Source organism: Hakea prostrata, chromosome 9 (assembly GCF_041222555.1).
Source record: "Hakea prostrata isolate BN-2017 chromosome 9, UWA_Hpros_2, whole genome shotgun sequence".
Classification (NCBI taxonomy): Eukaryota; Viridiplantae; Streptophyta; class Magnoliopsida; order Proteales; family Proteaceae; genus Hakea; species Hakea prostrata.
The window spans coordinates 52613234-52680907 of record NC_142608.1 but is presented as its reverse complement, the minus strand read 5'-3'; the positions used below and the strand labels follow the sequence as shown (position 1 = coordinate 52680907).

Genomic DNA, 67674 nt, shown 5'->3' with positions numbered 1-67674 from the left:
CTCTAAAAGAAAAAAGAGATCAATTTATCAATCACATTTTGCCCCTAATTAAGCATTAGTTGAATACTCCTCATGGGCTTGTAGCAAAAATATTTTTTCTTCTTTTATGAAAAATGGGCTCATGCCGTGCAACCTATTATCTTTTCATATTAATGGGCAAACAAATTGTTTCAATTCACCTCTATAAGTTAATTTCCATGTACATGTTGCTGGTGAGGAATTATCACACTTGTAAAAAGTTGATGAAAATGGTGAGGAATTATCACACTTGTAAGAGATATAGAATGGGAGCTATGTTTGGGTGTAGAACGATTCTTGAGCTACCTTCTTATCTTCCTAACCATTGAAAGAACTAGCTCTAAGACTATATAAGGTGTTATTACACTGCAAGAGTTTTTTACTCTTTTTTTCTTCCCTTTGCTTCTTCATACATGTAAGAGATAATCGCCTTTTCTTCTCATAAAGGAGACTATCTCTTACATATTGAGCATTTGCAACTTTGAGGTTTGTGTGGTTTTCCTTTTTTCTTTTTCCAGCAGCTATCTCATTTAAACATCTTTGCCAGCACAATGGAAGTCTCTCCTTCATCATCAAGAGTCCCTCTTAGACATGGCATCAAGCATATGAAAACCATTTTTGTGCAAAAATGTGAATCAGTTCTTCTTTATTTCCCTATCCCTCTTCCTCTCAAATATTTTCCCCTTCTATGGTGCAGGTAATCCTTTTCACAAAAGATTTGCAATCTTTGAGGAGACAAGGTCAACATCACTTTCCTTTAAAATCATTGAATATTCTTTTTATTTTTTTTACTTACTATTTATATATGTTGGAGATGGATAACTATTACATATACCACTAGGGAGAGTTGAATGAATCCTGACTTTTCACTAAGAGGTGTTGTTGATAACTATTATTTAATATTTTTGTAAGAATGATTTTCAGAAGAATCTCTTGATATAATCTTTGAGGTCTTACAAACATACTTATTGTGGCTCACTTGATTTTCCTATATTATATGTGTCAATACTAGTTGTAGAATACACAAGGTAATATCTAGATATGTACACTTCTAAAGCTTAAGAGTCAAATTCAATCTTATACATTCTCATGGTTTGATGAATTTTTAATTAACAGCAGTATTGTCAGGGTTCATATAAGAAACAATAACCCAAAAAAAATCTTGCAGATATTCTTTGGTAGTGCTAGACTTTCTAGTTTATTTATCAAAATTTTCCTTTGCATCACATTTGAGATGAAATTTAACATAACTGAATTGACTTCTGGAACTTTCCTGGTATCCAGTATCAAATCGACCGAATTAGTAAGGATGTGTTTTGGTGATATTTTTTTAAAAAAAAAATCCTTGTGTTTTTCTGTTTTATGATAATAGAAAGAATAGGTGATAAGGGTTAAAAATAATTCATTGTTTTGTTGTTTAGGAACAAATTAGTGAGAAAAATTATCTGAAGAATGACTTTTGTTAAACATAGAAGACATGTTTTTTCCTGGGAGAACAGAAACATGAAGGTCCCAACAGTGAAAGTGTCTCAAGACCACCCGTCCCCTATCCGAAAACACAAACCCCGTTAGCTTGCTCTCTTGCCGCATGCCCTTGCTCGAAAGTTAAAATTTTTTTATGTTATGGGTCCAATTAAGAATATTTCTATAATGGGTTTGTCAAATGCCAACTTCCAAACAAAGGATGGACTCTCAACACTACGACATGAAAAACAGTTTGAAACAAGAACTGGTCGCCTAGAATGGAAATACTACCAAATTCGTATTAATTTTCTTAATCCCCTATATCTGTACCCTCAATTTCGTTTTGTAGCTAATTAATTCCTCTCATCACTTTCTTTTTGTTTTTTTTTCTTTAGGTGAAAAATTCCTCTCGTTACTTTGTGTGTTAGGTTGAAGCAATGGCAGTCATTGCAAGTGCAAGTATTATTGCATTTATAGTATCACAGTCACGTACTCAACAGCAACCATTCAGATTTAGCTACCTGAGAAGACACAAAGCAAAATCAAAGAAACTTAAAGATTTGATGGAAGAGTTAAGTATCAGAGCAAACGATATAAAGAGGAGATTTGATCTCGGCGAAGAGCAAACAAAACCTGGAAAGAAACCAAATGATGATATAAGATTATGGCTGGAACATGTTGTAAATATTCAAAGGGAATGCTATAAGTTAGCAGGTGAAGTTGGTGAAGAAAAGAAATACTTCAAAGGTCGTGTACCAAATTATCGCTCGAGACTAAAATTGGGGAAGCGTATGGATACTAAGACAAAGGAAGCTATTGTGCTTCTTGGAGAGGCCAGATTTCTGGATGATTCATCTTCTGAAATGTATCAAGAGAAGAGAAAAAGAGATTATCCAATAGAACATAATTAATTTGTATAATATAGTTGTCTGGTAGTGTGTTGTAAAAAGAGGTCTCAAATTCGAACCTTCTTTGTTTTCATGTTTCATTTTCCTTTTCCTTTTAGAATTTTGGAGCATGGAAGTGGTTGGCTAAGATCCATGGATGCCACCCTGAATTGCATCTGTTGAACATGAATTTTTTTTACTATAAGTTGGTCTTATTTTCTATAAAAGGCACAAAATATTTTCTTAACTTACAATCCTTCCTGCATTTATATTTCAATCAATAGTTTCTATATCACTCCTCAAGTACTGGAAGCAGTAGATACAGATAAGGTGGGATAAGAAGGAAGCATAGCTATGCCACAAACTCCCTCTTTGGCAGAGACACCACGCAGCATTCTAATGTAACCTTCCTCTCCCCAATCAGTTCCCCATGAATTCTTCACGACCCAGAAATCAAGCCCAGTTTTATTATCATCTCTACCATAGCCTACAATGGTCATTGCTTGACTCACATTTGTCCCACAGTATTCTCCAATGAATATTCCCTGTAAATCACATAAAATCACAGTTTATTAATTAGTTACTTAGCTAATTAGTCTATCTTAACTAGACATTTCACTTTCTTGATAAGATAATATCATCAACTATATTATATGTTACCCCTTTATAATGTAGGAATTCGATGGAGTTAACATCAACTGTGACAGATACAGGTTGCTGTGCAACAGCTTCTTCCAAGGCAGTCTCGTTGTTTGAAGCTACCTTCTCATACCCATTAGGTCTTGTTACATATGGAAATATCTGCAAAATCAATATAAGTTAGCCCATCAATTGAGAATCCAAATCCTCTACCCGGTAGAAGTCTTTATTTTCTTTACGTTTCTTTATCACATAATAGAAGTGGGTCTACATGAATATCACTGAGAATGCCAACTTTAATTTATTTTGTTAGCATTTTAACATGGTTCCCACCCTCTATTATGAGATAAAGAAATGTTACGAAAGCACAGACTTCTACTCAGACAGATATTGATCCCAAGTAAAAAGAGAAACAAAAACTCTTAGATTTAGATACGTTTGATGTGTTACACATCCGATGGCTGCTTTGTCCACCATTGCAAGACACATTGATGCATGTGTAAGGATAATTCCAGTCTCCTGTCAGCCCATTATTGATCATGAACTCAAATGCAGTATTGTAGTCTCCTCCACAGCAGGCAGAGTTGCTTTCATCACAATCGATCAGCTGTTGTGAAGAAATCTCCACTAATTTACCAGTTTTGATTCGGTTTAGGCCCTCAAGAGCAGCAGCTGCCGAGAAAGCCCAACTTGAATCTGGAATCAGTGTTTCAACATATATGGGTTAGCATCCAGTTATTGTATTTCTATGAATTCATAGAGAGACATAGAATAAGGTCCTAGTTGGTCAAGGTCTAAAATGTCAGACAGTGTCGCCGTGTCGGTGGCTGGCGCTAGCCACCGACACGGCGACATGTCAACGACTTTTGATAGGGTGTCGATGAAAATTTGACCCCTGGTTTTGGGGGTATTTAGGATTGTTTTGGCTTGATTTTGTTGTGTGGCCTAATTTGAGGCCAATAAATACAATGGGATGCATTATTTTAGCCTAATTAAAACATCACTTAATCTAAATTTTCTTATTGGCACATGCCAAACTATATGCGGGCAAAATTGGAAGTTTGGAAAACTCATACAAACTAATGTAAACATGCAAAGAGAACACAAATACATAAGTACTAGTGAAGAGAAGTATTAAATTCTACAATTCATTATACAATTATATTGAGTATGACTCATCACTCATGTTTTATATTTTGTTGCCGACAAACAGGGGAGTCTAATGTCACTTTGGCAAAAATCGAATGAAAAATTGGTGAAAAACTAAATGAAATTCTGTTAAATATGGTGAATTTGGCGATATATCGCCAAAAAATTGACTTTTTGCGATTTCAGCGATATATTGTCGATATTTGGTATATATCATGTATTTGGGGTGAGTCATGTCGGCCCTCAACGATAGGACAATATATCGCCAACACTTTATACCGTGTTTTGGTGTGTTGGTTAAGTACTCATAGTGTTTCAAGTCCTGAAAATAGCTTCTCTAAATACTGGGACACAACTTTTCCTAACATTGATAAACATGATTAGGTTGGGTCCGGCTTTTCAAAACCTAGACTCTTACCTTGAATGCCCTAACCTATATAACCTAAGATAGACTGACCTTGACTTAGAATCTCTAAGCATCCCTTTTTTTCCTATGCTAATTGCTCTTTCCATATGAATCAGATCTAATGGTCAACTTCAACTCCCTCGAGGGATACAAGTTCAAATCAAACGGTTACTGTATAGATCACCCTATTCCTTCCCCCTTTGCAGATTGCATGCACTTTGACTCAAAGTTGTTAGCATGCATCCATTGTTTACCTCTGTCTTGTTTGTTCATTCCATGTTAATCACATGCAATGGCCAACCTGAACTCCCATGGGGATTTCAGTTTCAAATGAAATATACAAAATATTGTATTTCTCACCTTAACAAAATATACAATAAGGTATTAAGTTCGGGTCAAGTTGATTTTTTTTTTTTGGTAAACCATAATTTATTCGAAAGGAGAGCGGTTACACAAACCAAGCTCCAGGGTCAACAAGTCCCAGAGTCACGGAGAGTTCACAGGCCAAAAATACCTAGAACCAAAAGAAAGACCACCACGGGCCAAAGCATCCGCAACCAAGTTAAAGGATCGCGAAATCCAAGAGAAGGAAACAGATATGGGGGGCCCACATAGAGCTAAAATTTCATCAACAACTGGGGAGATAGAAAGGATGTCAGAACTTCCTAACAAGCAGTCCGCTTCCACCACCACAAATTGAAAATCAGCTTGAATAGCAAAAAGAAAACCCTCTTTAATAGCTTCTAACTCACCTTCTAGTGCAAAGCTCATTCATTCTTCTAGTCAGGTTGACTTAAAGTCAAAAGAAATAGAGTTAGATTAAACATTAGAGTTTTTTTTTATTTTTTTATCTTGCGGGGGGGGGGGCAGATGGGAGGGGTACCCCAACACGCAACACCCCCCCCGCCCCTAGGGTAGCTTCACCTTAAAGGTCAGATACTTGATTTGACATGAACCTGACCCTAACCCTACTCCAGGGCAGCTTTGATCAGACTTGACAAACCCTGGAGATCAAAAGTTTGAGCTAGATCATGTTCAAGCTCAAGACGAGCTTAATTGAGTTTGAAACATTAGAGTCAAACTTGCATCCCTACCTGATTGAGATTCATATTGATAATACAAGAAATATGAAGCATTATTCTTACTTACCACATTTGCCTTGGTCCTTGACTTCGGTGACAGCACCATTTTCCCTCCAATCAATGGAGGATGGGCTATCATAATCTTCAGCGGCAGCACCACCTTTCTTCTGCTGCAGGTTCTTGCTTTGGTGATCCTTGAGATCGAAGGAAGTAAAAGCATTTCGGATCTCAAGCTCAGTCATGTCGCTGAATTTGTTGAGCTCTAACTGGTATGGAGCATCTCTCTTCATATTAAATTCATGAATGTACTTCGCCTTCTCTCTGAAAGAACTGAAATGGATTTTCTTCTCAGAGTCGTCTCGTGAAACCTTGTAATGGCTTCTCCACCTCTCATACAAAGCCCAGAGACTGTCTTCTGTCACTAAGTCCATCTCATCGAATTCGAAGCTCTGGACTAAGTTCCCCAGAAGCAGCAGAGAAAGAACTGAGACAAAAACAAATAATGCTGTTGCAACCTTTCCCTCCTCCATTTTTGCTGTTTTCTTGTTTTGGTGAGAACTTCAGTAATCTTCTGCATGCTTATATAGAAGAAGGGGTGAAGAAATTTTGAATAATTAAATAACTATTCTAAATTATTGAAGACAATTAATTTCAAATTGCATGACGATAACGTGGAAAACATTTCTTATCTGGGCGGCCGTATCAAGCAGGCCACCAGTCAGATTTTATTCTTGGCCATGCATTAGAAACATGTCCAAAGTCTCTTTGAATTTTTATATATTTTTTTATTTCTTTGTTTGGATAGAAGATTTCTTTGGGTTATTTAGAAAATTGTCATACCATGATGCCATTCGTATCTTGTTATATTATTATTTTAATATTACATTAAGTAGTGTTTGAACACCCAATTCATAACTCAGTTGATAGACATTTCCGTCCATTGGTCTCTTATATGGAGAAAATAAGCTAAATTAATGACAAAAAAAGAGAATCAACACAATTTTCTCAATCTAGAGGTATTAATATTTGCATCCCTGTGTGGTCTCTGTATAAGAATAATTGAGTGACCTGCTAGCCTATAGAATCGGCTCATTAATTAATTGTATATATACATTATAGTATGGTAAATAACATGATTTGGTGTTATATACATACATATTATATAAGATGTGATAATTAATGAGAGAGAAAAGGAGGAGGTGACACCTCCCCGTCTTCTTCCCACCTCGTCACGTGGAAGATTATGAAGTGTCCTCTAAATGCACATGCATGATGCATGTGACATTTATTTTTATATGAGAAAAGAGGTAATGACAACTAAGGTATGTCTTCTTATCATTATTGTATATATATAATCTTGATAAGATAAGAAAGAGAAGCGAAAGCACAGAAATAAAAGAGTGGAAAGAGACAACATGTGCTTGAAAACATAAGAGAAAGAGAAGAGAGGTGAGAGAACTGAGAAGAAGTTAAGAGGTCAGAGAACAGAGAAAACATTAGAATTTAAGGAGTTTGGCTTCAGTGTTGAATAATTAATGCGTAATATTGAGCTGCTTACAATCCAGATGTAAAGTGGTAGTTGAAACTCTCGACCACCCTTTTTTTTTTTTTTTGTATTATTATTATTTTTTTGGGGTTTAGTGGTGTAGTTCCAAAAAAAAAAAAAAACCACCAAACAGGTTGTGAGGATTATCACCATAATTATCTGGACCACAAATAACTCATTGCAACGCATTAATTGTGCATCATTGAAGCTCTACTGGAAAACGAAAGACACAAAGAAGGGAGAAAGTAAAGAGAGAGAAATAGAAGAAAAGTCTTGAGTGGTTCTTGTATGTACTAAAATAGCCAAAATCATTCAAAATACAGAAAATAAACTAAACCGATGACAAAAAAAATAATAAAAAAAAAAAACAGTACAATTTTCTAAATTTGGAAGTAATAATATTTGCATCCTTTTGTGGTCCCGTGTAAGAGAACTGAGTGTCCGGCTAGCCTATAAAGTAGGCCCATTAATTAATTGTATATATTGATATATATAAAGGAAAAACTACATATAGACCCGTATGTTTGCAATCAATTATATCTATTATTCTTAGAAAAAATTTTTACAAATGCCCATTTAATCTCACTATTTATTTATAGTTTTCAATTCTTAACAGAAAAAAGAAAAAAAATTTATAATTAATTTTTTTTTAAGATAATAAATATAATTAATCATAAAACATAGGGGTATGTATGTAATTTGCATCTATATAAAAATGTGATTATTAAATGCATGTGATATTTATTTTTAAATGAGAAAAGAGGTAGTGACAAGTGACAACTGATGTCTTCATATTATTTTTTTTATATATGTAATATTGATAAAATAAGAAAGAGAAGTGAAAACAGAGAAACAAAAGAGTGAAAAGAGAGAGCATGTTCATGAAAACAGAAGAGAAAGAGAAGAGAGGTGAGAGAAGAGAGAAGAATTAGAATTTAAGAAGGAGAACACAGAGAGGAGAGAGAGAAAAAGAAAAAAGGTAAGAGAAAACGAGAGAGAGAGAAAGAGAAATAAAAGAAAAGTCTTGTGTGGTTTCCGTATATATTGAAATAGCCAAGAATCATTCAAAATATAGGAGAGATAGCAAACTTTAACTAAGTCAGGATCAGAAATATTAAGCCATGAATAAGAACAGGTAAGTGGTATTGACTAATCTATATATGTTGTAAATGGATAATTCCACTTAATAAACAGGTAACATTTACATGTTAGTATAAAATTTATCTTATTTTTTCGCTTATGCAATCTATGGAAGTGCACGATATATTGCTTTGCGAATAAATAAATGCATATGATCGAATGACAACTTAGAAACTTTATTGAAATATTTGACTTGAAATGTAGATAATATTCTTGAACTATTAAACTAGGAATTTGAAATAATGCTATGCGTATTAAATTAAGAATTTTTATGTTTTCTTATTTAAATAATGGAATTGTATGGATAATTGTATGAATTGTGTCCTTTGATAATTGAAATGAAAGAGGTATACTGAAATAAACAATGTATAGTACAATGCACGGGTGAAAAAATATGAAAAGAGAAGAAAAGAGAGGAAATAATAAGAATAAAGAAAAAAAAAATGTTGATAGCTTCTAGTCCTGGTATCTAGTGTACTTAAATGGAAAGGCATAAAGCAAGATTAAAAAGTGAAAAGATAGACTAAACCGATGATGACCTCCTGTGGAAAACACTTGGCCTTGGGCCAAGAGACTGAAAAGAGAATACCTTAATAAGAACCTTTAAGACTGAGATTGTTACTGATACCAATACCCTTTGTGTTGTTTAGACTGAGAGTGTCCTCTTTATAGGTAACACTTAGGTCTGGATTAATAAAGAAAAATAAAAAGAAAATGAAAAGAAAACTGAAATTCGCGCATAATGTCATAAGACTTTGGTGTGATAATGAATGCATGATGATTTACTTGGTTTGCTTACATGGTTGACTATAGCGCTTATTTGGCTCGCAAACTCATTACTGTAAATGTTGACAGATCTTCAGATACATGATAAAGGTAAGGGTGCTACTACCCAAGAGTACACTTAAAGTGTAGGATGAAAATTTCTTTTTGCAATTTATGTTTGTTAAACTGAATTGTGGATTGAAGATAATTCTTTTGAGATTGTATGTATTCAATTATGTACTAGTTGAAAACTCAAATGTAAGTGAAACAAGACTTTGGATCGTATACACATGTATATGAGTCAAATTGTCAAACATGCTATCTGTCCTTGTCCTTGGATATGTTTAGTTGGATGTCCGTAATGTGGGCCCCACCAAGCCTTAAGAATTGGGGTTGTGACAACCAGTCAGTCTGTTGTTTTTTTCTGTTTTTTTGTTGCAACTTAATTAATGTTAACCACCCCCCTGAATTAGGCAATTTTTAGTCAGACCCCCTATTATTAACATTATTAATCTCAATTAATTTTTATTTATCAATTTTCAATATTATCTCCATATCCTTAGTTTAAAAATCCTATCCATAGACCATATCTTCTAAATTTTGTGAAGATTTATGATTGGAAGAGAAAGAAGTTGTAGTCAATAGGAGATGAAGAAATGAGTGAGTGTATGTTGAGTATGATTCATGCTTCACATTGTGTTGCCGAAGATTGCCTTGGTGGGGTGTAGAGGCAGCACCCCCATAGCTAGTTGTTGTTTTCGAGAAGAATATAATGAAAAACATAATGCTAGATGTAGCCTCACATTGAGGTGAACCATGGTAAAATCCGTGTCTCTTTCTTCTTTGTTTTCTATTCAATTGTGTGTGATTGATCACTCTAATCCTAACAACATAAGGTTTTTCCTTCAACGTTATTTTTGTCTTTAAACTTGCTTACGTCAGTACATAACCGTGAATTCCTAACGGCAAGAGGAGTCTTTGATATATTTTCATCTTATAGGAGGTTGATTGATAAATTAGATAACTTAGGAAGTGACATTATTTTTAGGAGGTGATTCAAGGGATGATGATGAAAAATTCCCAATAAAAAAATAAAGAAATAATTGAGATGATAAACACAAAAGCTTGAACCATAAAGAAAATTAATCCATGCCTAAAATATTACATCCCTGCTACACACGAACTATAGATCATTCTTTATATATTTAGAGAAAGAGAAGAGATGCTTTTTAGAGAGAATGATGTTGGGGGCAGTTTAGGGTGTTCATAAGCCCCTTTCTTCACATTTTTAGGGCTTTAGTAGATATTTTTAATTTTACAATTTATTATTGTAAAATATACCTACCAATAATTTTATAAATATTTTTCTTTTCCCCCTTCAACCCTGTAGCTCTAAGAAATTCTTCATAAAAGAAGTATCAAATTTTATTGAAAATTATAAGAATTGTTCTTAATGTCATAAAATAAAGAAAATATATTAAAAACAAGGAAAAAAATTAGAACGAGATCAATCAAAACTGTTAATTGAGTTGAGTGCATTACATATTTATAGTAGAAATAACATCTTCTCTGATATTGAAATATCAGAGTCTACAAAGAAATACAATATATGATTTTTGCAAACAACAAAATGTTCTTGATATGAAAGAATAAATTGCTGCCCAAGTTAGAAGGTGCATATAATGGAAATATTGACTGCCAACATTGTATGTTGAGATAACTGTGATCTTCAATTAAGATGAGAATGTGAATCATCAAAATTGCATGATGAGGTGGTTGAGGTCTTCAATTCGAAATATTATATATATGGAGGTGATGGATATCCACAATCAATATTATTTATAACACATAAATCTATTTTTTCATTTTTTTAAAGATTTAACAGACATTTTTTATTTTACAATTTATTATCATAAAACATACCTACGAATGTTTTTGTAAATATTTTTCTTTCACCCCCCCCCCCCCATTAACCCTATAGATCTAAGAAATTCTTCCATAAAAGAAATACCAAATTTTGCTGGAAAATCTAAGTATAGGTATTCTAAGCTGATTCAAAACGGGCTTGAAGAAGTATGTCTAGTGTTAAAAAATGGGAGCTTTACCCCAAAAAAAACAGGTTAAAAATGGGCAGGCTAACCTTTTGGGCCTTGTACCATTGCATTTTCTAGAAAATTATGGGCCCATATTGGGCTTCTACACTTGTATTTTTCTAGCCCATGGGCCGGCCTGGCTGCCAGTTGCATGGACGAACCTGGCAAAACCCTGACCATCTTAGAAAAAATTGCTAATCCTTCTGAAAATCGATGAAAATGTTTATTGTGTTTTCAAAATCTTCTCTCCACACAATAAGAACCCAATCTATTTCTTGTTTGGAACTAGCAATTTTTTTTTTTCTTTTTCTTTTTGAAAAGAGACATCAGGGGTAGCTATTATATATAATTTAAATATAGGCAAGGCTTCGCCCTTGGCCAAAGAGATTCGAACTCTATCCTCCTACATAAAAGCAATTTTGATATATTAATGATGTGAATATTACATAATATACAATCATCAAACATAATCAAACTCATGACCTCTTCGCTAAAAGGTGTTGGTCTTACCATCCAAGCAACCTTGTGACGGTAAAACACAGTCTATTTCACTTGTACAAAAATACTAATCGATATATTTGCATTAAAATATCGTTTTTCGATTTTGTCCACAAGAGAAAAACATCGAAAACAAGAAAACAGCCATAATATTTCATTAGATATTTTACACCATCAGGATCACCAGGCAAGCAAAAGCTGTTATTGAAAAGATGTTTTTCTACCTCAAAATGGGAGCATAGTGACAATACATAAAAGGTAGCCAAGACACAATGTATGATTGTTAGGGCTTGAAGTCAAATGTGTGGCTTCCATGGCCCTAGGGGTCAACATGTTTCAATTTCCAACCACTATGTTTTCACAAAATTGCTTCCTTCATACATTGAATATTTATTGAAGAATGATTAGGTGAAGACATAATTTTTCATGTGATAGCCTAAATGGACCAACTATTTCTATTTATACATGGTGGTTTTTAATCCCAAATATGGAAATGTAGGCACAAAGTCAGCTTAGTAATAAATTCATTCAAAAAGGTTTAGTTACTCATCTTCGATTTAAAGATTTGGTTTAGTGAGAATAGTTTAGTTTGAGAGCTTAAGTCATGACTTGAAAAGTGAAGTATGGGTGTGGACTTCTAATCCTTCTTCCAAAGTTAAAAATTGAGGTTTTGTCTTCGCTTCTGTCTTGCTCGTCCCATGATAGGAAACATACTCATTTATAGTAGAACAAGAGAAACAAATGCACGATAAACACTGGGACACTAGTAAGTGCTACGATACTGTAGTTTTAATTTTAATATTTTATGTGCAAAACACAAATTTAATATGTGAATCAGATTTATTAAACCAAAGAATTAAATAGATCGAAGAAAGAAGTCACCCTAAAGAGTCATGGGTCACACAATAAACCCTAAACCCTAATTTCAAACTGGATAACCCAATCAAAATGTTTGGTCAATAACAAGTTCACACTTAAAAAACTCCGAGGGGTGGTTCAGTTGGCAAAGCCTAACGCTTCCACATAAAAGGTCAGATTTTGAATTTCCTCGGGGCTAGGGGCGAAGCCCCGCTTATATTAATTATATAAAAAACGCCTTGAGGATGTAGTCGTGGTGCGCACAAGTTAGCCCGGATGAACCTCATTTTCAAAAAGTTCATATTTAAACGACCTTTTTTTTCTTGTAAGGATTTCAATGCTGACTCTTTCAAAGGACTATTAGGTTGTACCTTAATATTATTATTTGAGAAACCTAAAGCAAATTTTTTCTCATTGGAAAAGACTTAGAAGAATCTTAGAGATGAGTTGAGAGACAAAGATCAAAATCAAATCACCAAACCCATTAGCCAATCAGCACACGACAGGGTGGGCTGACATGGGCTGTTCTCTTTTGCCAGAAGTAGTAGTTATTCTTTACCCTGATACATCTAAATTATCCCCTACATCAACATATCGTATCTCTTTCTTTCTTCTGGTCTGTTTGTTCTCTCTGCCTCAGAGTCTCAGACACCCTTTTGTCCAATCAAGAATCCAATCTTCTGGACAACACAACCCCAACCAGGATTTCCATCTGAAAACTTTAACTACTCCCGAACCCTAAATTTGATCATCACATTATCACATACAAGAATCATTCTGGAATTTAATGCTTGGTTCCTAAAAATGAGCACTTACCCACTTGCATGGAGCACCATGCACAAAAATGTGGTGACCACCAACCCCCTTTCCTTATTTGTTCTCACCCATTTCTAGTTAAAACCTAATCAGTAAAACCATTGCTAGAACTTTATGGTCCCATGGTATCAAATTGGATATTCATCACTTACAAAATTGATGTAGTGTAGTGTGATCAATCTCATTGAATACATTTGTCTATAAGTAAAACTACGATATCGTATATTGAACCATGATTGGTCCACTGTTGATCAACGCATTAAATGTTAATGCCATCATACTGTATTAGTTCATGATCGTTGAGGGCCAAAGAAACTGCCTAAGGGCATGTTGGGTTACATGAGTCTGTAGATTTCAAATATCTAGAGATTTTAAATTTATGGAGTCATAATTTATAAAATTAACTGTTTGGTTAACCAAATATATGGAATGAAATATGTGGATTCATCTGTGATTTTTGTGAATACGTAAATATTTAACGCTTTTATAATAGAGATGAAATTTCTGGATTTCATCCCATACCCATGAATCTATATATTCACGTTTTTAGTGTAAAAAGATAAATATCTAGATTTCATGAATTTCACAACCAAACGGATATAAATCTCTAGATTCATATAACCAAAAGAGGCCCTAAGCCATTGGGACCATATGATTTCTAGTAATGGAAAATGAGGTTACAATGGTTGTTAGAGCATTTAAATCTCTATCATTGAGGCAGCCAGAGCTACCACTGACCATATATGGAAAATGTGACTTTGTGAACACATTCTTGCATTTGCCTAGTCTAAACATTTAATTAGCACCGTTGTTCCAAATGGGTTTATGAAGAGAACAAGTCTAAGTTGACCTCTTGAGTGTGCATTATCATCAGCTTTTCTGCAAGGGTTGTCTTTCCAATATGCGTGATTCTTCAACATTCATTGATGGTTAGTCCTTAGAAGGCAAAAGCCAAGGAAAATTGAGTACAAAGGTCAATGAACCAAAGAGTGGAGATAGACCACATTGTCTTACCTTCAATAGACAACGCCCTCTTGGCTAGGGTATGAGCAAAACCATTCTCCTCGCTAGGGACAAACAAAAAAGAAATAGAATTAAACTCTACTACTAGAGTTTTATATCCTCCACAATTGAGCTCATGGTGATAGGTCCATTGTGTGTTAGCGTCCATGATGATGTCCAAAATGGATAACAATCTGTTTGAGCCATGATATTGGTGAAGCTATTATCCTTGGCCCACTTCAGGCTCTCTAGCAAAGCGCGCAAGGCCTTTGTCCCATAGACTGTCCATTAGCACTTTAGGGATACACACAACACACACCACTTCACCCAAAATCTTTCTATCTGCGAAGCAGCATCACAGTTGAGCACCAAAGCGTCTTATCTCCCTTCCATTTGAGCCAAAGAGGATTGCATTCTTTGCTGTCTTTTATGAGACCCGCCTTCCTTTAATTCAAAAATGAATTCTGCAACTGACCATTGAATACGTCTAACCATTTTGATTGGATCACCATTAAAATGCTTGAACACGGCTCCATTTCGAGCACATCACAACCACCAGCAGATCAAGGAAATTATGCACAGTACCTCCTTATCCCTCTCTTTACTCCCAAAATCAAATTGCTCCTTCCTTTGCAAAATTCTGGCAAGTGATGTTTCTCTTTGAAACAACAAGATGAAGTTCATATCGCAGCCAAATCAAACAGCTCGAGCAAATGGGCAATCAAAGAGAATGTGGGCACATGATTCTAACTAGGGGTGCAAGTTTGGCCCTGGTGGCCTTGACCCGCCTTAAGCCCGCCCTGAGCCCGAATAGGGCTTGGGCTAAAGATTTTGGCCCTAAGGGTGGGTTAGGGCCAAAATATTATGGCCCTAAACTAGGGCCAAGGGCGGGCTTGGGATTACTCTTTGGCCCGCCCAGCCCATCCCAACCCGTCCCTGATTTTGGCCCTGATCTTAGTCTTGATTCTGGCCTTAATTCTAGCCCTAATTTTGACCCTGATCTTGGCCCTGATTGGCCCTGATCCTGGCCCTGATATTGGCCCTAATCTTGGCCTTGACTTAGGCCCATGATTTTGGCCCTGATTTGAGTCTGGACCCTCCACCCATATAGAGAGGAATTAATTATAATCCACATGGATGAATATTTGACAATTGTCAAATTTTAAAAACATGATCATGCTTTGTAAAAAATTAATGAAAATAAATTATATATTCATTACCAATGAAGTAAGCATCCACCTGATTTTGGCCCGATCCTGACCCTAATTTTGGCTCTAGTCTTAATGTTAATTTGACATTGATCATGTATTAGATTTTTACCCTAATCTTCACATTAACATTGATATAACTATAAGTCTCAACTTTGACCTTCAGTCATTTTGATCTTCAGTCATATTAGACTATGAGTTTACTTTTTATATTATTTTTAAGATAATTATTATTTTTTGAACTAAGTCATTTTTAGTTCCAAAAAATCATTGATTTTTTTTTTTGGGGACTGAGGCGAGATAATATATTATAAATAATAAAAGCTAGTATATAGAGAATTAATATCTAACAAATCTAGACCCCAACTTCTCATCATGAATACTGACATCTTTCTTTTCCCTCCAATGTGATATTTCAGAAGAAGGGGGAGAAAAAATATTAAGGATAGATAGTTATGTTTGTAACTAAAATATAATTTTTTTTAATTACGAAAAAATAATATCAATACTAAATTATCGTTGATTTACTTGTTAACAAAGTTTTGAATATGATTTTTTTTTTGTTGAATAAGGATATCAATGGGAGGGGTTTTGAATTTCCATCACCAAAGTAATGGGAGAGGTTTTCAATTTCCATCGTCAAAGCAATGAGAGACTTTCAAAGATCAATATAGAATTATGGAGTATGAATTTATTTATGTTTAAAACAACATTATCAACTTATTGATTATTTTATCCTTTTGTATAAACTTGAATCATCTTATATTTCTATGAATTTTATTTTTAATTACTTATGATACTTTTAATTTTATTATTATTATATATATTTTTTATGAATTTACATTTAATATTTTAGGTCCAAGGATAGGACCAATTAAGGCTTGGGCCAAGACAGTGACTCAGGGTCAAGGACAAGGCTAATTAGGGTCATGGCCAATTAGGACCAGAAATAGAGCCAATCAGGGCTAATCAGGGTCAGGACCAATTAGGGCCAGGGACAAGGCCAATCAGGGCCAATCAATGCTAATCAGGGACAATCAGGACCAATTAGGGCCAACCCATCCTGACATGGTCCAATTAGGGTCAATTAGGGCGGGAATGGGCTTGGCTTGGCCCTGTAGGGCTTAGGGCCAGGGACAATAATCCTTGGCCCTGAACTAGGGTCAGGCGGGAATGAGCTGAGATTAGAACATATAGGGCTGGGCTTGGGATTGCAAAAGCCCGGCCCAATTGTAGCCTTAATTCTAAGTCCAACCTGCATCTCACGCATCACCCATCCACTAAAATCTTTAGTTTCTTTAAAGCTTCTCCACTTGCCATGGCTTTTGCCCACACCTGCCACATGAAGTTCCTTATTTTGGGTAAAGTATCGCGATGCCAAATCCTCTTTTAGACATTTTTAGGGGCCAACTCCCACTGATGAACTCTAGAAGATGTAGGTTGTGTTCTTGTTGCCTCCTCCCTGTGATTGATCAATAGGCGGTAAGCCAACTTTTTGCTGAAAATTCCGTTTTTAGTTGCTCCCCACACTTGTCTGTCTATCAACAGAAGGAAAGCTCGATAATCGAATTTTCTAAATTTGTTTCACTTCTACGGGAGAGAACCATTTGTCAAGTAACTTTCTTCTCCAAGTTATTTTATCTTGATTGATTATATCTCAAACAAACTCAATTGGACAGTCTACGGGTCTGCCTCCATCCATTTTAAAGTTTGATTTTGAAGGGGGATAGTTATCCTCCCAAACTTTAATGGAATCACCCGAGCCCACCAACCACGGCAGCCCATCTTTTAAAAATTCAAGCCCAATTTGAATACTCCTCCAAGCCCATGAGGGTTGCTCCCCGCCCTAGTATTTAAAACATTTGAGTGTGGAAAGTAAATGGCTTTATTAACTTTATCCCACAGCAAATCTGGTTCAGCCCACAGTCTCTGTAACAATCCCCGTATTTCTAACCCAAGATCCGTATTGCAAGTCCGAGAACTCGAAGGTTTAGTCGGGTAAATTTGTGGAGTGTCCGGATAGAAGTCCATAATCCATACCCTGAACCCATGGATCTGGATCCTCTGTTTGAAGAGCCTGCCTTGCTTGGTAGTTGGTCTTCTAGAAGGCAAGTGATGTCTAGAGATGTCCGAAATGAAAGTAAGATCTCCCCCATCTCTTCTTTAAGATCTCCCCCATCTCTTCTTTAGGGTTAGGTTGTACTTGGATATCAACCCCCTAGCAAAAGCACCCTTGTTTGGCAAAATACATGGGGGTGGTTGCTAGTGGCGGTCAATCAAACCAAGTGACCGCCTGGTCTATTTTCGGGGTTTTGCCCCATTTTGCTCCCTGACTTCTATAAAAGGTAACCCTCATCCAATTTACGAATATTTTATTCGTGGTTACTGTTTTTGGAGGTTAAACGGCTGCGAAGAAGTGCCAAAAGCGGATCTGAAGTGCTGACAGTGATCTAGAGATCAATCCTTCCCTGGTTTTGGATATTCGGAGTGAGGTAATGGATTCACCCTTCATCCTTTGTCTCCTTTGTCTTTCAATTTCGTGTTAACCCATCCCCTCATCATGGTGGTTACCCTTTTGATCAATCGTAACTCTCTTTCCAATCTTCTTGATGAGATTCATCTGAAAACGAAACTCTGCTTTCGTAAAAAGAATAGATCCAATTAAGGGGAGAGTTCTGGGTAATCCAATGATGGTAATTGTTAGGTTTCCTTTCACCCTTTGGCTTTGGCAGTGATAGATTCGAGATTTAGGCCATGATCACTCGAAATTCGGATTGAAAACGGATGATCAGAAGCCTGAATTTTGGATTGAAACTCTCTGTTTTTGGGGCGGTCACTAGTGGCGGTCGCTCAACCTAAGCGACCGGCACGAGCGACCGGCTGGTAAACAGTGACCAACTGACTTTTGGTTTTGATCCAAATTGATTCAATTGACTTATGCATTATTGTAACCCTATGTTTTAATGTTCTCTGTTTGAAGAGAAAGTCTTATAATGGTTTACGGATTCCATTTTACAGACAATTTACTTATATGCAGGTAAGGACATTCAATCCTATCTTTATGAATAGACTTAAACATGCTAGTCCAGTGTCTGTTAGAATTAGTCTTTCATTATATAAGCTGATGTAATCATGTTTTACATACTAATCTTGTTGTATTGCTGCTGTTTATCTTGTTTACATATATACTTTGTTGATTATGGATGTAATATACTGATGATGCTTAGTATAAGGTTCTGATGGATGAGGTATTCCTTTGGGATATCTTAGCTTGGGATATCAGAAGGCTGTGGAATGGGACACATGCTTGCTGATGTCTCTAGCACTATCATAACTATTGGATGACACTCTTAGGTAGAGTCTAAAATTGCATGGCTAGGTACCCCACATGCTACTACCCTTTCGGTAGGGGGATTGAAACCGGATGACCCGTGATGACAGTGATGTGACGTTGGTCCATTGTTGGTCATTTAAGTGGTAGGGTTGCGTATGTTAGGGTTGGGCTCATGGACATCCAAGGAACGGACCTGGTGTCATGAGGAGTCATGAGAGCATTCTGCCCCAACAATATGTGGATGACCATAGGATTATGGAATGAAGTCCAACAGCGGTAGCCAGTCCGTGAGGATTCTCATTTCTAGGTTGCGAAGGATACTAAACCGAGTTGGTTGGTGCCATATGGGATGTATCTGGACTTCATGTAGACATGTTACTTGTATGACCTTGCATTGGATTAGAAACCCCGACATGCGCCAGTACTCATTACCAATGGTCGTGGTGAGAGAGTGTTGACTTAACCCCAACCATGGTTTGAGAGCCAGGTGTGGACCTTCAATTTTTGCCCAGGATCCTTACAGAGGTAACCAGTCCTTGCCGGATTAGAGTGACTAGACCTACCCAGAGGAGGGCTGGTGTATATCTTAAAGCATGTTAGCTGTTAGAGACTTGCATAGTTAGAATCATAGTATCATGCATATCATTTATGCATTTCTGATTTGTTGGATATTTTGATGGGAGTTGTAATTGTTCTTACTGAGTTCTCTAGAACTCAGTCCTTTATTGTATATGTTTTATTATCCTGCACAGATGGAGGAATTGTGCCGGAAGATGGATTGGTTTCCTATGAAGGAACCTTCCCGTATGAAGAGGATGTGGCACCGGCAGTGGAAAATGGAGATAGCTTTTGTGGGAGCTCCTGCGAGTGCATGGAGTGCGCTTATCACACCTATTGATGGATAGAGACGAAAAGTGGTTAGACAGTTCGCTTAGAGAATGGAGAAGAACTAGAGGACCCATTTTCTTGAGATTCATGAAAAACATTATTTAGCTTTAGAAAAGGAAATTGGAAAGAAAATAATATAACTCTTTTGATTGCTTCCGCTGAACTCGTATTCATTTTAATTCATTATTCTTTCATTTATTATTTTTATTGGAATATTTGGGCTCCTGTAATCCTTTAATTCATTTATTGAACTGTTATTGCTCTTGATTGTCTTTATTTGTATTTATTATTATTGATAGACTAAAATCGTGGATCCTGTGACGGATCACTCGATCCCACGGGTTGTCGGGCGGGTAACCAAGATTGGCGGGTGGGGTGTGACAGTCTCCAAGCCACTTTGCACAACAACGCCCTATTATGCAAAATGGGGTCTCTAAGTCCAATACCACCATTTTCTTTTGACTTGCATAAGCTTGACCAAGATACCTAGTGAATATTTCTTTCATCTACCTTTCGTCCCCATATGAAACCACTTATAGCTTTCCTCATGTCATTGTGATGGGAGATCGGTAAAGAGGAATGAGAGGCAACAAAGGTTGCAAGGGAACTCGCCACCGATTTAACAAGAGTGATTTTCCCTTGGTTGATAAAAGCTTATTCTTCCAACCTTGGATCCTTCCTCTAATCAAGCTTTCTTTGGAAGCCATAATACCAATTTGCTTGAGCTTCCCTACCTTCTTTCCACCCGTAGTTCTAGATCTCTTTGCCGCTTGATCTCTTATCCTTGGGAGGTATGCTCGCCTTGTCAAGGGGAGAAAGGTAAGCATGGCTTCGGTTTGGGATTGGAATTGGAAAGGGAAGGACGTGTATTGGTTTTGTGAAGAGAAATTGGTTTGCTTGGATTGATTGTTGTGTTTTGGGATATAAAGATATGGGCCCCATTGTTTTGGGATTCCCCAATCAACATGGGCCCTTGAAACTGCGGGCTGGTTTGAGTGGGTTCAATTTGGCTAGGTGGAGGATGGTGGTTTGTTTGGTTTGGTTCACTGGGTATGGGGTTGGCATGAGTCATGGTTTGTAACGGTAATATTGAATCAAGGTTGATAGTTGTGTGATTTGGAGAGATATTCGGGTTATTGGTCTGTTAGTTGTTTCCTCCTGAGAGTAAAAATCTTGCCACATGTTTTAGCAGTGTCAGAAGGGTTTCAGAGTGTTGGGAACTTTGCCTTAGGTAAATTTGAAAAGGAGCAAGCAAGTTCATGGTTTGATCATCAGGTACAATGGAGGCAAAAAGGATGTGTTAGGTTCAGAATCACCATTAAGGAAGCTTCTTCCCGCCAAGGAAATTTGACTTGTTGCTTCCACATTTAATTCTGATCTCTGAAAATCTTGCAATAAACTTGTTGGAGCTCCTAGGTTATCAAGCCCATTGTTTTTCCCATCATCTTCTCTCCTGTTGGGTGTCCCGCCGTGGGAATATCGCTGCTAGATGAGCTTGGGTAGACTTCTTGTTGTTCTTTTCCATACAATTTGCTGCCAGGGACTCCTCAGCTTTATGAACCAGACGATTATTTGGTGTGAAACCTTTTTTATCAAGACCCCACTTACTTCGTGGTGTTAAAGGACATTTCTCTACTTTTCTACATTTGTGGGTGAGTTCATGGTCTTTAATGTCCTTAAAGTATTTTGTGCACTTCTCCTCCTTGTTACTCAATAGAGGACGATAAAAGCAAAAGTAAGGAACCTTTCAAATTTGACGTTAACTTGATCAAGAGGTCCATATAACCTTCTTACATTTAGCGAGAATCTTAGAGGTTTTTGAATGTTAACCTTCACTTTGATTCTAAGGTAGTTCGCACGTCCTTCAAATTGTATGCCTTCAATGGTCATAAATTTCAGCGGTTCACCTATCTTCCTAGCCATCGCCATAAATTTGTTCTTCTCATTAATATCGCTAGGAATGTTTTGTAATTGTACCCAGAGTTTGCTATCCATGAAAGACCATTTTTGTTCTTCATTCCACTTCTCCAATATCAACAGATTCCCTGACATCGACCATGGAGCCTTCGTCAGAACATTCCTCATATCAATCTCGTGCTAGAAGCTGAACATATATTGATGCTCCTTCATAAACGTTACCTCAGAGGAAAGCAAGGATTCTAGGCTTTAGTCAATCCTTCTTCTATCGTTTGTTTACAGTATTGTTTACCGTCCAATATTAGACCCACCAAGGTGGTTTCCTCCTTTACTTTCTTTTGTGATTCCCTCTTATCTTGAAGCACAACCTCATCATCAAATGTATCCTCTTCTTCATCACAAATGGGTTTTGTATTGTGTTCATATGTGGCTTAGGGAACATGGGAAGAGCTTGGGTTATTTTCTGGCAGAGGGAGCCTAAAAGGTCTATTAACATAGAGTGGGGGCCATGAGGGGCAAAACAAGGGTCCCATGGTATTACCAGATAATGCTGGACTATCACGCATTTAGCAGAGACCTTTTTTTAATACCCTCATTTATCACATTGATGGAGGTTTGGACCACATGATCAATGAGTGACACAAAACCATATAAGAGGTCCAATCAATATAGTAGGTTTAGGCTACTTAGTACATTGGACATTGGTTGACATTGACAATCCAAGCCAATATTTTTTTTCAAAATTTGAATTGAGATACAAGATCTTAACTTGGTCATATACTCATGTAAGTTTCATTGAAAATTTAAATTTTAAGAAAATAAAAAATGATTATTTTGCACACTCTATGGATAAAGTCCAAATACCTTATCTTTGAGGATAGAGAATTATGGTCTTCTTTACATTTCTCCATCATATATTTTGAAGAATAATTCATTTTGAACACTGATAAGATACACTAAGATAGACTTTTTTTTTATTTTTTTTAACCATAAACTAGATATAGATAAAGACCCGCTCTTAAATATGTGGTAAAAATGCTTGAGAAAGACAATCCTCCACCTTTCCAATAGAGAATCTCTTATTTATATGAAGACAGAGATACACAACCAAACAGCCTTTTTCTTCTACATTTTATAAGGAAACAAATCTAAAAACCTTAAATAAAGATCATGTAACTAATTGAGTGGTTGAAAGCTAACATACACCAAGATCCCCTACAAGTGGTTTACAACCCACACAAAAGAAGAAATTAAAAGGACGAAAGGCATTGATGCCTTGAAGGAACTCAAATTCCCCTCTTGAAGCGATAGATTTACCTAGATGTTTAGAATTTTTTTCAGATAATCTAGGGTCGTGTGGCTTTAGATACTCTCATCAGATCAAAAAATGATAAAAACTTACAGTGAAAGAGCTCTGGATTCATATTACATGTTCTTCATAACTTCATATGGTGTATTTGGTATCTACTTGTCTCCGTACAAGATCACTTTCAATCGGTTCAGTCAGCCGAGTTGTCGAAGAAGAAGAACAAAAAGATTAAAACCAAAGTCTTCAACCTGAACAGATTGAGTCAATGAAGGCCTTTTCAGCCTACCCATGAGTTCAGAATCAACTTTTTAAGCTTGATCACTGATCTACCGTCAGATTTGATGACAGTCTCTGAGATTGGACCGTGCCTTGTACAGTAAGTAATGAAGATCCTCCGGTCTTGTTTGAGAAACTCCTTCAATTGAAGCCAACTGCTAGTATCACTGTATTAGGGTCTTATGGAATCGAACTAGCCTGCTTCACCGGCATTATATTGTATAATATATCTCTTTTCTGTAGAAAATGAAAATTCCCCACATCACACATCACAATCAATCTCTATATATGACGTCCTCCAGTTCTAATTAGAGATAAAACTCCCATGTCAAGCTCAAGGCTCATACACTAATTGCACACTATTCCTCATTTGTTGATAGAGATAAGCACCATTGGATGACTTCTTCTCTGCAACCAAAGCAGAAAACTTCTCTAAATCAGGTAGTTTTGATTTCCTGAATTTGATTTTTGGGTTTTGGGTTTTTTGTTCTTTTTTCATAGGTTTGTGATTTTGTTTTAGAACTTCACAGTGATGGAGAGAAAGCTTGGTTACTTGTAAATTGCTCTCGCTTGCTTCTTAATTTGCTTGTTTCTATCTGGGTTTCTTGCTTTCATGCTTTTGGGAACTATGGTTTCTGCCGTGTCTTTCCTTTGGTGGATTTTTTTTCTTCTTGGGCTTCGACCTTTACTGACAAAATCCATGCATTTCTTGGTTTCAAAGTTTGTTTTTCCCCCCTTTTTTTCAGTTAATTTCTGCAAATGACCCAATTGTTCCAAAATTCTTACTTGATGTCTGATTTTTTTTGTGTGGGTTATTGCTGCCATTATATTTTCTTAGTTGCAATGTTTCTCCTTCCATCTTCTCCACCCGGACTTCCCACCTCCTAAATTTACCTTTTCTGGGTTCTGTTTCTTTTTTGGGTGCTTGTGTTTGGGAGAATCTGAAATTCTACTTTAAGTGGTTCTGATAAGTTGGGTTCTTTTCAATTGCTTTTTCTTTTCTCCCTAGGCAACTTTCATTTCCCCATTAAGAATCCTGGAAATGGCTGTTCTGATTAAGCTGTGTTAGTATTTTTAGTTGCATTTGATCCTTATTCTTTCATGATGTAGATTTTGGTACTGTAATCTTTTACTATTCTTAGTTTTAAAGTTCAGTACAATGCTTTTTTGGGAATGATTGCAACTCCTGTAGTTAGGGGCCTTGCTTTATTTGAGCTCATTGTTCTTCTCCTAATCTTTTCTTGTTTCCAGAATCACCACTGTCTGCCAGCCATGAACCATTGTGTCCCCAATTGGAATATGGAGGGTGATCTCCTTCCTGCAGGAAACCAGAGGAAATCCATGGGGTGAGAGTGTGTGTGTGTGTGAAAAATGAAGCTTCTTCTATCAGTGTTCTGTTTAATCTTTGAAAAGAGTTGAAGCTGTTTTATTTGTTGAATAAAGTATGACTTATCCATGCTTGACTTGATCCGCAGGCCTGACCGTGAGCTTGTAGAGCTATTGTGGAGAAATGGGCAAGTAGTATTACAAAGCCAAACAAATAGAAAGCCAGGCCTAACTGCTAATGAAACCAGACAAGTTCAGAAGACTGACCAATCCGTGTTTAAGGGAACTGGGTCTTTTGGAAATTCAAGTAATTTGATTCAAGAAGATGAGACAGCATCATGGATCCAATACCCACTCGAAGATTCTCTGGAAAAGGAGTTCGCTGATTTCTTTTATGAGTTTCCAACTACCAATCCCCCTGAGTTTCATAAGCCGGCCAAACAATTCGAAGCTGATAAGTATGTTAAATTTGGCATTACAGAGGAGAGTAATGCACTTGTCACTAGCAAATCACTAAGAGCACAACAACCCACTTTAAAACAATCAAATGATCCTAGTTTATCTGAAAATCCAATGCCTCCTCCAAGATCGCAAGTTCCTCGTCCAAATCCTGAAGAACCTAACTCGGGTGAAATTGGAAAAGTTGTAAACTTTTCTCAATTTTCAAAGCTAATCAAGACTGACTTAGGACCATCAAAAGGATTACTTGGAGAGCAAGGACAAGGGAAAGTGGTCAGGAAAGAGGTTGGAAATGACTCAGTTAAGACTATTGGTTCAAGCCACTGCAGCAGTAATCAATTTGCAAATGAGGCTGATATGAGTCGTGTTTCGAGTAATGGGGCTGGTGCAACTGGTATACTGCCCGGACCAGTCAAAGAGCCTGCTGGGAAAGTGCTTGTTCAGTATGAGAGAACACAAACAGGTTCCATTGAGCCAGCTGTTACTTCATCTTCTTGTGGATCTGGAAGCAGTTTTGGAAGACCAAGCAAACAGTCCACCGGCACCCTTAACAACAAAAGGAAGAGTAGAGATGCTGATGAATCTGAGTATCAAAGTGAGGTAAAGTGTTACCATTAAAACTTTTTTTGATTATATATCTCATATCTGTTTCAATGTAGTTGGACTGTTGAACTAATGGTGTCATTATGTCATGCAGGAGGCAGAGTTTGAATCAGCTGAGGCAAATAAGCCAGTCCAAAGAAATGGGTCTTCTCGCAGGAGCCGTGCTGCTGAGGTCCATAATCTCTCAGAGAGAGTACGTTCCAATGGAAAACCTATAAATCTCTTTTCATTCTGATCACATTAATGCTGTGAGTATGGTAATAACTTTTCTGTCATGCAGAGGAGAAGGGACAGAATCAATGAGAAGATGAGGGCCCTGCAAGAGCTTATTCCACACTGTAACAAGGTATTATTTTTCTCTTTTAATTCACGTAAGCAAGGGTTATACTTGCTTGTCAGGATTAGTTATGAATTGGTAGATCTCAGCTTAAGCTCTAGCAAGGTAGGGTTCGGTTTCATCATGGTTTCTTGGATTGGAACCCTTCAAACATTAATCAAGGGATTTTACAATCATTTTGAATTGGATCTAAAACTGAAGCAACTATTCTTTCTCTCAGCTTGGAACTGACGCTGCACCTGGAAAAAACATTGGGGTTGAATTCAGTGGTTCAGTTCCAATTGCCATAGCTAGGATACTTTGTATTTAGCCGCAGTTTTCAACTTTCACCCTTATTGTTGAACATGAAGTTTCTGGCTCAAGGTTAATAGCATCCTGCAGAGATATTCAAACCAAAAGGTTTATATGGACAACTTTTACAATCACGAAGTTGCTGGTTTGATCAAAGCTGCAAAACTGAATTAAAAATACGTGAATAAAATGCACAACTCGGAACATTTTCTTAGTAGTTGAGCCTACTGTGGCTGTCTTGTTATAATTTTTTTGCTTGATTTCAATGATACTGGGCTAATACTCATTCTACAGTCGGACAAAGCATCCATGCTAGATGAGGCGATAGAGTACTTGAAATCACTTCAGTTGCAAGTTCAGGTAAGAACTCAGGGCTTGGTAACAATTTCTTCTCATCTTTCTTTGCAGAAAAACTTCAAAGATTGTTGTATATAATATTTAAGGAATGAAAGGATGGGATATGAAAACATTCTAAATATCCAGAGTTATTCTCTTGGTTAGCTTGTATTGTTCTTATTTACTGACATTGTGTTTTTTTATATTACTGTCTGTAATAGATAATGTGCATGGGGAGTGGAATGGCACCGATGATGTTTCCAGGGGTTCAACACTATATGTCACGAATGGGTATGGGAATCGGTCCACCTTCTTTGCCTTCATTACACAATCCAATGCAACTGCCAAGGGTCCCTATAGTTGATCAAGCAATAGCTGCAGCTGCTGCACCAAATCAATCAATGATGTGCCCACCCCCAGTTTTGAATCCAATTAATTTTCAAAACCAGATGCAAAACTCCAATTTCCCTGAGCAGTTTGCGCACTATGTGGGCTTCCAGCACATGCATTCTGCTACTCAGGTTTCTACCCGATATGTTTTCCTTTGATATATATCTTTTGGTTTCTTGAAGGATACTGTATGTAAACAAGAATTGCTGATTACCTCATTGGATCCATCTTACAGCCTATGAATATGTTTGGATATGGTTCTCAAATGTTACCTCAAATGGTTCCTCCTGTCACTAGTGGTGGACCCTGCAATGGAGGAGTTCCTATTGACAATACTCAAGGCAGTAAGCTGGGTAAGACTGTTTGCTCTTTAATGATATCAAAAGTTAAGAAACTATTATTCTAAAGAGGAATTTTGACTTTTTAGCTAGGTTAGGCACTCAATGGATGAGGCATCAATTTGGATGTAATCATGCCTATCTTTTAAGCTAAAAGTCAGATACTTTTTATAAATGGATAATTTTTCTTAATGATTCTTATACCTAATCAGTTATAATGGAGCAAGAATATTTACTTTTGGCAGTTAAGTAGCATCACAATGAATCCTCCACTCTTTCGGGTTCTTGCCGTGTACTGACTAGTTTGCTTCCCACCCAGTCACTTTATGAACTGAGGTGTTTCGGTGGCTTGCAGCACTTATCTGTAGCTAGTCACAGAAATCTTAACTGGATGAGCATTTGGCTTAATAATCCCGTCAGAATCCACATTGCCTGTAATTATGTAGCCCTTTCTTGCCTTTATGATATAATATTCTCTCAGTCATATCTTAAGAGAGAACTGTCTTGTTATCTGGTCTTCTAAGAACTGGTTACATGTAAGCTCCAACTGGGCTTTGTAATGCTTATCTTCTTTGATGTTAACAGGTTAACCTCCAGCAATTCATGCTTATCTGATCAGATGGTCCCCAGGGTGAATGTAATACACCCATAACTTGAAGCCATCAAAGCTCCTGCCGAGTTGTGCAGCAAGAGACAAATCAGAGCATTTAAAACATTTGTACATGCTAGTGACAATTACTGAATTCCCTCCATTACCACTTCGAGGGAGATGGTGAAGTATCTCAGATATGCCAGATCATATCATTTAAACGGTGAAATCGGTCTTGTAAAAATATACCAATCAAGCTTCAAACTTGAACTGTAACTATGATCTTTGGTTAAATTATATTGAGTTGCCCCTTGGAAGTGTTGGATATAGAGTTCTTTGTATGAATTTCATTATGGAGCAATGTACAAACTATGCATTTATCTCTAATATATGAGCACCTGGTTCAATCTGTCAAACTCTTTTACTATGAACAGTCATTGCTATGATAGCTTCACATTCCCTTTTTTCTTGGGGGAGGCTCTATATGAATGACCTCACAGCTCTTCCACGCGTGTATAGAATCATTTCATTGCTTCTCATTGGCTGCAGTCGACGCCACTAGCTAAAAAAAATCAAAATCATGTTCGAAAGAAACTCGGATTATTTGCTAGTTGTCAGTGGCCCCTAATAAAAGTTAAATTAAAGCTAGTGAACCAACTTTTGCTTAGAACTGCCTGGTTATACAACCTCAGCCACAGACAGGGCTTATGGGGTCTACATTAGTCATCTGATATTTCAGGTCAAGCTCACACACCTTGTCCACAAATAAAGGGGATGAATATGGGCACTGCATAATTTATTAACTCTGTTTTGATGTGATTTTTCATTTTTGTGCATTAGATATACCCAATTGCTTTGATCTAGAATCAGTACAATTTGGTTCTGTTTTCTTTTTCTTTTCTGCAATATCTTGAACATTATCATCTGAGCATTTTTATTCCCTGAACAACCAACAATTTCCTTATTATATTCATAGCCTGATCTTGAAGATCTAAGTAGAGGACCTGATATTTGCTGTCATCTTTCCAACTACCCAGGAGAAAACAGAAACCACTAAATATTATATTCATCAAGTGGTACTGTTGAAGGAATCAAAATCTCCCCAGCCCTCTTCCAGCCTTACAAGAAAATTTCAGGATATGTTTGTTATTGCAAGATGCAAGACATTGCCACCCAAATGAAGATGATTCTCTCTCTCTCTCTCTCACACACAGACTGACGCACACAACCATATTTAAGAATTACTTGGATATTGAACATGTCTAGTTTCTGAATCAAAATTATTGGTTCTGGGCAGGTTGGACATGTAAGTCAAAGCGTGCCAGAGCTTGTTTGAGAGAGAGAGAGAGAGAGAGAGACCCACAAGAAGATCCATCAACTAGAGAAAGAGAAACAGATAATATTCTTAATAGGAACCATTCATTCCCTCTTGCCTATATCTTTTTTCTTCCTTTTTCTGAATGTTGAAAGGTGAAAGCAATGGGGAAGTGGTCCTACCTCATAATATGGCTATAGTGACTTCAGTAGCTTTTGTTGAAGGCCACACTTTTCCAAAGGTTTCCTCTATCCACAAATTGCATTCCAATATTGCTGATTTGATTATCTTGTAGATCTTGGTTTCCCATATCAATAAACAATTGGGACCAGATGAAAATGTTGAGATTAGTAGTACTTTCAATGATTGATGTCCTTTCCTTTCCTTTCCTTAATCTTGGTGGAGGATTAATACTAATAAAATAATTAATTAATTAACGACCGTACGGGCGAATCAACAACTTATCCTTCATTCTCAAATCGTAATCAAATTGAGATTGCATCAGTTTAATATTCTTCTCTTTATGAACAGGGATTTAGGAATTTGGATTACAAAAAGTAAATGCAAAATAGTATTAGAAAAAAAAAAAAAGTAATATCAGAAATCTTAGGGGCAAATCCATCTAAATCGCCTGACGCGGTTGATCAGTATAGATGATGCCATTCTAATAGAAAATATGTTAATGAGTTCTTCAAAGATTAAAAGAACAAGTCGTTTTTGGCCAATCCAATATAGAAAATAATCTCAGTTTTTCTTCTTGTTATTTAAGGAAAACAGAATCACAAAACAGGTTTAAATAGATATAGGTGAAAAAGAAGGGGAAAAGAAGACTTCAGTGAGCTTTTTAAGATTCCATTACAAGCTAAAAGACACCAGTAGGTGTAGGAGGATCTTTGAGAAGATCTTCATTTTGGGTGTTCAAGGGCAGTCTCATGCTCTGTTGGAGAAATAGAAAAGAGTTCATGCTCTGGCTTCTCATCAATGTTGTATCACACATCTTATCATGGCTAACATTACCAACACTTTGAAAGGGACAATTAAAACCGAGAGATATATGGAATATTAAATTCAGAATGAAGCCTTGATATGTAATGTATCGGTATCAAGTATCATGTAGGTGATTTTAAGAGACGTATTGTCTCGTATGGCCTACTGTATCATATTAGTCAAAACGTTCTAGTGCAATCCGCAAAGTGACTTTTGAAAGAAAAAGAAAAGAGATGTATCAGTATGTATTGTATCACTCTATCCAATGGAAATACGTAATGTCAGTACATTACGTATTGAGATCAACTACCTACTAAAGTAGTTTATGCCACACGGCTTTCAACAAGACATTTAGAAAAGAGACCCACCTTTGAAACACTGATAAGATGACATATTGTAATGGAACTCGAAGGTTGAGGAACCGAACTCACCCACCCACCCATAATAATTTGGTTTCGATTGCAATGAAGTGGTTAACAGATGTCATTTTTGTCATCGTCAATTCAAAGAGGTCATGAGTTTGCCTCTACTTTTTAGGCCTTTTCTAGAATAGATGGGTCTCTGTGGGGAGCCAGTGACCTATATGAAAAGTCATTTGAACCATGTTTGTCTGGTAAACCGTTTTTGGCCTTGTTAAAACAAACAAGAATGTAGACATTGCCCTTAAAATCAACTTTCGAACTATTATGGTCACAGCTGACCTCTTTCCTTGGACCTTTAAACTGATGAAAGTATGGGTTTTGATTAAGTATGACCTTCAATTTAGAGTTTAATTTTCAAATGACTATTAAATAAATAGTAAACAAAAGAAAAAGGAAAGTCAAGCATTCCAAAGTATTTAACTAAAGATATTAAGAAAAGGGAAATGTACTAAAAGGGAATTTGATCATGAACTCTTTTCCGTAGTTTACAGTTCATTGATGGAAAAAAAAGCGTAAAATACAAAAATTAAAAGCAAATCAATTTACACCCACATATGAAAAGCGCTTCTAGATTCAAGGCAAGGAAAGATGTGTCAGAAGAAATGAGGCTTGAATTGCAAATCATGCTGATGACTTTAAAGGCCGTTTTGGCATCGATTCTCATTCTCTATTTTGCCTATTCAAAAACAATGAATGCAAGAAGTCATTTTCAGTCAATGAAGAAAAATGATTTGATAACTTTCGTCTACAATAAATTATGTAATGAAAAATAAGTTTGGTATGTTAAAATGAAAAAACTTTAAAAATTGGTTAAGAAATTGAGAACACATTTTAAGGGGGGTGGGAGTGAAAAAAAGAGAAACAATACGATTTTCATGAAACTAATGTATATTTTCTATTTATACCCTAAATTTGTATTTTGATTTTAAGTAACTTGCATCAAAATGAATAGAATGAGTTTTCGACTCAAAATCCATAATAAGCTAAGTCTATCATAGATTTTAGGAATTTATGTGTTCTTTTAAATAAAAATAGGATCTAAAATAAATACCAAATAATTAAAAAATAAAAAAGTCCAAAGATGAGAATGGGAATTGATATCAAATAAACCCCTTGTTGTAAATATGTTTAAAACTTATTTTATATAAATATTTGTTTTAATTGTGTATTTTATCCATTGTTTTATTTAGTCCCACATCGGGTTAAGAGGATCTAATTATATAATTTATATATAGTAAGGGCCCATGTATTATTAATTTGTGCGACATGAATCGAGCTTGAATCCTGTTGTGACCTTGTCATGATTATATATATGACTTGGGACTTGGGCCCATTTTTTCATGGGCCCTATTCTGGAAAGCCCATGGGTCACGCTTTGATTCGGAAGTCATGGGCCTTATTTTGGAAAGCCCGCTGCTGGGTGATTACGTGGAGATGCCATTAGAGAGGAGTCCGGATCAACGACCCGTACGGGGAGCACAAAGTGCTCCTCCCACGCTTCCTGACCACACACATCAGTGGGGCCCACGGTGAAAAACACTTTTTGGAAAAAATAAAAAAAAAAAAAATTCACCAGTGGGACCCACTAATGTTTGTGGTCAGGAAGCCATGGGAGAAGATCCGAATTCATTATAGATGCACTCTCCTGTAGGGAGGTCAGCTGGATAGATACTTTCTTGAAGGGAGTTGAGTTGAAAGGTACCCTCACAAAGAGAGGAGATCACCCTTTCACCCACAGCCTTTGGAGCTCTATATAAATCCATTTCCGAGTTCATTCTAGGTACTGAATTTCCTCCTCCTCTTTCTCTCTCTCTCTCCCTGTTGTTGTTCTATCAAGTAGTGAACATTACCTGATACACCTAAGTAACCTTTCTGGGATGCAACCTTAAAGGTTGAACTGATTAATTTTGGGGTGAAGACACTGTAGAACTCATATTGCACAATTCAGGGTGTCTAAATACCTTAAAAAAAGTACCTTTGGTATTTCAGCTCACAAGAAGAATTGTAAGAACAAGTGTCGTATTTGCAGATTCTTCAACAACGTTTCAACAACACCCCTAGACTTTGAACCAAAGCAATGAAAGACAACCTCTCTTCATGAGGACAACAAAGAAATGATCAAACAAGCCATGATCCAAATCAGCATCTATCGAAACATTGGAAATCATATACTCCCCCAGTCCAACTGCGTTTTCATGTAAAATTTTAGATTGAACCCACGGCAAGGTATTTATTTCATTAGAATTAGGAAGGACTAAGAACCGTGTTGAATTGAACTTGCAACAATTATTTCTTCTTTTACTCTTCATTTTCATTTTTATCCCCAAACGAAATGATTGATTGCTGAAGTGATTAACAGTTCTGTTCATGGGTTAAACCTGTCATGTAATCTGCTGCAAATTTGCTTCTCTCTGAATCATAGGGAACAATTCTTTAGGTAAACAATGCGTTATCCTTTGCGCATTTTTTCACATTCGAAGTGGAAAAACACATACAGCAACTTATGTTACATATGTACAAAGCTCAAAGATACAAGTACTTTGGGCAACTAAGATGTTTAAGTAGGGACTTACAGCTTATCATGTTCCTCATTACAGTAAGGAAAATGAGGGGAGCTTTGACCAACAAACTCCAAAACCTTTTCTTCAAAACAAGGCTGATGCTTGAAACCACAAAAACTTCTCTTAAATTTAAACTGAATATCTAAACACTAATGGGTATAACTTAGGACAGAAAACAAACTATTTCCTTCCTCTACTAAGCCTCTGAAGGTGATAATTGATGCTTCCCCAAGGCTTCCTGCTTTTATTCGTCTGCAATTGTCAAAAAATGATCAATGCAACTGGATTAGGTTGACTCAAAGGAAAACAATAGGCAAACTGTATTAGTCATACAAAGACTAAATGAAGCAAAGTTCCACAGTCAAGGAGGACAAATTCTTGAAGTGTATTAGTGTTTAAACAGACTAAAAACCTGGGCATCCATGCATGCGTTCAGAAGTTCCTTCTGCCGAACACATTTATCATCGTTGTTCTGGTTAAGCGCCAAGCAATTGAGAAATGTTAGCATCTCCTTCATACAAGGTTTTCCCAGAGTTCCAAACTTCTTTGGATTTATATATAATCCACCTCGTTTTCGACCCATCTGTCATAGCCCTTTCACAATGAAAGAAAAAAATATTATTGCGTGAATTATAAATGGGGATTGAACTAGATTTACCACGTTCAAATTTCATACCTCAGGAAGCAAAGAGTGAATATGAAAGGAAAAGGAAACACAAAATCAACAGATAATTTTCTAAGAACAAACATAGGAACATTTTACCCAGGTTCTCTTCATTCATTTATTTGTTCCTGGTAGTTGATTATGCTCTTCACAGAGACAGGTGGTGGCTACCCATTTTCAAATAAACTTAAGGTACAGATAAAACCTAAAGCAGTTAATATCTTGGCCACTGGATAACTTGTGATCATAATGACAATTTACACACTCTACCCACGCACTGTGGGACTGGGATGTTGTGTTACTTGATGCACCAATAAGAAAAGCAAAAAAGGGAAAGCATTTCCCAACACTCAGGCATACCAATGCATATATGTCATGGAAGGGCTTAACTGTTTGGAAATCAGCCCCTGGTTTGGGTTATATAGGTGTTCAACATTTGATCTGATGTGAACAAGGGTCTACCCCTGGCCAAAACCCCAGAGGCCACTCCAAGGTGGTGCACCTAGGGCTGGCCGAACCCTAAAAGGGAGAATTTTGGTCATTTTTCTACACCTAATTAGCTGCTGAACTTTAATTTCAGAATTTTAGTTTTAATTTTCAGTCTAATCATGTCTTGAAGTCCTAATTTGAGTAAGTAGTTCAGTTCTTGTCATAGGGAGTCTTTCTTAAAAAGACTCTTTATGATAATTAAGTCCTTTACTTTAAGTCAAGTTCGTTTATTTTAGAGCAAATTGCATGGGCACCCCCAAAATGGAGGCCTAAAAGCACTGACACCCCACTTTATGTTTGAAAAACACAAGTCCTATTCTGTTAGAATGGTTAGTTGTACAATCGTAAAGACCATTATACCCTTATGTATGATGGAGTCAGAAGACTTCATCTACCTTCTCTATCAGACTTATTTTCTATGATGCCCTGAGCCACAATTCCAGTTCTTACCTCATGTTCCTCCGGTGTGTTAACCTAACGACTCCCGCTACAAGATGAAGATAGAGAGAGAAAGTGATCAGCTTTCAATCAAGCCAACAATCCTAGCACTAGAGGGAAGTATACATGGTAAACAAAAAAATGCAAACCAAGCAGGGAGATTCAATTAAAGACATCAAGGAAGGATGGCAAATAACAAAGAATACCATCTCTAGAATTCGCAGGGTAACCGTTTGATGGAGCTTTTATGGTCGCAAATCCGTCAATAACTGGAACAAAAATCAGTACAGAAAACTGTGCTTGGAGCGGCACTATCTGGTTATCCCACTAGGAATCTATTTCAGGAAAGCACAGAAAAAATCCAACACCAATACAAAAGCATTGCCTCTACGGATAGTTACATGTCCTTAGACTCGGGGTAAAAAAACATAACCCTAATATCTTTCATCTGAGTGAACAAATACCACACAATACAAGCCGGAAACTATAAAACTTTTCCTCTCGCCATCTATAAAATCATCAGCCCACTCACAAAATACAACGCTAAAATCCCCAATATTCTCAAAAATTGTGGTAGCCAAATTCAATTATTGCTATTTATCCGGTCAAACCTTAAATCCACTACTTGAAGAAATGTAGGGCTGTCAAATGCAAAGAAGCCATAACCTTATTGGAAAGAACCCTATCCTTCTCTCCCCAGTTACTCTCTTCATTTCATCCAAGGGACCTTCAACAGTAGGCCCAGTTGTGTAGAGACTGTACTTCGTTCTATGTGTGTGAATGTGTCTGAAGAATCTCATCCCAGCAACCACAATTTACAAAATCAAAAGCACCAGAATCCCTCGCTATGAGCTTACACAACTGATTGTTGTTCAAAGTTTGAAGCATAAATGGAAAATCACGCCTCTACAACTATCACATGAGTTGACCTTGTAGCAATAAATAAGATGTTATGAACTCCAGTCACACGAAAAGACATAGATTCGGACTCAGCTCGAACTCTGCCGGAAATTTTTTTTGTTTGAGAGGATTAGACCCACTGGTGAAGGGTACTTCAATGAAGATGATTGCGTTGTTGGATTTTGATTTTCTTCCCCCCCCCCCCCAAAAAAAAATCTTGATAATGATATTTTGGGAATTAAAAAAAACATAAATAGTGGTTTAACGGTTTTCACTAATGGATTGGACTCTGCGTTGCACGGGTGATGCCTCTTCCATTAGTGCTGCTTCCTTCGATGCCTCCGCTCGGTCTACCGTCTCTGGAATTGCAGCCTTTTCCGGTTCTGCTTCCACTCCGCATGCCATCCAATGTCCAATAAGAACCCAACATTCAAGTGTCTTTGTTTTTCAAACATAAAGTGGGGCATCAGTGTTTTTAGGCCTCAATTTTGGGGTGCTCGTGTAATTTGTTCTTTATTTTATGTGATTGTTATTTATTTGTAAAAAGTATCCTAGCTTATGAAGGAAACCTTAGCTGAGTTAGTTTCTAAGTCCTAGTTGAGTCTAAGTCAAGTCTCCTAGTTAGAGTTAGATTCTTTCTTTCTTGATGTCAGCCTATAAATAAGCCATTCTATCATTGTAAAATTGAGTTTGCATTGAATAAAGAATTGAGATCTCTTGTGGGGGAAATTGGGTCATCGCCTTCTTGGGATGGTCACAGCAGGTTTCAAGTATTCTTGATTTCAATGGCAATGAGCTTTCTTCAAAGAACCAGCAGCCATCTCCATCTCCAGCAGCATACCAAGAAGCAGCACCCCCAGCCCCCATGACAGCCCTCCCCTTCCCTTTCTCTCTCTTGCGCTAGCTAAGAAACCCCACCCCTGCCAGCACCCAAGAACCCCTACCCCTGCGACACACCTAAACCCCTCACCCACCTCTCTTCTACTTGTGGCACCCCTTCCCCCCTCCTTTCCCTCTCAGGTCCCTCTCTCCCTCTTTTCTGACTTGCTGAAACCAGGGGGAAAAAGGAAAAATTAAAGAAAGAAAGAAATATTGGAAAGGTTGCCCAAGAATATCCAAAACCCTAACAAGATCCTTCAAGATCCCTATAACAGCCCACATCTTTTCCAGACATCCCGAAACCCTCCCTAGACCCAACTGCAAGCTTCCTTTTCTCATCCCATCTTATCTTGGGCAAGTCTGGATACCCTATTACCAAGTAAACAATCCCACTTTGGGTTTTGATAAAACCCTAATTTTACCCTTTTCCAAAATTATTTCGACCAATTTAGGTTGTAGTTAATTGAGATTTCCATATCAATTTTAGATTGATCCTTTTCATCCCATATTAATTTAAAGTAATTCATACCCTACCATAATGATCCAAAGTATCCCCATGGGTTATTGTTAAAACCCTAACATTTTTCAAATATTCCCATAACCTTTCCCCTAAGTTTCCAAGTTATCTTAAAATCATCTATTAGTCTGTTGGATCTCAACAGCTGGTTTGGTTAAAGATTCTGGGCAAACCCTAAATTTTAGGGAATTCATCCAAGAAACCCTAACCCTAAAATTGGGTTTACATCATGATCCCATGAGTTCTATTCATAATTGGTCCCTTTAATGGTCTGAAAATATGGGTGGAAAGCAGGAAACGAAATCCACTTCATTAGTTTACCTAGAGTCCTGTTTTGAGTCAGTTTGTTTCAGTATCTTAGTTTCACACCAGTTTATGTTACCTGATTGGTCAAGGATTGGGTTAGGCCTTTCCATTTGGTGTCTGATTCTCCTATCTAAGTTAGTAGGCACTTCATTTTTATCACCCCACAGTTCTGCCATTGTTGCTGCCTCAAATTTGTCAATTCTATCATTACTAGAGACTTCTGAGCAAAAAGGTGAAACTCTAATCTGATTCAAAGTCTGATTTGGTTTATTGTTTGATCTAGAAGGTTCCAAAACATTAAAGTTTTGGATATGAAATTGAAAAGCGCTGTGGGATCCATGTTTGAGTGCAGTAATGTGTGTGTTAAGGGTGCCAACAGATAAAGGTTAAACCAAGCTGCATTTAAGAATCAAGGACAGTCTTCTGCGCAATTGAAGAATCAAGGAGCTAAACACCACGTTAAATTGGAAGATTCCTTCAAGACTTGGAATTCAGATTTAAATGAAACTGGAATATTTATGTAATCCTAATATACATGATCAATAAGATAAAATCACGGTTAAAGAATAGGGTAAAATTTCACCACTGCTTAAACATCTCAGGAAACCCCTATATAAATATGCATGTTTTTGCAAGTTAAGGTCAAATATTGACCAGCACTTAGTGGTTCCATTGGTTTGATCTAAAGAAGGAAGAAGGTGCTGAAACTTGGTTTTATTGCCACTTCACCATACCATACTACTAGATACTGATGTGAACCAGGATCTAGGGTTTGTCTGATTAATGTAATGTCCTAAATCTAGGCCCACTCCACATCCTCTTCCTGAGATTCAGCAGTCTACAAGGGACGCAATACCCTTCGGTTGAGGGTTTTTGCCTGATTTTAAAGGTGCTGGGGTCAGGTTAGGCCAGGCTTAGGAGTTTAGGATTTAAGGAATTAAGTCTTTGAACTTTGCAGTCCTGTAATTTCAGATTCCCCCTTGTCCTCCGAGGAAGCCCTAGTCTTCAGAGGTAGATTGAGTGTACCAGCTGTAGAAGAGCTTAGTAAGGAGACCCTGAGCGAGGCTCACCAGTCTGTGTTCACTATGCATCCTGGTAGTACAAAGACGTACAGGGATTTTAAAGAACATTTCTGGTGGAACTGGTTGAAGAATGATGTGGAAGATTTTGTTCAGAATTGAAAATTCCAGAACCAAGGGTTGGGGAGTCAAGGGGAGCTTGCGGATGAGAGGAGAGACAAGGAAAGGGGCTGAAATGAGGAAGGGGAGGCTGGTACTCACTTGCAGATGAATTAAGTTGCTGAACTGAAGAATTTATGCAGAATTTAATGCTCTTGAAGTTACTGCAGGCCCCCTCTAGGGAACCTACGACTATTCTTGGTTGCCTTCAGCACTCGATAAAATTTTTATTCATCCAATCAACCTCCTCAATACAATGCTAGAAGGATTATTTATAGTCAATTAAAAAAAATCAAACTTGGACTTTAACTTGCAATCCAATATGGACTTTAACTCATAAATGAACCTTCATAACTTACTCTAGAGGAATGCAAATTGAATTCTATGAGTAGATATGGATTCCTTGCAAGTAGGATGACTCTAGGGGACTCCTTCACAGCCTAGGAATCCAACTCTAATCAGGACTCTTCAATAACTTGACGATTAAGGACTCAAATTCAAAAACAAAAATAGATCTAGGGTCCCACAAATATACTGGATCCAACTAAAACCTAATTTGATTCAACAAAAATAAGTAAAATTACCAAAATACCCCGGTAGTACTAGGCGCCATAAGGTTCAGGGGAATAACCCTAGGCCCTATTTCAGCCCAAAACATGGTTTACATCAGACACAGTATGGGGGTTGCCAGACCACTCCAAAGAGATCAGTTCAAAAGATTTGGTACATACTTTGGCCAGTAAACTACCTATTCCCCAAACTTTGAAAAAAGGGACTAAATACTTACTATTTGGGTGGACCTTTTATATGTTAGACACCAGATGCCGATCTACAACCTTATCGTGTCAAACTTCATATATATTATTTTTTCTAGTAAAAAAATTGATTTTCCTGCACCAAAATTAAAAACTAAAAATAAAAAGGGTACAATAAGCCCAATGGGACTTAATTTTATGTTTCCAAGCAGGTGTAGGCTGACTATGTGGACACCGATAGCTTGTCTCGCACTTTAGCATGCCACATGCACGAGAAAGTTGCTGGTCAGAATATATACCATAAGGTCATTTCACAGGTGTTGAGGAGCATGCATTTTCTTTATCCCTTCCTTTGTCAACAACTATATGTATAGCCAAAACCATTTTTAAAAAGTGGCTCAGCGGCTGGTTCTTCACAGCATGGCGACCAATTTCAGGATAGGTCATGTGAAATAATGCAGATGATAACATTTATCAATTATCAGGTAGCCATTGATGTAACCTCAATAGGATGGGGACCAACAAACTACGATCCGAAGATGATCAGCAGAGTAATTAGGTTTCAAACGCTTTTGAACACTTGATTCAATTTTGGCTTAGGGTTTTAGAGCTTCTTGGATGGGTGTACAAAGTCTGATTTAGGGCTATAGGTCTAGGGTTTAGAAGATCTGAACCTTTATTATTCTCAGTTTCAGATTAATACTCTAGGATTAGGTTTGGTGATTTAGAGCATCGAGGTTTTGGGGTTCTAGGGGGATGAATGGGGCTGAAGTGGGGATCCATTATTGTTGGTTGTGTGGGGCATAGAACAAAATTCCATCGAAACTTGCGAAATTTCGGTGGAAATTTCCCATTTTGGAAAATGTGAAACGAAACTCATGGGGACCGAATAAAAGTCCTCGTTTCGATCGAAAGCTGTCGAAATTTCGTCGAAACTTGTCGAATCCTCGAAACCTGTCGAAACTTGATTCAACCCAGTTGGACCAGCTGGTTCATGAGGAAAAAAAATTTCCAAATTTCGTGGAAACATAGGAAATTTCATGGAAACTTGGGAAATTTCGTGGAAACCTGGAAATTTTGTGGAAACTTGGGACTTTTTCCTGTAAACTTTGTAGTTTTCCCAAATTTTCAATTTTTTTGTTTATTTCATGTTTCTCCAAATAACCCCCATTAGGACTTCCCTATCCAAAGTGTGTATTCTCTCAGGTTGGTTATCTTAAGCATATTGAAGACCAGGACTCATAAAGTTACGGTTGTCGATTAACTCGGCAACCATAGGCATAAAATGTTATGGGATGTCTATGTTCGTTGGTTGGAGGAGAGGATGTTACAAACATAGTACTACTCGGCTCACAGGATGAATTCACTCTTGGCACTCTGTTAACACTAAGTTGTATTTTCCTTTTATTGTTAACTATTTTGAAATTAGAAATTATATATTGAATGTTATGTGCTTAAGTAGTTAAGTTTATAATGTACTTTTTGGACAACTCTACATTGATGTTATGTACATTGAATGACATATCTACATTGATTTTTTTAGCAAAATACAACAAATGTATTCTTTATACTTTAATTAGCTTAAATACAGGATCCCACCCCAAAATGCTCTCTAAAACCTGTCAAAACTTGTGCAGAAAAGGCCTCGTTTCCACTTAAGTTTTCAAGTTTCACCCGGTCGAAACTTGAGTTTCCCTCGAATTTTTTACCATGGTGTGGGGATTGTGGAACTGCAAGGGAACGGAATCTGATGGAGGGTTTGAGAGATATGACGATCGGGGCTATGGGGAAGTAAGGAAGGCTGAATAGGGCAGGGGATGAAGAAACAGAAGTGTAAGTTGCAGGGAAGATGAGTGGGACAAAGGCTGACTTTTTACCTTCCTGTAACCAAGTTTATTACAGAGCTAAGATGGAGATGGAGTGATGAAGACAGATCCAAAGCTCTGCTGAAGGAGAAATCCCTCAAGTTGAAACCCTAACAGCTTGCTCGACACCTTGATTAATGTTGCAACAAATGCTCATTAATTGTATTCTCAAATCTGTCTATTGTTACAAGCATAGGCTATACATTTATGGCCTTAACAATCTTAACATCGAAATTAGAATTCAAATAGGACTTCTACTTCTAATCTTAAAAGACTCCTCATCTCAACCTAGACTGACTCAAATAATAATAGTTTAAAAGCAGAATAAAATTCTAAAAAACTGTTAATTACAAGTATGCCCAGCTGGGCTCAGCTAAAATTACCAAACTACCCCTGATATCAAATTGTGCTTCCTATGCTACTGGGCAGCAAGCCTAGCACTTCCTTGGGGCTTTGGGAGTCCTCTTGGGGTGGTATGGTGACCTACATCAGCCATGGAGGGCTACTTTTATTTCTTCTCATACACTATGACATGGCATGCAGCAATTGTCATGCAGTAAAAGGAGAACACATCTCAGTTGCATCTGACTCAAGACTCAATCAACTGGTCATAGCTCATATCAACAGACAGTCACAGTACTGTGCTGTAGGGACATGGAAGACTAGGGTGTCTACATATTGTTCATTATACTTGTGTGCCTATGACTGCAAATTGTTGACTGTACTTTGTTGTTTGTACTTTCTACTAAGAACTAATCTGTATCATGTTCCTCCAATTTTTCTTGTTTTAGAGTACTAAAACAATGTATATAATAGGCAATACTAAATAAGGTACTCTACAGGTTTAAGCTTAACATTTACTTCCAAACAAGGATGAAAAAGCAAATTATTTTATCTGCATTCTATTTAGCCCAAAAGAAGGTTTCACCGAAGTTTTTGGGGCCTGCAGTGGCCACTTTTCTACTAAAACCTGGAAAAATGCAAAGTTTTGGCAAAATTTCACATAAGCTTCAGTGTTTCAGTGATATCAATCTGACCTTAACACTTAGAGGAAACAAGAATAAGATATGCTTAACATTTGGATGGCCATTCTTAAAACATATGGCCCTCATGGTATGAGTTAAGTTAAGCTCTCTATGTAATATGTCCCGGACAAATTCCCATCTTAATCACAAAGAATCTGACAAATTTCTCTTAAAATTTTTTGGGATGTATTTACCTTTTCTTGCTTCATTTCATCACATGTTGTTTGTGCTTCATGTCTGGAATTATGTTTTATCATGACAGGTCCACCATATCTTCACTTTAGCTGCAAGCTTATTCCCAGCAGATTCTATTTCTCTATCTTCCAACATGCGGTACCAATCAAGGGGATCCTCAAGTGAAGCAATCCAATCTAGAAAAACCAGAGAATCCTTTATGTATTTATTTATTTTTGTAAAATAAAAAACCAAAAGATGTACATCCCCCATTATCAACTTGCTTTTTGGGTCCATGCATCTAAAATAGACCAATAATTCTAATTAAAGATACCTTACTGCTGGCACTCTAGGGACAGGCTAAATGCTCACTATGGTAACCAGCAATTGGTATGTGGTGGAATGTTGGAAACCTCTCAAACCAAGTACCAAAACAATGTGGTAAAGGAAGAAGAATTTCTAGTTCAATTGTTAACATAAACCCAAATAAGAAAAGTAACAAGAGTATAATATCAAACCCAAATAAAATCTATACAATTAGTGAATATTGGTAAAAAGAATGAGACTTCTGCTCTTTTTCTATATAGATAATTTGAGAAGCAACTTAAATTAACTTCGAACGTAAAGAACCTAGTGTACTTTTGACCCAATTCTTACTTGTTCATCAGGAACTGATCTAGCTCCTGAGATATATGACATTCTTGATCCTTCCTTTTACATCTCTTCTTGTCTGGAACCATAAATGGGTTGTCTCCTCTAGGGATGGGGGTAGGCCCAGCCCAGGCTTGTGTGGTGTTGGTTGTACACGACCTCATAAGAACATATAGCTCAAGATTCACAAAAGATTGCTTTCTCTTTCAAATCAGGATGACAATAGACGATAAAGATTTGAGAATTCCAGATCTTTTTCCATAAGGACAATTTAAGAAACAGCTCAAATCAACTCCGAATTTGAAGAACCTTGTATCCTCTTTGCCTAATATAGCACAAGATTCACAAAAGATTGGCTTTCTTTGATATCAGAGTTGTAACTTTGACACAGAAGATATCTAGTCAGATTTCAGAGTAGGAATTGGTGGCTCATTGAATTGCTAGAACAGCAGTATAATTGAAGAAAATTGAACTAGTCTACCTGAGCAATAATTGTATAAATGAAAATAGACTCATCAAAAATTCAACCACGAAATCTACAAATCATATCTTCCTACCAACAGCTGTTAGTGCTCAGAAGTGAAACAAACCAATACAACAAAATTTGAACCGGAGAAATTAAAAAATCTAACCCATTGAAATTGATGAGAAATCATGCTGAGAAAAGAAAAAAAAGAGTCAATTATGAAGGAAAATAAAGGAGGAAAGATAGTATTAAAAACTTAAACTTCACCCCTTGTGGGGCTAGAATATCATTCATCACATTACCACACTCCTCAGTTATATGCATTCCATTGATACAATCAGTTAAAAGTACTTAAGGCCTTCCTAAAAGAAGGAAATCAATTAAAACTAATAGAGAATACCCATCATTTAAATTTTCCCTAGCTAGAAAACCATGATATTATCTTGGGTAGTCTTGAAACCTTCATTCATCGAACGAAAACACATAAATCGACTATGAGGGAGTTAGCGGATTCCACGACTGAGACTTAAACCCATTTCATATGTAATCTTAATTGAATATAATATATCTATCAGAACAGCCTCACATACGTTGTTTATAACAACTGGGCTTCAATAAAAATGCATCAGAAGCAATGGGAAAACTGGAAACTATATCAAATGTAAACATCCATGAATTCTAAAACATGGAAAGAAGGGTTATTTAGCATCTCTCCACTTAACCGATCAATCGGCTACAGAACCCAAGTTAAAGTGGGGACGTTACCACTGAAAAATAAGAAATATAGAGCTCAACTCCAAGACCACAAAGAAAGAAAGAAAGAAAGAAAGGCATACCTCGAGGTCTCTAAGTGAGGCACAGTTGTTCTTGCAGCTGCAAAGCACAGTCGCCGGCCAAAGAGGGATGAAAACTTTGAGTGGAAGGTTCCCGCGACTTCAAACCACCCCCACCCCCCACCCAAAAGAAAAAAAAAAAAACACGACAACGAAGAAGAGGAAAGAAGCTTACCGTAACTTCGTGCAGAGACTCTATGGCAACCGCCATCGACCCTGATCATAAACTGGAGAAAAGGAATCTTATCTCATCCATGGTTACAATCAGAATGCTTGATTTGAAATCTTTATGTACTATTTGTCTATTGGATCATCCTTTTTTCTTTTAAATTCTTTTTTCTTTTCCCTGAAATATATTCTAGAAGATACAAGAGAAGGCTTTACCAAAAAAAAAAAAAAAAGATAATTTTCATCTGGTCCCTGGGGTTTGGTCCAGATCACTTTTAGTCCAGTTTAAGTTTTCTTTTGCATATTGCTCCCCTGTGGTTTTAAGAAAGGATTAAATAAAGACAAGTTTAACAGAAACTGTTAGTTTAATATTTTTTATGACAAAAATACCCTCTCTTCTTTTCAATTTATTTGTTTTAATTTTATTTTTTCTTTTTAATAAGCGGCATCATCGTTCATAAAAACCTAAAAGAAATCTCATCCTTACTTTGCATAATCAAATTAGAAACCGAGATATTAAATCCTGCCGATTCTTTTATTTTTTGTTGAGGAAAGGGCTCTTTGGATCTTCATTTACAAGAGTTGTCCGTAACAGCTTAAGAAACAAAAGAAGAAGAAATAAGGAACAGAGGAGCTTCATTAAGGGTGAGACCAATTGATCCCAACTGATGATGTCTTCAAGTTCCTTCAAACCTTTAGTGAACAACTTCTGGGCAGCAAGAGCGTCAGCCTCAAGTGTGGGCTCCCATAATATTGTAGTCTCAGCTAGCAATGCAGTAACAACATATGGATCCATGTTTGAAGCTGGATGACGAGCTAGCAAATCCTGCCGATTCAGTGAAAGATATACCAGCGAACTCAGAGACACATTCTTGCACGCAATCCTTGGCCTCCTTGGAGATCTACCCATTTGAGGGCATGACCTTTTTCATGATATGACTAATGTTGGCTATGGGAAGGAACCTACCCTGTTCTTTAACTGCAGAACTAGTCAATTGAGAACCCCAGCACTGCCTCCGCTGCCTTGTTTATCGGAATGAACGCTCTCAAGAGTGCCTGGAGCTCCAAACTCTGCCATGAAACCCTAGAGCTGGATTTCAGCACCAAACTAAAAAAAGAAAAAAGAAAAAATGCGGAATCATCAGTCAGTGTAGGTAATTGTATTCGCAGCACAATTAAAAAGAAGAAAAGGATAATCACGAAATAAACGGAAACCTAACCCTAACCCTAAGCCATGTGAGCTTAAGCAGAGAGAACAAAGTGCACAAAGAATAGAATAGCAGTTTCGACAGATTTTGATTTTGAAAATTTCAGAGAATATAGAGCGAGAAATGGAAAGAGAAAGAGAGATTTTCTTCGAGTTTTGTAGCGTTTACCAGTGAATGAGAGGTTTACCAGTGAATGAGAGATTAAGAAATAAATAAAAATTAGCAGAGAAGATGGCAACAATAAGGATTCGTCGAATCTGAAGGAGAAGTTTGAAAGCAAAATTGTGGTTTGGCACCGGATCCCTGCAGTTGGAATTTAATTTGTTCTTTCATTCCTTCGTATCTCCTCTCCCCGTTGCTCTTCTCTCCAACCATGAGATGAGATCAAGACCCGTAAACCCTACCGGAATCCTCCTTTTCTTGTGGGACGGTTTAACTATCAATAAAATAAATAAATAAATAAATAAATAAAATAAATTTAAAAAAAAAAAAAAAAAAAAAAGAAGAAGAAGAAGAAGAAAAGAGAGAGGGTATTTTCGTCACAAAAATTATTAAACTAAGAGTTTCTGTTAAGTTTGTCCTTAGTTAATCATTTATTGAAACTACGGGGGAGCCATATGCAAAAAAAACTTAAACTTGAATAAAAGTGATTTTGACCAAACCTCAAGGGGTCCAGATGAAAATTGCCCAAAAAAAAATGTTGGATTGATCCACTAAACATGATCAAACCTAAACCTCCTTCGGCCCACCAGTTAGCCATTTTTAAGATGCTTTTTCTTTCTATATGAGAATTGATAACTTTATATTAAGGTGTAGGGAATATATAAAACATGCAATCCATAACCCCTTCAATTTTAGGATGTTATTCACATACATTAACCAATCATCAGTAGAGAATTGGCGAGGGAGAATTTTTTCTATTGCACAGGCCCACAGGTAATGGTGTAAAAGAACAGAGATTCGAATCCATAACTATCTTGGACTTAACCCTGAGGGGTGACTCAGTTGGCAAAGACCAACATAAGAGGTCAGAGTTCGAATCCCCTCAGGGCCAGGGCGAAACCCCGCCTATATTAATTATATAAAAAAGCGTCTTGAGGATGTAGTCATGGTGCGCGCAAGCTGGCCCGGATGAACCTCATTCCAAAAACAAAACCTATTTTGTACTTACTACCTCTAAGAGGCTGCCATGTCTACTTTTCTCTGAATTAAATCGAAAATTACTTATCCGTATATGCACATTTAAAGGCCTCCGGTGAACTTGAACATGCAACCTCAGTCAACTTGAATACATGATTCGGGTGACTCATTTCCTTTCCTGAGATTTCAATAACTACAAAAATAAAAGCAGCTAAGCTAACACAACCGAGAAAGATTGCTATATTACATAACCACTGGGTGTGCAACCGGATTAGGATCCTGTGGGAATTATTACGAGGAAGATGACAATGGCCTTGATCATCATTGTTATTAGGAGACAGCATTCATACTCAGGAGATTCTCCCATCAGCTCCACCAAATACAGCATTGAATACCGATAGAATGCCACAATTGACCTAACAGCCGCTTCATATGTTTTATTTTGCCTTAAGCACCACATTTGCCCTGAACTTCACTCCAAACAGGACCTTCAATGTAAAGCCAAAAATCTATCACTCGAAGATAAACTCAGTTTCTAATAGTGGAATGCTACTAAGCTCAACTGGTTCACCTCCATACTCTTCACTAGGTCCTATAGTGAACCAATTAACCAATAAAAGAAGATACAAGATTTAACAGATTTTTTTTTTTACACTCGGGTAATGCAGATGTATGTAGTCAAAGATTGAAAACAACAACATTAGTCCAGGATCAGAGATGAGGAAGAGTTATCGGTTGGATCTGCCCAGTGATTTATCTATCGTTGTAAAACTCTTTTCATGATATCCTGTAATGGGTTCCCAATTCCTGCACCAACAGTTTCCGCCAAATACTTTGCCTGCAGAAGTTCCAAGCAGAGAGAAGGGATCATGGCACCATCCACCATTCCAGGAGCCGCATTGACACAGCAATGGAATTCAGATAAAGAAAAGAAATGAAACAGGCGTTTAGGGCTTACCTCTTGGACAGTCTTCCCAATGTCAAAAGCATCTTTTACTCGACCATCCATGAAATGCCACGTGTCCCGAAAATCTAGAGCAATTTGACATACAAAGAGGAAATGAAAATGCTGTACCCTAAATCAGCCCCCCCCCCCCCCCCCAATCATCCCACCAAAAAAAACCTCTGGGTCGGGGTTAAGTGTCATTCATTTACTCCATAGCTACCACAAAAGTGCTTTATAAACCTATGTCAAATAAGAAGAAAACATACCTGGAGAATTATCAGTCAGCATGTACACCTCAGATGTTGAATATATCCCTCCAATGACCGTACGCTTTAAGTACCAGTCAATATCAGAGGCCTGGTCACCAGTAGCTTGCAATATTTCATCAACCAGCATTGCCCTCTGCTTAAAACTGGTTGGGATATTCGTTGGTTGTGCCTGTCAATATGTGTAAACAAAAATTGGTACACAAGAATTCAGCAATTGGTCTTGGTGATTCGACCTCTTAAAGCTTAATAATGACAGAAGATAATAGAACCTGGATGCTAAGTGCTTGAGGCCATTTTGATATGTAGGGAACTTGCATTTCCAGGCGAATCCGAATAAGCCTTGAGACACATTCACTGGGTATCAAATTTCTCAACTCCTCTCCTGAGTCGATTATATCAATAAGCCTCTGTAAGCATTCATCCATGAAAAACTGTATTCCAAAAAAAAAAAAAAGAAAGAAAGAAAGAAATAAAATTAGATCACATGAATCTGAGAAACTAAAAAAGCATTCAATAAATTAAAGAAACATCTCCTGGTTAGATGGTAGAGGAGCTAGAATACTCTCAGCATAACCTAAATAAGGAACATCTACTGTAATCAGGAGTCGAACACCCAGATTAATAAGCCTAAGGCACAGAAACCAGTGGATAAGAGGTGAAGGTGTTCACAAAGATATCCACTATATCATTCAATACTAGAAGACATAATAAACCAGACAAACTTTCTCATCAGTACCCTCTGTAAAGCCAGACTTGCATAGAATTTATAGGTAAACCAAAAACAATTGGAAAAACAAACATAAAGGTTTCCAACCTTTAAATTTGCTACAAACAATAGTGAACAGTTGAGAAGCAATAAGGCCACATCTAAGTACTGAGTGAAAATCTCAAATGCATGCTACAGTTGGATTCATCTTAGGGAGACAAGAAACTGGTATGCAACCTCACCTTGTTTGGATCTAGGGCAACCAACACTTTGTGAAACCCCATTATCATCAGTCATCGCTTATAAACATTGTAGTGGAAAAAGGGCAACTTATTCCAATCATTGACTTTCACCACTAGGGGAGAAAACTCCTCTTCACTGGACAATCCCTAGGCCCTGAGGTTTGGAGTGGAAGATCATATCTAGAAAATGTAGGGGATAGCTGGGTGGATGCAATAGTAGAAGGCTACCCAGATGTGGATCAACAACAAAGCAGCGTTGATGTAACAAAACTTTGTGTGTGTTCTAACCAAGAGGAGATGAACATGCCATTTGATATTTTTTCTTTATTTGGAATAAGGATATTAGAGGTTTAACCATAGAAGAAAATTTGACCAAAATTTCGACAATTTCGGTCGAAATGTCTGCATTTTTCAAAAACGAAACGAAATTCTAATTATTTCGGAAAAGTGTCAAATTTCGACCATTTCGGAGGTTTCAACCAAAATTTCAACCATTTCGACGAAATTTCAACTATTTCGACCATTTCCACTGAAATTTTGAACATTTCAACATTCCAACTTTTTTTCCCCTTAGTTTTTGTTGATTTCTATCCCATTTTTGCCTAATTTCCACAACTCCTTTGCCTTCAAACACCTCTTTTGCTCATTTTTTTGCCTCCAAATACCTCCTAAGCCACAACAGCTATAAAAGAATCTCCAGCAACAATAAAATGTGAAGCATAAGCCATACCCAAACAGTTCCAAACTTCCCCTTTTTTTATTTTGTTTTGTTCATGCCTTAAATGATCTTGTATTTCCTTGAAATTAATATATGTTTAGCCTAGGACTATGATCTATGATTGTATTTGGTTACTTATCTTTTTATTATTTGCTACCATTTTTTTACTTTCTGATTTTAATAATTATTTTCTAAAATTATGTATTTTTATTTTATGTATATATGATATACAGGCTTCAACTTAATATATGTGAGACACCATCACTTGATCTGGTTGGTCATTTTATTTTGTTAACTTGTTGTATATGTAACCATTCTACCAAACAATTCATGTATGCTGATGATTCTATGCCTGTATGCAATACAGTTTGCACTTATCGGAACCAGTCATTTGTTAGTATACTTGAATGATATTTTTTTTTTTGGCAAAATACTAGTTCCATTATGTTTATTATGCTTGAAAAATGTAGTATGCAAGAATCCAAATCATTTTTGAGTCCATATGAGGCCCGAAATTGAAGTTTTAATTTCCAGAAAAAAATGACCAGTTTCAACCGAAACATTGAGATTTCGGCCTTTTGCAAGGTTGAAATTCCTGTTTCAGTCGAATTTTCTTCCTTGGGTTTAACTATTGCAATATTCCATATGGGCATTGAGCTTGTGGTTGGATTGTTGGGAGTTCAGGAGAGTATGATTTGGACGGGGGTTTTTGTTTCTCTTAGGTCAGGAGTGGTCTCCCATGCATCCTCTTCTATTGATTTGATTTCTAAGCATCTCTAATTGAAATAGATTTAAGGTGAGTTGTTTGGCATGGAATGGACACTCGAAATAGAGGAATTTGAGCACAACAGTATGGAGCAATATAATACACACAAGAAGAGTTAAAAGGCCAAGGGTAGGTCAAAAGTTACTTAGGAAGAAATACTGAGAGCTATGAATGGCTTTGGTTGACCTCAACAATGGCCTCAAAGAGCAGCAATGGGAAAATAGCACTTGTAAAGCTGACCCTATGATGTAACTCAGGGTTTAGGGTTAGATTTCAGGATCTTCTAAATTAGAACCAGCATGCAATAAGGGGCTTAGATTTTTCAGCCCAGGGGTTTAGGAGTCAACAAAGCTGCTGGGAATGCAAATTCAGGTCTGAAATTTCATAGGATTTCAAAATGGGAAATTCATGTCCTAGGTCAACTGGGAGTCAGCTAGGATTAAGGTTTTGGAGAATGGCTGCTGTCCTGCAGTTTAGAACTAGGAAGTCACTGCCATGCAGATTGGGAACTGTTTTGGAGAAGGTAAGGCTGAGGTACGAAGATTTACAGTTTTCTGAAAATTCAAAAAAATTCTGCAACTTCACTTGAAGAAGATGGAGTGCAGAAAAATTCTAACTCCAAAAATAGGTCTGATCTAGGGAAACTGAGGTTAGAAGTGAAGACTAGGGGTTCCTGCTATTCTAATGAAGGTGGAAGCCTGGGGAAGGACTTGGGTGCAGAGGAAAGTGAAGGGAAAGGGACTGGAATAATTTGCCATGGGTTTGGGTGGGGTTTCAAAGTTTGGGGTTGAGGGGATGGGGCTGTGAAGGCTGCGGTCAGAGAGAGACGAAGTTGAGGTTGGGGATGTGGTTTATTACTTCCTTGTGAATGAAGAATCTTGAAGAAATTCTGCGGCTGCAATGCTTGAAGATGTGAAGAGAACCTTGAAGTTGAGGAATAGCTCACAAATACCCAGCCATAGGGTGTCCCTCAGGATCCCATGACTTCTACAAGCCAAATTCTCAAACTCAGGTTTATTCAATAATCAAGACTGAGAAATAAGACCTATTTGGGATCCAACACTACTTGATTCGAACCTGACTAAAATAAGACCACTACTTAAGATAAAATTTCTAATTTTAGAAAACCCTATCTTGAACAACTCATACTCAAACAAATACCAACTTAACTCAACTACTAAGACCACAAATTATGAAATGAAAAACAGAATTAATTATTTTGGAAAAGTGTCTAATTATAAAGACACTATGTCTCATCTTAGATGTAGCTACTACTTACAATCTTAATCCAAATTTCTCTTTATCATAAAAAAAAAATGAAAAAATAAAAAAATAATAAATTTTCCTAACTAAAACTGGACTCGGTCAACCAATAATACTCGATTGAGAGGAAGGAAAATTGCCATTCTACCCCCGGACAGATTCGGCTCCTTTTAGTTGGGCCCTGTTCCCACGGATGGGCTTGGGCCCTCTTCTGGGCTCTTTTGGGACAGGTTGGGGGCTGGTTACATCACCCTCTTTAGTTGCAAAAGGCTTAGTTGAGGTGAGTTCTTTCCCACCCTTTCTTCTAGTAAAGTTTATCTTTTGTTTCTGATCCTCCTCCACCCAAACCCAAAGATAAGATGAAGAAACAACCAACACTAAAGATAAAGAAGTCTGAACACAGGAAATATCTAATATTCATGCCCAAAGATAAGATGAAGAAACAACCAACACTGAAGATAAGGAAGTCTGAACACAGGAAATATCTAATATCCAGTGATGATGAAACTCTCAATTACCTCAGTAAAGGAAACTAGAAAATACTCTGTCTTATGGGGCCACTAACAGAAGTACATGAAGTTTGAATGGAGTTTCTCTGGAGTGATGCAGCAATATGAGAAATGTTCACAAAAATTTTGGACTAATTATGCTATCACTCTAGATGAATTAGTGAGTAGTTATGACCTCAAACCAAACAATGGCTAAATGATAAATTGCATCTCACAAATCTAAATATTAATGGGCTTTACCAACATGAAACTTCAGACAGATCCACATAGTTCCATACTTCCAGCACAAATGTATCAATCCATGCCAACTCTCTCTCAGTTAAATATAATAATAAAAAATAAAAAAAGAAAGAAAGAAGAAGACAACAGGAAAAATCAGAACCAAAAGAATGGGAGAAGAGGTTTGTACCTCTACAAGTGCAGCTTCTTTCCTGGGGAAAGATCCAACAATTGCAGGAGAGACTCCAACCTCCCTTGCCCCTGTAATCAAGGCTGTTTCAGTCCATCCCAATCTGATCTGCATTTCAACACAACATGAGAACTTCACCTAGTTCACAAACAAACTATATATCTTCACAAGTTAAACTTACAACCCCAACCCTAAACAGCACAAAAAAGTAATTTGATTGGTCACTGAATTCAGCCTATTTTCTCCAGTAGCACAGTGGGATAATTAATGTCTTAGATATGGCATCATGGCTCTTGATTGGATTGAGAAACTGCACCAAATATGGAAGCCAGTTCAGTTCAAGATCCAAGCCTCTTTTGGACCAAAATAAGGCTTCAGTAGGCAATTGGGGGGCAAATTTGGTGATTCATCATGTAAGTAATACGGCACTTTATAACCTTTTCTCATTGAAATGGGAGTCCACCCAGTCATGATTTTCTATTTGATTCTTTAGAACGTTTGTTACTTTTAGCTCTATGGGTCCCGATAGTCTCGTAGTTGGTCCATGTCTTATTGTCATAAGCTAGTTATTGTTTGAGTTAAGGATTTAGAATCATACATGTAGGAGATCACAAACAAAAAAATCATGTGCTAATTGCTGTAATATTCTGGCAGCTGAAGACAGCTTTGCTTCTGCCATACTGATTCTAACCGATGACAACTGGAATTTTCTCTTTGAATCTTGTTTCTCTTGGTACCTTATATCTTCTCTCTCTTCCATTTTATCCCATCAAATCCCTGTTTTTCCCCTCACTTCCTATTCTATTTCTCCAATCGAATCCCCCTCTTCCATAGTTTAATTTTACTTCTCTTTTAGTACTGCCATTTTGGTTACAGGTTGATACAACTCGGCAAATATCATAAATAGGTTCAGAACACTCAAATTCACAAAGAAATATCTTCCATTGGACATATCTGTAAGCTGAAAATCAAACTATTCTTTCCATTTGAGTTCAATCATAAATAAAAAAGGTGATATGGACAATGGTATCTCATACTGAACTAGAATAGGACGGATGAAGTGGAGAGGTGTGTCCAGGGTGTTGTGTCATCAGTTAATTTCTTCAAACTTAAAGGAAAATTTTATAGGACAATCATGCAATCAGCCATGATTTATGATACAAAAGGTGGTGCAATTATGCAACATCATATAGAGAGACTCAGTGTAGCATAGGTGAGGATGTTGAGATGAGTGGCAAAACTAAAAGGATAAAGGAACGATCATGAGCTGATTTGGAGTAGCTCCAATACATGATAAGCTACAAGCAAGTTGTTTGAGGTGGCATGACCGTGTTCTATGGGAGCCTTTGGAATTTCCAATACTGAGGAGCGATCTGGTAGAGATTGAAGGAACTTATTTGGGTAAAAGCAGATTAAAGGAACTTCAAGAGCCAAAGGCAGACCTAAAATAATCTGAGTAGTGGCGAGGAAATGCATGTGTAGCTTCGGCCCTGTATCAAGAATGAGCTCAGAAAACGCTGATTGGAGGGCAAGGATCCCTGTAGCTGACCCCAGTTAGTTTAGGATAATGCTGACTTATTGCTACTGTTGTTGTTCCATACTCTAAATTCTGCGGTCCAATTTCTTATGCCTTTCCACAATCAAAGTCAGCTTCTTAAACCTATTATGATATGAAAAGGGACAGAGATAATTTAGAATAAGAATTTGTTATCCTTGAACTCTTCTCCTGTTAACCTTTAGATGACAACGTAGAATAGGAATCTGTTAACTAGTACAGAATTTTCTTCTCCTTTACTCTCAATTGCATCCTCCCCTGGAGTTTGCAAAATAGGAGTCGAAGTGGGAAAAAGGAACTTGATGATTGAGGATTGTCACAAACTGATCATTTTAGGTACTTAAGTTGAATCAGAAATAAAGGAGGAGAAAAAGGATGATGTTGCACAAAAAAAATATATATATATATATTTAAACAAGGTTGATTAAGTGGAGTGGTGCATTCGGAATGATGCGTGATTGACGTTTTCAATTAAAAATTGAGTAGAAAATTTTATAGGACACAAATAGCTATGATGTATGAAACTAAATGTTGGACAGTGACGAAACAACATTGACACAGAACTTATTGTCACTGAATTGAGGAAGTTGAAAGGGATGAATAGTAGAAGTAATAAAAGACCAAACAAGGAATGCAAAAATTAGGATCGACAAGGAGTGAGAAGTAAAGAGAAGGTTTTTTGGGGTGCAACAGACACATACACCAAAGGCTTTAAATTCTCAAATAAAGGGCAGAGAAATGATATGATTAAAGGAGTGGAAATGGAAATGGCCAGCGTTAGGCCTAAAATGAAATAGGAGAAGTGGTGAGGAAAGACATACACAGCTTAGGATTATTAACAAGCACAACATAAAATCTTTGAATGGAGCTGATTGGAGATAGAAAACCTATGTATCTGACCCCATTCACTTGGGATAGGCATCGTTTATTCGCATTGAATTGAGTAGTTGACCTCTTTCTACATTAACATATAAGACACAGCATCAAAACTGAATACTATGCTATGATATTAACCAATAATAACAACATACACACACACACACACAAGAACCGGTCTGATCAAACATCATACTGACATCTTAACAGACAATATGGTAAAAATAAATTGGGGTGCACTAACCACATGAGGAAGAGCTGCCTGAAGGACACGTGCTTGCTCCTCTTCATACTCAACTCGTGGTTGTCGCACTCCTCTGGAGGTCTGTCTCTCCTGAGATTGTTCTTTTCCAGATGCAGTTGCTCCTGATGTTGCAGATGCAGAATGTGCTTCTTCATTACTGAATTTAGAAGCTGCTGTTGTTGCTGATGCAGAATTTCCAGTTTGTGTTTGTTCTGGGGGATGAACAGGGTCTGTCTGTTTCAAGGGTTGAGCATTGGAGCCAGTAGAGAAACAAGAAAAATTGGTGCTGATTGGAGAAAGTACAAGGCGTCGATTTGCTGGGATGCCAAGGAAGCGCTTCACCACGGATCGATACATCTCAAGCAGTAACTGTCAATAGTATTCTGCAAAGAATAAAGCACACTCGGTATTTAAATGCCATAGAATAGCTCCACGGAAGATTATCTAGGGAATTCAAAATCTGTCTCATAAGAATTTGATTTGCCATATTATCCAATGAAGACACCAAATCTTACATAATAACTCTCTTATTGCTGACGGTAACTACATTTCCTTTCAATAGTAATAACAAAAAAAAAAGGAGGGGGAAAAAAAAACAAAACAAAAAAACCAACATTTCCTGATGCAGAAAAGGAAAGGATTCTTTAAGATCAGATCAAGTACACAGATGGATATACTATGCAAATGAAGAGGAAATCAACTATAACAGATTAGATGATGCAAATTAACAGAAAATCAACTAATACAGGGAGGTCTAAAGCTAAGATAAACACAGTAGAACATTGCAACCAATAGAAACAGATTAATCCAGTTCCTAAACCATCAATGATTAAGATAAGATGGTTACCTTTAAAATTTACAAAACTATGGTACTCAATGTAGCAAATGAATTTACCAAAAAGAACTTGGTAAAGAATTAATACAAAACACATTTAGGAAATTAGACATGCTATGTCTAAGAAAACCAAATGACCAGACAAGAAACAAATAAACTGCTTAAAAAATATTAATCCAAAAAATGTAATACTATTCAAAAGATCCACAGTATTATAGTTTTAGAAACATGTATCAGCAGCTGAATAAATAACTTAGGAAAGTAACCCAGACACCAGTTGATGGAAAGACAAAGATGTAATGCAATCAAGTTTACAATATATCAAGCAAGGCAAAATGGATCAAAAGAGACAAATGCATTCACTTCCAGTTGGTAACCAAAGATAAGTAACATAAAAAAACCACAACAACAAAAATGGGTTTGTGATTATGATATCTGAACCAATAAAAGGCCAAGTACGTAGGTTATCCTTACAACAGAGGAGTCCCCAGGGCTGGATATTTTGGCACAGCCCGTACCAGAAGGTCCAGAACCATGCCATAGCAGCAGCTGTGAACTAGCTACTGGGGCCAGGAAATCAAGTGATGATGGAGATCAGTGAGAAGATCTGGGAAAGGGAGAGGTACCAATAGTCAAGGTTCAGGAAGACAAGAAAGGAGATAGCAAAATTGAATTCAGAATCAGTAGTGCAATGGCAGGGGGACGGTGAAAAAGTTAGGCACAGATCTCAGAGAGGATAGTAATGTGATAATTGGGGACGGGGTCATGCAAGAGAACTTGTAGGGAGCAGGGGTCGTGAGAGAGAGCTTCAAGAGGATAGAGAGAGAACCAGATCGCAGGACAATAGAGAGTGGAGACGGACTCGTAGATACTCCCTGTAATCAGACAAAGAGGTAGAAACCTTTTCTGTTTTTCTCTGAAGGGTCATTTTATTAAAATAAGCGGAAAAAACATAAGAAGTCAAATACAGAATGAGGAAAGAATCCTCAACAACAACATGAAAAATCAAGAAGCAGAGCAATAAGCTGCTCACAAGCAACTTTTAAAACCTAAACCTGGAGAGATCCTCTGCATCCTTTTAACTCCAACTGAGCTTCGAAGTAAGAGATGAAGAAAAAGGGTAAATGGGTCGAGGGTTCTCTGTTGAATCAGACAAAGAAGGGGCCGGAAGGAGGGAAAATCTCGGGTTCTCCCTTGGTTGAAGTGAAAATAATAGGACGGAGACAAAATGAGACAGGTACACTTTGAGACTCTGCTTACCAGGTTTTCACAACTTAGATTCAGTTCAGTTTATAATTCCTGGCTCTCTCTCTCGTCTTCGCAATCTCTTCGGTCTCTCGTTTTTGTAGGACATTATCGCAAACCATAAACGATAAACTATCGCTTGAGTCTGCACTCAACACAATGACTCTCGCTCGCTCGCTACTCGTTACTTCATTTAACAAACGTCTTCACCTTCGCCATACCAATAAAGAAACTCTTCCGTTGAAGTCTCCTAACTAGATATGCTAAAACTGATCAAACAAAACTCGAAAATAGATGCTGATTGGTTTGGACGAAGCTAATCATTTTTAAGGAAATTCAGATAGAACAGCATCATGCAGATATCTGAACAATCTGAATCGATTAAAACTTGCATCAGAAGGGACGGGGAAAATGGGAGCTGAGATCGAATGCAAAATCCCTAAGGTTCACCATATAAAACTAAAACATACAGCTCAATTAGGTTCTTTAGCATCTCCTTATCAATCAAATTCAATCAATCAGATGTAGAAGACAAAGTACAGTAAGGTAGAAAGATGTATAGACAATTTGGAGAATCACCCAGAGAGAGACATACCTTTGACGTCGCTGCAAACACTTCGCTTGACAGAGAGGGAGACGTGGGAGAAAGTTGTTCAGACAATAAAATTCAGGTTTCCGTTCGGTTCGTTACCTGGACGGAGGAGCTACAGTGCTTAAACTGAGTTGCATGTATCCACATCATATACCGCTAATTAAGAATCTTTTTTATCACAAGTGACGGAAAATAAATTAATAACCAGAATGGAAACTCTGTCATAGACAAATCTACGACAGAACAGGCCCCCAATGAGTTGGCTCAGTTATTCAAGACCTTCAAGACCAAAAGGTCTTGCCAATGATGGGTTAGCCAAGCAGTTGAAGACCCGCTTCCTACGGAGAGGTTCTGGCCTTCTGGGTTCACATCCACTCGGCTACACATATATCTAGAATAAAATAAAAGACCAATAAAAAATATAAAATATAAAAGGGATAATTACTATTGCCCCCCTGTACTTTGATTTTATTACTAATGTATCCCCTGTATTTTGCAAAATTACTAATCCAACCTTTAACTTTGTCTATAATTACTAATGCCCCCCTACTGTTAAGTTCCGTTAGTTTACTGATGATGTGGCATCTCCATATTTTTTAAAAATCCCAAAATACCCTTTTACTTATCTCTTTACTTATTTACCCTTTTGTCAAGTTACAGTAATACCCTTAATTAATTGTAGAGAAAAAAATAATCATAATCTGTTTTACTCTAAAAAAAAATCACCAAAATAAAGAAATAATAATTGAATAAAATTAAAATAGAAACCGAAGAGGAGGGAAGATAGAATTCAACTCAAATTTAGAAACTGAATATCACCTACTTCGTTAATTCCTTCTCTGGCAAGATTTTGTGGTTTCGTCAATGGTGGGTTGGTAAAGCGGTTAAAAGTCTAAACCCCAATGGGGAGGTGTTACGTTTCGTTTCCAATATTAAAAAAGCACCAGTCCCCCCGCCAAAAAAAATAAAATAAAATAAAATGTGGTTTCCTTCCCTACGTATGCTAGAGGAGAAGGTGGGAAACCAAATCAAATTTGAATTTTGCCAATTTCTTTAATTCAAAATAAATAAGTTTAGTGAAGGTGGGAAACCAATATTTTTTTAATTCAAAATAAATGAAGTTAGGGTAAAATTGACATTTAATCTGGTTTTTATAAATGGGGTAGTATCGTCTTTTGATTTCTTAATTTTAATGAAGGACAAAGTGGACATTACATATTCAAACTTAACGGCTACTTAACACGGTTATAAGGAAGGGGGCAACAGTAATTTTGTAAAGAACAGGGTTTTATTAGTAATAAAATCAAAGTACAGGGGGGCAACAGTAATTATCCCAATATAAAATAAAATAAAAGACCAATAGGTCATAGTTTTGAGGAATTTTTTTTTGATGCAGCGACTGCTAATAATAGGTCATCAAGAGGGCATCATCTGTGTAGAGTACAATCTAATGGTGTCAAGTAAGAGTGCGGAAATACATATATAAACATAATTAACCCCGAGGGGTGACTCAATTGGCAAAGACCAACGCTTCCACATAGGAGGTCAGAATTCGAATCCTCTCGGGGCCAGGGCAAAGCCCCGCCTATATTAATTATATAAAAAAAACGTCTTGAGGATGTAGTTGTGGTGCGCGCAAGCTGGGGATGAACTTCATTCCAAAAAAAACATAATTTTTTAGATCAACTGATTACCAAAAAAAAAAAAGAAACTCCTAGATCAACCCGATCCTTTCTCTATCTTGCAAGCCCTAGTAGCAGATTAACATTTTTCCAAGTTCTTTTCTTCGAAAATCAATGATTCTCCCATAACCTAGTTGGAAATTAGTGTTTTCGAGCATCTCTTTTTCTATTTACCTCTATTTGGTATTTGCATTTTGATTATTATTATTATTATTTTTTTGGTAAGCATTTTGATTATCTTACACATTTGGTTGTCCCTGTTTTTTCTTTTCTTGCGTGTGTCGGATTCTGTAACCGAGACACCTGTAAACTTTGATTCTATATTTCGCATGTCTTACTGCATCTACAAGGATTTTAATTGTGATATGGAGAGTTTATGATCAGACCGGGTTCACACCTGGTCCAACCCTCGACCCCGGTCGAGACGGAGAAAACCGAATCGCTCTCGAGCGAACCGGATCTAGAAGATGGCTTGCTGGAGAAGAAAGATTATTCTGCTGCAAGCGTGCCCTAATCTTACTTATGGATTAGGGTAATCACCCTGATGACAGCAGACTCAAACTGACGGCTGCGGATAATCATCATCAAAGGGATAACTATCGCATAACCTAACGGTTATCTCAGGAGTCCTCTACTAGCCCAAGCTAGTAGAAGTCTATCGCTCAACGGATCTTATTGATGAGATCCAACGACTACCCGAAGAAGGCTCGAGTGCATCCAACGAAGGAGATTCGAAGGTACACTATATAAACCTCACTACTATACAAGGTGAGGGACGGATCAATTGATCAAGGAGAATACTATCTGAAACTCAGGTTCAGATACATACTGATAGACCTCAATTATCAGCGTCCTGCTATCTAGATCACCTTTCCCGTTTCTTCATTCATTAGCTCTGTACTTCTAGCAGAGCCGTTTGTGATTAAGTTCATCAATCGACTTAGCCTTCGGAGGTGGACTCCCGACCCCAGCCGGTCGGGCCACATCCGACGCTTTTGTTTTGCGAGGACATTACGTGGAGATCCAAGGGCTGAGCAGATTTTGGACGCATCATTTGGCGCCGTCTGTGGGAAAGACTTGAAAAAGCCATGGTGACTAGATCAGCCAGCCGCACAACGCAATTCCGGTGTTCGAGATACGGGGTGAATAATCCAGATATTCCCCGGAAAGCCAAAATCCTATCGAAGTGGATAAAGGCCGGGAGGACGTAATCCTCCCGATACAATCCAAGATCAATTGGATCGGTTAAAGATTCAACTCTTGGAAGTGAGCCAAGCACTTCGCTTGCTCACCGCAGACGAGTGGTTTTGCCACAAGAACCCGATCAACACGATTCGGGAAGACGCACGTGACCACGTGACCAAAGAATGGCTGAAGACCGGAATGTTGATCAGAATTTTCGTGAAGGAGATCGAGGACTTCGGAGGACTGATGATCAACCAAGGCGAGGCGATCGGTTTGATAGACCGCAAGAGAGTACAACTGATTCAAATACAAGGTTGGATTCTGGGGTAAGAACTCACTCACCCATTGTCAGAAGAACCGTTCGTGATGATCGAGCGATTCGTGACGAGAGAAACGTTCGTGAAGGACGGGCTGTTCGTGATGATCGAGTAGCACGTGATGATCGTGTTAATCGAGGTCGTGATCGTATTGCTGAAGATCACCCGACCCAGATTGGTCAAGAATTGGCCAACATCAATGAGAAGTTAGGGCAATTGGCTAAGGGAAGGATAAGCGAGGATATATACTCGGTCATTCGGAAGACTCCTTTTGCTGAGCCAATCGCGGGATATCGGTTTCCCCATAACTTCCGTTTGCCTACCTTCTCAACATTCGATGGCTCCGGAGATCCAATAGCTCACATTGGCTATTACCAACAGACCATGGCAGTTTTAGGTAATTCTGATGAAAATTTATGCAGGGTTTTCGGATCATCTCTAATCGGAGCGGCACAAAAGTGGTTTTCTAACCTCCCCTCGGAAGGATCGTAAACTTTGACGAATTGGCACGCCAATTCATAGGGCGATTCCGAGTGGGATACAGGTCAAGAAAACGGAAGAAACCTTGTTTACCGTCGGACGGGGAAAGGACGAATCGATCGAGAGTTTTCGAAAAGATTCAACAAGGTGACGATGGAGATAGAAAACTTGGATGAACAGTAGCCGTAACCGCTCTATTCACGGGACTCACAAATCGGAAACTCCTGGAGTTATTACTACATGATATACCCACGACTTATGCCGAGTTGGTACGAGAGATGCCCGAAGCGAGGCTGAAGTCATGGAGATTCTAGATGCGCACCAAGGAGATAATAAAGTCTCCAATAAGGAACAAAAGGCTCCTGAGCAGAAGCAGAAGCCAAAGAAGAATGTTCGTGATCGGGTTGGAAGATCCCAACCTTGGCGCCAAAGATCCCCCGGTAGAAGTGAGTACACTCCATTGAATGCTCCTCGGGCCGATATTCTGAATATCCTCAAAAGAAAAAATATTTTGAAGTGGCCGCCTAAAATTCTTTTGAAACCCGGAGAGCAGCAGGATCGGGAAAAGTATTGCCGATTCCACAAGGACTATGGTCATTACACTAATGACTGTCGTCACCTAAAGGCAGATATTGAGAGACTGATATCTCAGGGACATCTGTCCAGTTTTGTTAGCAGGAGAAGGGAGGAGCCACGTGGGCCACGTGTCACAACCCCAGTTGTCACAGGCTTGGTGGGGCCCTCATTATGGACATTTAACTAGGGCACGTGACAGTTCATTCCTTAAAATAAACCTGTTTTTAACTACTAAAACCAGACTAAACATTCTTTAGAACAAACAAACAACCTGTCTGATAATTTGACTCATACACATATGTACACAGTCTAAAGTCCTGTTATACTTACATTTGACCTTACAACAGTGTTTAGTAAAGTACATACAGTCTCAAAGAAATATATACACTCACAGTTCATTCAAACTAACATTAGTTGCAACAAAAAGAAAATGTTCCCATCTTCAACTTTAAAGGTACTGTCAAGTAGCAGCACCCTTGCCCTTATCGCGTGTCCGAGGACCTCTCAACATTTTCAATAATGAGCTTTATGCCCAAAGTAAGCAATATAGACAACCATGTAAGTAAGTCAGGCAGTTCATCATGCATCAATAATCATATAACATCATACATTCCAATTTTTCCTTTCGTTTTCCTTTTCCATTATCCTTTTCCTGCTCATTTTTCCTTTTCTTTTCTTTTTCCTTTTTCCTTTTTCTTTTACTTGCATTTCAGTTATCTGACATTATAGTCTTGTGCCTAGGCAAATCCAGAGGATGCACATATCTCTTCACCACCGAAGTGGCTTCCGTCTCTTCACCACCGAAGTGGCTTCAGTCTCTTCACCACCGAAGTGGCTTCAGTCTCTTCACCACCGAAGTGGCTTCAGTCTCTTCACCACCGAAGTGGCTTCAGTCTTCGGTGGCTTCGTCTCTTCACCACCGAAGTGGCTTCTGTCTCTTCACCACCGAAGTGGCTTCAGTCTCTTCACCACCGAAGTGGCTTCTGTCTCTTCACCACCGAAGTGGCTTCTGGGCACAAGGCCTTGTACACCTCGTGGATTGCCATCAGCATAGACTCAATCTTTTCACTTTTCAGTCTTGCTTCATGCCTTCCCATTTGGGTACATAAGCACCAGGACTTACAGAAGCCATTACATTTTATTCCTTTTTCTTTTACTCTTTTCACCTGCAATTCCAGTATTGCATTACCATACTCTGCCAATTTCAATATGCATTTTTCATTTCAATCATCATTCAGTCTCATATGAGTAAAGCTGGACACAATTCCATACAATTCAATTATTTAAACATGAGAGCATGATAATTTACATTTAACATGCATAATCATTCTTTCAAATGCATAATTAACAGTTCAAGAATGCTATCAACATTCCATTTCAAGCAGTTCAATCAAGTCATTGAGCTGTCATCCAATCCATGCATTTTCGTACAATACACATAAACATATATCATGCACTTTCCATAAATTGCATCAATGAATACATAAAATAGCTTTTATGTTATCATGTGCATGCTACATATCTATTAAAGGAAACACCCACTTATCATACATAGGTTGGTCAATATTACTTACCTGTCCTGGTTCCATGTGTGTGTGATTTGACCCTGATTCTGATAAAACCGCTTTCCCTTCGGTATTCCGAACAATTACTGGCTATTTCGAAAGCGTAGGAACCAACGGTAGACTTTCCCCTTTTATTTTATTTTATTTTCTCTCTCCTACTTTCTCTCTCCTCCCCACGGTTTTCCTCTCTTCTTTCTTGTCTTCCTCTTCTCTCCCCACTCCTTCTCTCTCCTCTAGGCTTTCTCCTCTTTCCTTTTCTCTCCCTCTCTCTCTTCTCCACGTTCTCCCCTGTTCCTCAACTTCACCTCACACACAACTCACCTCTCCCAACTCTACCCTCTCTCTCCTTTAATGACCTCACCCACTTTCTCTTTCTCTTTCTTATGCTAGCTCTCTCTCTCACCTTAACTCCTACACGTTTCTGAAATCTAAAATCTTCAATCTTCTCTTCTGAATCTTCTTTAATGGCTTCTTCTTTTGTTTCCTTCCTTCTCCACTCTTTCTCTCTCCTTTCTTACTCTTCTTCTCTTGCTTCTCCCCTACGCAACAATCCATCTTCCCCTTTAAGTTTCCTTAGTCGGTCCTCTTAAGTCGGTTGGGTAAATAATATAATATATATAATATATATAATAAATATAATATATATATATATATATAATACATATATAAATATTAAATGGCTAATGGGCTTTATTATGGGCTTGTGGGCCCGCTGTAATATCTTATGCAGGGCCCACTTTCAGGTGCTAATATTCATACCTCTAGGTCCAGAAATTTACGCTGATCATTTCCTCGTTTTCAGTTCAGTCTAATTCCACTGCTGTGGGATCCACGAGCGATGTCTGACCTCGACCCAATATCAATTGGATCTAGCCTCCTTTAAACTATCATTTAACTATACTCAAATCATTTAATTAAACCGTCAAATCAATTATCGAATCCGTTAATAATCTTAAAGACTGACACATTCACACACGATAATAACATAATAATATAAAAAGACACGGGGCATCACACCACGTGCGGCTGCCCCTAAAAGGAATCGTTCGGTCAGTTCAGAACGATCAAGGGAGGCCCCGAAGTCCAAAAAAGGTAAGGAGGTGATTGAAGCTGCTACTCGGTCACCGATCCTTACCATCTTCGGGGGTCCAGAGCCTGAATCATTCCGGAGTTTAAAATCCAAATCCAAATTTGTTGGAGCCGGAGAGGCGCAAAAGCGGAAGAAGCTGAATGGTGAAGATTCTATCACCTTTAGCGAAGAAGACGAGAGAGATGTTTGTTTACCTCACGATGATGCTATAGTCATCAAGGTAGAAATTGCACGGCGGGAAGTGCATAGAGTATTGATTGATACAGGGTCTGCAGCTGACCTAATTTCTTACGAAGTGTATCAAAAATTGAAGGTGGATCAAGATTTGATGAAACCTTCATCAACACACCTATATGGCTTTGCAGGGTCATCTGCAGTGGCAGAAGGATCGGTTCAGTTGGATCTTTCCATTGGAAGTTTTCCCAAAGAAACAACTGTCCGAATCAACTTTCTAGTGGTTCGAGAACTACCAGCTTATAATATGATTCTTGGGCGACCATCTTTATCCAAGATAGGTGCTATTGTTTCGACAAAGCACTCGAAGATAAAATTCCCGACGATATGGGAATCGGTCAAGTCTCCTCGACGTGAAGATCTCTCGGCGGTGTTATGTTGCCTATTTAAAAGACAAGGAGGGTCCGAAGAAGGTTACTGCCCTCCCCATAGAAATTCGAGATGATCGGGAAGAGACAGAGATGCAAAGGCCCGAACCAGTGGAGAAACTGGAGCAAATTCAGCTGTGTACCGAAGATGCGAAAAAGATTACTTATGTCGGGTCTGAACAGCTGGAAGAGTTTAAAGATGAATTGAAGTTATTTCTTCAACAGAATAAAGATGTATTCGCGTGGTCTGCTGAGGACATGCCGGGATCGATCATGCCATTGCAGAGCACAAACTCGGATAGACCCTAAGGCGAAACCAGTGATACAGAAAAGAAGAAATTTCTCTATTGAAAAGTATGAAGCCGTTCGGAATGAAGTTGAAAAACTTAAGAATTCTGGTTTCATAGAACCAATCGAGTGCCCAACTTGGTTGGCCAACGTGGTGATGGTGAAAAAGGCGAATGGGAAGTGGAGGATGTGTACAGACTACACGGATCTAAACAAAGCTTGCCCAAAAGATTGCTACCCGTTGCCTCGGATTGACCTCTTGATAGATGCTACTGCAGGGTATGAAACTTTAAGTTTCATGGATGCCTACTCAGGGTATAATCAGATCCTTATGAATAAGGAAGATGAGAAGTATACGGCTTTTTATGACTGATCGTGAAAGCTATTATTACAAGGTCATGCCTTTTGGCCCGAAGAATGCAGGAGCAACATATCGGAGGGCCGTCAACAAGATTTTCAAAGAGCTGATAGGAAAGAACGTTGAAGCATATGTTGACGACATGCTTTGGTGAAAAGCTTTACAAAAGCAAATCACATTGCAGATTTAAGCGAGGTTTTCTCGATGCGAGGAAACATCAAATGAAGTTGAACCCCGAAAAATGTGCCTTTGGAGTCTCCTCGGGCAAATTCTTGGGTTTCATGGTATCACGAGAGGGGAATTGAGGCAAATCCCGCCAAAATACAAGCTCGATTGATATGGAGGCTCCCAAAACCGTTCGGGATGTACAATGTTTGACGGGGAGAGTTGCTGCCTTAAATCGATTTATCTCCAAGTCCGGAGAAAAATGTTTGCCTTTCTTCAAGGCACTTAAAGACCTGAAGGGCAGCAAGGAAGCAAAGTGGACTGAAGAGTGCCAGAAAGCTTTCGAAGAATTAAAAGAAGCACTTGGACAACCACCGATCTTGTCCAGGCCAGAGAAGGGGGAAATATTACAGCTATATCTAGCGACATCCCTTTCCGTGGTCGGTGCAAGTACTTGTTCGGGAGAAAGATAAGAAACAAGTGGCCGATTTACTACGTAAGCCACGTGTTCGTTGGATGCGGAGACGAGATATTCGCAAATTGAGAAGCAGGCTCGGCTCTCATGATGGCCGCCGAGGAAGCTAAGGCCATATTTTCAGGCTCATCCAATTGAGGTATTTACAACTTTTCCTCTTAGTAAAGTTCTTAACAAACCTGATTTGTCTGGAAGGATGGTATCCTGGTCGGTTGAGCTAAGTGAGTTCCAAGTGAGCTTTAAGCCCAGGACTGCAATCGAGGCTCAAGCATTAGCCGACTTTGTAGTAGAAACTACTGCACCAATGGAACCCACTATTGAAGATCCCATTATACCAACCACTTGGGAGGTATATGTCGATGGTTCGAGTAATAAAGATGGAGCAGGCGTTGGAATTCTATTAAAAAGTTCGGCGAGGATTCATTATTCGATATGCTTTGAGATTCGCATTTGATGCGAGTAATAACGAAGCGGAGTACGAGGCCCTAATAGCGGGACTTCGGTTGTCAAAGGCATTAGCTATTGCAGATGTTACTATTTATAGTGACTCTCAGCTTATTGTCAACCAAGTCCAAGGGGAGTATGGCATTAAGGAACCACGCTTGCAAAAATATCGGGAGATAGTGCGGGCATTTCAGAACCAATTCCGGAATCCCAAGATATCTCGGATCTCGAGGAATGAAAATTCGATGTGAGATGAGCTATCCCGACTAGCCGGTGCCAAGGAAAAGAATCTAGACCCTTCGGTCTATATTGAAGAGGTAACTTTTCCAAGTTATCATGAGAAAGAAATTTCTTATATTGAAGCGAA

General features: G+C 37.8%; 4 protein-coding genes across 11 annotated transcripts; 1 reads left to right on the top strand and 3 right to left on the bottom strand.

The window, feature by feature from the left end:
* Positions 1–2465: 2465 nt before the first annotated feature.
* On the bottom strand, positions 2466–6182 carry LOC149005524 (ervatamin-B-like). The gene is made up of 4 exons (XM_089168895.1): positions 5713–6182; positions 3445–3704; positions 3030–3170; positions 2466–2914 (listed from the first exon to the last, which is right to left on the bottom strand). Exons 1-4 carry the CDS (start codon positions 6173–6175, stop codon positions 2669–2671), a joined length of 1110 nt encoding a protein of 369 aa, XP_089025021.1. The 5' UTR covers positions 6176–6182; the 3' UTR covers positions 2466–2668.
* A 16905-nt stretch (positions 6183–23087) lies between these two features.
* LOC149005523 (transcription factor PIF4-like) lies at positions 23088–28414 on the top strand. 2 transcript variants are annotated; one of them, XM_089168928.1, is made up of 9 exons: positions 23088–23395; positions 24547–24641; positions 24771–25680; positions 25778–25876; positions 25964–26029; positions 26606–26671; positions 26869–27168; positions 27273–27390; positions 27961–28414. In XM_089168928.1, the coding sequence occupies exons 2-9, from the start codon at positions 24568–24570 to the stop codon at positions 27963–27965; spliced, it is 1638 nt and encodes a 545-aa protein (XP_089025054.1). In that variant the 5' UTR covers positions 23088–23395; positions 24547–24567; the 3' UTR covers positions 27966–28414. The 2 variants fall into 2 exon arrangements, with proteins under 2 accessions (XP_089025054.1, XP_089025053.1); XM_089168927.1 differs by lacking the exon at positions 23088–23395 and adding an exon at positions 23421–23736 and having other exon boundaries at positions 27961–28413.
* A 4562-nt stretch (positions 28415–32976) lies between these two features.
* LOC149005522 (uncharacterized) lies at positions 32977–44643 on the bottom strand. 7 transcript variants are annotated; one of them, XM_089169634.1, is made up of 5 exons: positions 44393–44492; positions 42460–42636; positions 34853–34889; positions 33662–33843; positions 32977–33501 (listed from the first exon to the last, which is right to left on the bottom strand). In XM_089169634.1, exons 4-5 carry the CDS (start codon positions 33830–33832, stop codon positions 33430–33432), a joined length of 243 nt encoding a protein of 80 aa, XP_089025760.1. In that variant the 5' UTR covers positions 33833–33843; positions 34853–34889; positions 42460–42636; positions 44393–44492; the 3' UTR covers positions 32977–33429. The 7 variants fall into 7 exon arrangements, with proteins under 7 accessions (XP_089025760.1, XP_089025761.1, XP_089025759.1 ...); XM_089169631.1 differs by lacking the exon at positions 34853–34889 and adding an exon at positions 44565–44643 and having other exon boundaries at positions 32979–33501; positions 44393–44429; XM_089169635.1 differs by lacking the exons at positions 34853–34889; positions 42460–42636 and adding an exon at positions 44565–44643 and having other exon boundaries at positions 32978–33501; positions 44393–44429.
* A 2325-nt stretch (positions 44644–46968) lies between these two features.
* LOC149005521 (uncharacterized) lies at positions 46969–58227 on the bottom strand. Its single transcript, XM_089168509.1, has 7 exons — positions 58084–58227; positions 55409–55791; positions 52734–52841; positions 48390–48551; positions 48118–48289; positions 47864–47937; positions 46969–47743 (listed from the first exon to the last, which is right to left on the bottom strand). The coding sequence occupies exons 2-7, from the start codon at positions 55763–55765 to the stop codon at positions 47663–47665; spliced, it is 954 nt and encodes a 317-aa protein (XP_089024635.1). The 5' UTR covers positions 55766–55791; positions 58084–58227; the 3' UTR covers positions 46969–47662.
* Positions 58228–67674: the final 9447 nt, after the last annotated feature.

What these genes read in the sequence shown, in the direction of transcription:
- LOC149005524 (XM_089168895.1), bottom strand. Translation starts at nt 6,175, where the DNA reads ATGGAGGAGGGAAAGGTTGCAACAGCATTATTTGTTTTTGTCTCAGTT. An exon ending in GGATGTGTAACACATCAAAC is followed by an intron (nt 3,171 to 3,444) that starts GTATCTAAATCT and finishes TTGATTTTGCAG; the next exon opens with ATATTTCCATATGTAACAAG. An exon ending in AATTCCTACATTATAAAGGG is followed by an intron (nt 2,915 to 3,029) that starts GTAACATATAAT and finishes TGTGATTTACAG; the next exon opens with GGAATATTCATTGGAGAATA.
- LOC149005523 (XM_089168927.1), top strand. Translation starts at nt 23,692, where the DNA reads ATGACTTCTTCTCTGCAACCAAAGCAGAAAACTTCTCTAAATCAG. An exon ending in AATCTGAGTATCAAAGTGAG is followed by an intron (nt 25,681 to 25,777) that starts GTAAAGTGTTAC and finishes TATGTCATGCAG; the next exon opens with GAGGCAGAGTTTGAATCAGC. An exon ending in ACATGCATTCTGCTACTCAG is followed by an intron (nt 27,169 to 27,272) that starts GTTTCTACCCGA and finishes TCCATCTTACAG; the next exon opens with CCTATGAATATGTTTGGATA.
- LOC149005522 (XM_089169635.1), bottom strand. Translation starts at nt 33,832, where the DNA reads ATGGGTCGAAAACGAGGTGGATTATATATAAATCCAAAGAAGTTTGGA. An exon ending in ACGCATGCATGGATGCCCAG is followed by an intron (nt 33,502 to 33,661) that starts GTTTTTAGTCTG and finishes TGACAATTGCAG; the next exon opens with ACGAATAAAAGCAGGAAGCC.
- LOC149005521 (XM_089168509.1), bottom strand. Translation starts at nt 55,765, where the DNA reads ATGTATCGATCCGTGGTGAAGCGCTTCCTTGGCATCCCAGCAAATCGA. An exon ending in GCTGACTGATAATTCTCCAG is followed by an intron (nt 47,938 to 48,117) that starts GTATGTTTTCTT and finishes AAATTGCTCTAG; the next exon opens with ATTTTCGGGACACGTGGCAT. An exon ending in TTGGGAAGACTGTCCAAGAG is followed by an intron (nt 47,744 to 47,863) that starts GTAAGCCCTAAA and finishes GAACTTCTGCAG; the next exon opens with GCAAAGTATTTGGCGGAAAC.